The 71,049-nt window shown below is 34.7% G+C and overlaps 8 protein-coding genes and 2 pseudogenes across 11 annotated transcripts; 5 read left to right on the top strand and 5 right to left on the bottom strand.

Annotated features, from left to right (window-relative positions):
• Window positions 1–624: 624 nt before the first annotated feature.
• On the top strand, window positions 625–2,199 carry LOC120207102 (transcription factor MYB1R1-like). The gene is made up of 3 exons (XM_039206625.1): window positions 625–954; window positions 1,054–1,262; window positions 1,596–2,199. Exons 1-3 carry the CDS (start codon window positions 678–680, stop codon window positions 2,013–2,015), a joined length of 906 nt encoding a protein of 301 aa, XP_039062556.1. The 5' UTR covers window positions 625–677; the 3' UTR covers window positions 2,016–2,199.
• A 9,312-nt stretch (window positions 2,200–11,511) lies between these two features.
• LOC120207021 (probable myosin-binding protein 5) lies at window positions 11,512–14,042 on the top strand. Its single transcript, XM_039206545.1, has 2 exons — window positions 11,512–12,178; window positions 13,126–14,042. The coding sequence occupies exons 1-2, from the start codon at window positions 11,512–11,514 to the stop codon at window positions 14,040–14,042; spliced, it is 1,584 nt and encodes a 527-aa protein (XP_039062476.1).
• Window positions 14,043–15,367: 1,325 nt separating this feature from the next.
• LOC120207103 (serine/threonine-protein phosphatase PP2A catalytic subunit-like) lies at window positions 15,368–18,270 on the bottom strand. Its single transcript, XM_039206626.1, has 6 exons — window positions 17,845–18,270; window positions 16,888–17,002; window positions 16,589–16,697; window positions 16,430–16,507; window positions 15,818–16,009; window positions 15,368–15,743 (listed from the first exon to the last, which is right to left on the bottom strand). Exons 1-6 carry the CDS (start codon window positions 18,095–18,097, stop codon window positions 15,570–15,572), a joined length of 921 nt encoding a protein of 306 aa, XP_039062557.1. The 5' UTR covers window positions 18,098–18,270; the 3' UTR covers window positions 15,368–15,569.
• A 1,152-nt stretch (window positions 18,271–19,422) lies between these two features.
• On the bottom strand, window positions 19,423–22,233 carry LOC120207105 (transcription factor bHLH79-like). Of its 2 annotated transcripts, none has more exons than XM_039206627.1 (6): window positions 21,804–22,233; window positions 21,276–21,443; window positions 21,015–21,080; window positions 20,832–20,900; window positions 20,655–20,732; window positions 19,423–19,702 (listed from the first exon to the last, which is right to left on the bottom strand). In XM_039206627.1, exons 1-6 carry the CDS (start codon window positions 21,975–21,977, stop codon window positions 19,574–19,576), a joined length of 684 nt encoding a protein of 227 aa, XP_039062558.1. In that variant the 5' UTR covers window positions 21,978–22,233; the 3' UTR covers window positions 19,423–19,573. The 2 variants fall into 2 exon arrangements, with proteins under 2 accessions (XP_039062558.1, XP_039062559.1); XM_039206628.1 differs by lacking the exon at window positions 19,423–19,702 and adding an exon at window positions 19,941–20,037 and having other exon boundaries at window positions 21,804–22,232.
• A 769-nt stretch (window positions 22,234–23,002) lies between these two features.
• Window positions 23,003–23,569, top strand: LOC120207022 (zinc transporter 1-like). The gene has a single exon (XM_039206546.1). It carries the CDS (start codon window positions 23,003–23,005, stop codon window positions 23,567–23,569), a length of 567 nt encoding a protein of 188 aa, XP_039062477.1.
• A 19,506-nt stretch (window positions 23,570–43,075) lies between these two features.
• On the top strand, window positions 43,076–44,839 carry LOC120207106 (AAA-ATPase ASD, mitochondrial-like). Its single transcript, XM_039206629.1, has one exon. The coding sequence runs from the start codon at window positions 43,181–43,183 to the stop codon at window positions 44,720–44,722; it is 1,542 nt and encodes a 513-aa protein (XP_039062560.1). The 5' UTR covers window positions 43,076–43,180; the 3' UTR covers window positions 44,723–44,839.
• A 7,119-nt stretch (window positions 44,840–51,958) lies between these two features.
• Window positions 51,959–52,760, top strand: LOC120207030 (annotated as a pseudogene).
• Window positions 52,761–53,133: 373 nt separating this feature from the next.
• Window positions 53,134–56,928, bottom strand: LOC120207107 (protein EARLY FLOWERING 5-like). The gene is made up of 9 exons (XM_039206631.1): window positions 56,677–56,928; window positions 56,249–56,342; window positions 55,522–55,607; window positions 55,340–55,389; window positions 55,178–55,247; window positions 54,997–55,078; window positions 54,460–54,848; window positions 53,767–54,273; window positions 53,134–53,658 (listed from the first exon to the last, which is right to left on the bottom strand). Exons 1-9 carry the CDS (start codon window positions 56,755–56,757, stop codon window positions 53,437–53,439), a joined length of 1,581 nt encoding a protein of 526 aa, XP_039062562.1. The 5' UTR covers window positions 56,758–56,928; the 3' UTR covers window positions 53,134–53,436.
• Window positions 56,929–60,789: 3,861 nt separating this feature from the next.
• On the bottom strand, window positions 60,790–61,470 carry LOC120207028 (annotated as a pseudogene).
• A 1,120-nt stretch (window positions 61,471–62,590) lies between these two features.
• LOC120207108 lies at window positions 62,591–69,746 on the bottom strand. Of its 3 annotated transcripts, XM_039206634.1 has the most exons (15): window positions 67,027–69,746; window positions 66,812–66,940; window positions 66,542–66,730; window positions 66,399–66,451; window positions 66,016–66,290; window positions 65,746–65,874; window positions 65,652–65,663; window positions 65,364–65,618; window positions 64,431–64,627; window positions 64,105–64,320; window positions 63,715–63,990; window positions 63,479–63,626; window positions 63,275–63,408; window positions 63,063–63,149; window positions 62,591–62,971 (listed from the first exon to the last, which is right to left on the bottom strand). In XM_039206634.1, exons 1-15 carry the CDS (start codon window positions 69,586–69,588, stop codon window positions 62,885–62,887), a joined length of 4,749 nt encoding a protein of 1,582 aa, XP_039062565.1. In that variant the 5' UTR covers window positions 69,589–69,746; the 3' UTR covers window positions 62,591–62,884. The 3 variants fall into 3 exon arrangements, with proteins under 3 accessions (XP_039062565.1, XP_039062563.1, XP_039062564.1); XM_039206632.1 differs by having other exon boundaries at window positions 65,364–65,663; XM_039206633.1 differs by having other exon boundaries at window positions 65,364–65,663; window positions 65,746–65,869; window positions 66,011–66,290.
• Between the last annotated feature and the right edge of the window lie 1,303 nt (window positions 69,747–71,049).

A 71,049-nucleotide genomic window follows, 5' to 3' on the forward strand; every position in this document is an offset into this window, starting at 1 on the left:
AATTTAGATACCAAAATAAAATAAAAGTAATAGTTTAAGTACTAAATATGTAGTTTACTCTAAAATATATTATCACCTTTATTAAAGGAATTAAAGATAAAAAATATAAAGAAAGGAAGGGATAATTTTTAATAATAACAACGCACTATTATTTTTTGTCGATAAAAAAAACCCACTTCGTTTTGGATATTTACAAACAGACAAGACACGATAACCAACCATTACGCGCCACGTAGTTTTTCGCATATCGGAAACAGTCTGCACAACGTGATGCCACCTCACCCTTGTCCTTTAAGTATCTCTCGGGTGAATTTAACATTAAGTTTATATACTCCATTCTAAATTTAACATTAAATTTTAAAAAAATAGTTAATAAAAATATATTAAAATTGATAGTTTAGATATTAAACGTCTTAAGTTTTAATGACAGGGTATTAAATGAAATAAAAACAAAAAGTTAGACATGAGTTTAAAAAAATTAGAAGTTTAGGTACTAAAACGGATAAACACTGATAATTTATATACTAAACAGGTAGTTTAGCCTATAATTTATGGACATGTGGTGTGCTTTACCCTGCTATATATGTTTTCCCCACGCAACTTCGGTATCTGCTTAGCATTTTTATCTCACCAAAATATTCCTTCGCAGTGAAAAATCGAAAGAAGGAGAAAAATATATGGGGATGCCGCCTGCCACGTGCGCCTCCGCCTCTTCATCCACCGCGAACGGCGGTGAAATTGGAGAGATCATGCTTTTTGGAGTCAGAGTTGTGGTTGATTCCATGAGGAAAAGTGTTAGTATGAACAATCTTTCTCAGTACGAACATCCTTTTGAATCGAACAATAATTGCAACAAGAACAACAAAGATCAAGGCCATGAGAACCTCAACGCCGGATACGCCTCCGCCGATGACGCCGTTCCCCACGCCACCGGAAATCGCGAGCGCAAACGAGGTTTATGCATATAATTTTTTTTATCATTACCTTTTCGTCTTCTTTTGATTTTTAAGTTTCTGATTTAATTTTGATTTTTTTTTTGAAAATGAAATTTAGGAGTGCCGTGGACGGAGGAAGAGCACAAGCTGTTTCTGGTTGGACTGCAAAAAGTAGGGAAAGGGGATTGGAGAGGGATATCTCGAAATTTCGTGAAGACTCGTACGCCGACACAGGTGGCGAGCCATGCTCAGAAATATTTTCTCCGGCGAAGCAATCTCAACCGCCGCCGTCGTAGATCTAGCCTCTTCGATATCACCACCGATACGGTATTGGTTATTACTATACCCTTTTCAACATTTTCCCTTCTTTGTTTTGCTTTGAAAAGTGACGAATCTAAAAAAAAAGTCCGATCGGTTGAATCATAAGGCTTTGACTCCTGACATTTGATCAGTAAAACTAATTTGTTGATTCATTTTATCTTCTTTTTGGTTAGTTTTCTCATTTATGCTACTGGATTTGTTTAACAAAATTTTACTTGATGTGGATAAGATATTTGTATTAATTTCTTCAGAAAACATAATAATAATTTGATGAATGAGATATCCTCGTAATTCACTGGCCTTTATGCTGACTTGTATATTTTGCTACTATTGGGTTAGGTACAGGCAATTCCAAAGGAAGAAAAGCGAGTTGATCGGCAAGAGAACACAACTCAACCATCTGAGACCAATGGGATTCCCATGATGCCGGCTGCTTTTCCCATGGCTTTTAATCCGCTAATTCATCTGGTTCCCGTTGAGAATCCGACTGAAAATCTCACAATGGCACAGGGGAATCAATCAAATACCAATGGTGCAACAGCAAACCTCATCCTTCCGGTTTCTAGTTTCCCAGCTCTTCAGAGATCTGACCTCAATGCAAACTCGAACCCGGTTTCCGATCCATTATCATTGTCACTCAAGCTCTCCTTGCAATCCGATCAAACAGATTCATCATCTTCAGCTTCAAGTCATACCCCATTTCAGGTGATGTCAAACTTTAGCAATGGAGATAACAATAACATCATCAGCGTTGCCTAAGAATTGACATTAGATTATAATAAGCAAAGCCAGAAAAGCTTATTATTAGAGCTTAAATTGGGGCTTAGGGAAAATAAAAGAACATAAGGTAAAAATTAGGTTACTGGTTTTCGAATCCCTTTGTTTCTGATGTACAGACCAAAAACAGAACAAAACTATCATGTTTATCGTCTTTGTCGTTTTCCGTTGCTACTTGTTTAAGATTGTTGTTCATTTAATTTTCAATCTGCTAGTTGATCTTTCAAAGATCTTGGTGGGTCTACTTGGATGTTCTTGTGGTTTCAATGGCTTGGTGTAGGATAATGAAAAGAAAGAAAATATCAAGGGGGACTAGTGGTAGAGATGCAGTAGTTTTTGCTAGATCAGACAACTTTTATATAAACATGATGAGTTTTAAGTGTTGTTTGTGTTGTCTTGATGCATGAAACAGACATGTTTTATATGTTTTGGATTTTATTGTATTATAAAGATAGGGAAAGGTCGTGGGGATCTTGTTGATAATGCGGTGGATTTTTTTTCATCCGAGGATTTGAAGGCTGAAATGGGTGTTGGTCCTATGTTGTCTGGTTTTGTAGTGTCGTGTTACCTTGGGATCCCTAAGATCATAAGGAGCAAAAGGGTTTTGTTTTCTATGGCTCAAGACTATAGTCTATTGATTTGGTCAGATTTGATGATGACACTTCTTTCTTGCTGTTATATTAGCAAATCCGACTGCATGTCGGTTGTTGAATCAGTCGTTAGCAGTTTTCGAAGACTTGTTGAAATCGGTACTGCTGCCGGCGATTTTAGGACAAAATGATCATAGACTAAATGAATACCATAAAAAAAATCAGATACACTAGATTGAATGAAAAACAAGTCAAAACGAAAAAAAGGGATAAATTACGTGTTTAGTATCTAAATTATTAATTTTAATTCGTTTTAATATTTAAACTTTTAATTTTTTTTAAAAAAAATTATACATAAAATTTAATTTTTGTTTCATTTTAGTATTTTGTCGTTAAAATTTTTAGTTTTTGTTTCAATTTAGTATCTTGTTTAAAATTTGAAAAAAATTGAGAGTTTAGGTATTAAAATGAATTGAAATTGAAGTTTAGGTACTAAATATGTTAAAATTTTAACGATTGAATACGAAAATGAAAGTTTTAATATTAAAATTAAAATAAAAGTTTAAGTATTAAAACGGATTGAAATTAATAGTTTAGCTATTAAATGCACAATTTACCCTTTTTTTTTAGTGATTAAAGTCATGGCCTTCACATTTGTGTGGTTGTTGTTACATCTTTATATATGTTAAAATATTTTTTAACACGTAATCCAAATGCTTATATTTTTTAACAAAGTTAAATTATTTCATTTTAATTTATTATTTCAATCAGTTTAATTCTTCCCATATTTTACTTTAATTTCTTACCGTATCATATGTGAGAAAAATATATTTTCATTTTTTTTACCACGTACGAGTAGTAAGTTTTGAACCATTCCGAAATACAAAGTAGTCAGCTCCACGTGTGAATTACACATCCAATGGGTTTGGTTTGGTAATTAGAAAATATCTAAATTACAATAAAAGTTTATGAATATAATCATAAATTAAACATATAATGAGAATATTTTTATAAATATGAGAAAATTAATAATTTAATATCACGATGACCATACAAGGAAAAGATTAAAAAATTTAATTAAATAAACTAGTATGAAAGGTAGATACGAGCATAACTGACACATTGACAAACGAACTACAAAAGAGGATAAATCTATTGAATGGTCACCAAGAAATTGCAAATCAGAATTGAACTATGTGAAAATACTATTCACAAACGCAAATCGCTTATTCAAATCCAAAATGTGGGTCAAGAGCAGGGAATATCAATATAATAACAAATAAAACGTCATCTTAATTAGTAGTGACGATGTCAAATTCAACCCTAGAAAATAGGTAAACAAAACTAACAACCAAATGACCCAAACGTGTCATAAAAGTAGAAAAATATGTCATAAAGTCAAACGAATACATACCATAAATATGACATTATAAAAATAAAAAGCAAGAAAAAAATAAATATATGCTATAATAAAGTAAATGAAAGCAATGGATACCGACAGTCGATGATCAATATAATTAAAATAATTATATATAATTAATTCATTGATTAATATAATTAAAATATTTAAAGAATGACACTTTTAGTTTTATTTATTTTATTTACAATTTTACTATTTGAATTCTTGATCAAAATTAATTGAGTGAAGTGGGTCTGATAATTATTACAAAATATTCGAATTGACCTTTTGAAAAACAATGGTTAATGATGGGAGTATGGGGTTCCATGTTTCTCAATCTGCCACTTTGGTACTCACATGATTAACTTTTGTAATTATTACCCCAAAGAAATTTATAATTAAGAGATTCTCATTGTCCCCTTCACCCTTTATTTTATTCATTTATCCTATTCTTATTTATTTATTTTAGTTGGCTGATGGAAAAAAAAGACTGGTCCCATTAACCGGTTCGATCATAAACCAAAAGTCTATGATTCGGTAGGATGTCATATAAAGATTCCAAGGATGACTTCGAGAAAATAGATAGTGGGACGAGAGATATTTTATTTGGTAAGTTATGTTAGTACATAGATTATTAGTTTTAATCTGTTTTAATATTTTAATTTTTAGTTTTTCTTAAAATTATATTTAAAGTTTTGTTTTTGTTTTATTTTAGTATCTCGAGGTTAAAAATTTTAATTTTTGTTTCATTTTAGTACTACGTTCAAAGTTTAACGTTAAGTTTTGAAAAGATTAAAAGTTTAGGTACTAAAACGGATCAAAACTAATAGTTTAGGTGCTAAACACTTTAAGTTTTTAACAATATGGTACTAAAATGAAATGAAAACTAAATATTAGGTGCGGTTTTGGAAAAAATTAAAAGTTTAGTTACTAAAAAGAACGAAAACTAATAGTCTAGGTACTAAATCAATAGTTTACCCTATTTTATTTAATAATATAGCGTTGTAAATGAAATAATTTTATAAGGATAAAGTACACAAATGACCCTCTACTATAATGTACTACTTTATTAAGTCCGTAGACTATTAAAAGTTATAAAATCATCTTCCGACTATAGAGTGTTACTATGTTAAGTCCATCGACTATCAAAAGTTACAAAACAATTACTTTACTATTCGTTATGTTCCAAACTCGTCATTTTCCATTTAAAAATTGGTAGTTGTCTAAATTGGATGTTAACACGATGATCGGGATGTAATAGTCGTTTGAGATTCTATGATCAAATTTTATCATATCATAATCAACAAGTTAACGTTCAACTCATAATATCATCAATTTTTAACAGAAAATAACGCGTTTGAAATATAATAAATAGTCGAGTTTTCTTAACCATAATTTCTAGTTCACCAACTTAACTTGTCTTGAATATTGGGTGGATGGTTTTTTTAATAAAGTAAACAAAAAAGATTTGACAGAATAAATGATTTTTATTTTGTTTATTAAATAATTTTATTTGATGGGTTTGATAATAATTAATGTAGAATATGAATATTTTGATTTAATTAAGAAATGGGGATTGGAGAAACATTTGTTTAGTAGATACAATCCACATGTTCTTAAATAAGCAGTTTCTTTAATCACTTATTGGTCCAAAAGAAAAATTACTTTATATTATCTTACTTGACATCTTAACAATATATATACATACATAAAAGAATAAGATCTTTATACCATGTAAATTATTGTATTAAAAATAAGGGTAAAGTACATAAATAGTCTCAGACTATAGGATATTGTTTTATTAAGTCCCTGGACTATACAAAATGGTCACCCAATTGTTCATTATGTTCCAAACTCGTTTTTTCATTAAAAAAATTGGCGGTATTATGATTTAAACGTTAACCTACTGACTGTGATATGATAAAATTTGATTCCCTGAATCTGAAATGACTATCACATCTCAACCATAATGTTAACGTTCTACTCAGATGATCGTTAATTTTTTAACAGAAAATGACGAGTTTGGAACATGATGAATAGTCGAGTGACCGTTTTGTAATTTTTAATAGTTGAGGGACTCAACAGAGCAACTCTCTATAATTAGAGGACCATTTTATAACTTTTAATAGTTGAGGAATTTAATAAAACAATATCTTATTGTCAAGGGACCATTTGTGTACCTTATCCTAAAAATAGTTTCGTTAGAATTAGTGTAATTTCAAAAGTGGATATTGTCCCCGGAAATTAGAGATCCAAATTTCTTGAGGGACTCAACAGAGCAACTCTCTATAATTAGAGGACCATTTTATAACTTTTAATAGTTGAGGAATTTAATAAAACAATATCTTATTGTCAAGGGACCATTTGTGTACCTTATCCTAAAAATAGTTTCGTTAGAATTAGTGTAATTTCAAAAGTGGATATTGTCCCCGGAAATTAAGAGATTCCAAATTTCATAACTCTAAAGTGTTATTTTTTTCAATGAGCAGATATGCTCTTTAATAAGCAGTTTATTCAATCAGTTATTGGTCCAAAAGAATAGTTAGTTAGCCTACAGTCTGTTATACGATAAAATATGATCCCAAAATCTCAAACTATCATATATTAATCATCATGTTAACATTCAGCTCAGACGATCGCTAATTCTTTAACGGAAAAGGACGAGTTTAGAACATGACAAATAATCGGGTGACCATTTTGTAACTTTTAATAGTCGAGGGACTTAATAAAATAATATCCTATAATCGATAGACCATTTATATAATTTCAAAAAGTGAATATTGTCCCCCGAAATTAACAAAGATTTCAAATTTCGTAACTGGATAGTGTTATTCTTTTATCCAATAATCAACATTAATAAACACTAATCAACGGTTGATCATCATTACGAAATTAAACACGTACACATCTGTATATGAAGATGGCTACTACTTTCTTCTTAATGATGGGGGAGTTGGAGGAGGCGGCAGCATATAGGGTGAAAGCTTTGCTGCTTCGTGCAAATTGCTTCGGTTCTTCTCGTGCACTTTCTTTATATAAGCAGAGAATTTTCCGTCACCGTCGTCTCGTTCTCCTCCGCGAACCTCCAGCGATTCGTTCCCTCCGTCTTCCGGCTGCATCACGAACGAATAAGGCTTCGACCTACTCTGCAACTTCTCCGACATCCCGGAAGATAGAGGCGGCTGCGACATCGGTCCGTCGGCGAACGTATCCGAATCCGTTACAGACGTGGGACGACCTTTGGCCGCCGTCGGATGCCCAGTCGCTTCGCCAAGACTCATCTTGGCGATCGAGAACGACGAGAGTTTAATGATGTTCGCCACCACTTTCATCGATTTCTCGCAAAGGGACTTGCTGTCGTTTCTTTCATCGATCATCTTTTCCGATATAAACCGAAGTCGTAAATATGATCGGAGACGTTTAAAGATGAACTATAACGAACTGTGTAGATATATATAAGCCCTTAATGTAACGTGTTTCCCGAGCAATTTGAGAGAATATATCATTAGATCCATTACGTGGGTTCATTTAACTCTAGGTTTTAGCCACGGAAACGTTAATTTTCTTGGTGGGATTCTTTGGCTATATTTCCAAGACAATAAGTCCTTTCCTATAGGCCCTTTGAGTAGGGTAAATATGATCCCATATCTATCCAATGAAGCACAAACAAGTTGGATACTTGTTACAAACGATACCACAACTGCTAGATCCCATGACCCGAATTTTGTTTGACTCGATTTAAAAAGTTCGCATTACGATCTGTTCAGTGAAAAAAATAGGATATACGATGGATGTGAAGATCACCGAGTAAAGAGAGCGTAACTCTTATGATATAAACCTTGTTGAACACTCGATCGGTACAAGAACATACTTCTTTTATCATCGTTCGATTAGAACTAGAAATTCGTACCGGATGAACCGGCTGAATCGAATCCATTTGGCTCGATTCTTTATTCACCCTAATCCTTTTAAAGAGGTGGTTTGTTGAGAATCAAGGTGTGTGGATAAGCAGCATATTTGTGTTTGTTTTATGCAGAAAATGTAAAGTGATGGAATGAGATTCTTGCATAAGTTGCTTTCAACTTTACCTTCATCACTTGTTCATTTTCAAATGGATTGGATTCACAAGTGAATAACATTTGTAAAGGTTATTGACAATAATTAAAACTTGATTTGGTTAAATTATGTGGATCCCTACAAATCTCACACGTTTCGGATATATATCTTACCCAAATTACAAACCAAGTGAACTCAATGATGAAAGGGATGATTGTTATCCTTAGAAGTCTCGGGTTTGAGTACCGGTGATTATTAAGATATTTGAACGTTCGTCATTAAATGATTGGGTCTTTAGAACATATATTACCACTTATAATCATTCTGGATTAATAAAATAACATATCGAATATAGATTTTAATTGAGATTGATCCCACTTGGAATGTATTTTGCAATAAGAATGAATTTCTTAAGGTTACGAGTATGATGCCACAGTATGTAGGACAGTAGGAGGTGAGAGAGGAACGGAGCTACATGAAGGTTGGATTTTGGAGGGTCATGCCTCCAAAAAAAAAGCAGGGGTGTAATTATTTTTAGGTCCCTCTTAGTTCTGCAACTAGACAAATTAAGTCTTGATATACTATTTTTTCGTTTTAAATACTTTTAAGTCTCTTTCAATTTTAAAATTAAATAAACCACATATTAATGTATCCATTACTAATTTTAAATTGATGACTTAACAAATAGAATATGATCATTCTTTTTATTTTTATTTATATTTTCCCTGAAGCTTCATCTTGGTTTTATCCCTGGTGGGAGCGACCTACCAACCTCAAATTGTTTTGGTTTAATTTATTTTAGGTCCTTACCAATATTAATTTTAGGTCCTTACCAATATTAACGATGGTCAAATTAAGTTTTACACTTGTAATTTTTTATATAATAGTTTCTTGGTCCCTACCAGTTTTGCAGGTAGTCAAATTAAACCTCACCCCTAAAATTATTTTTGGTTTAATTCTTTTTATTTTTATTTATATTTTCCCTGAAGCTTCATCTTGGTTTTATCCCTGGTGGGAGCGACCTACCAACCTCAAATTGTTTTGGTTTAATTTATTTTAGGTCCTTACCAATATTAACGATGGTCAAATTAAGTTTTACACTTGTAATTTTTTATATAATAGTTTCTTGGTCCCTACCAGTTTTGCAGGTAGTCAAATTAAACCTCACCCCTAAAATTATTTTTGGTTTAATTAATTTTTAGGCCTCCATAAATTTTAAAATTAGATTCATTAAGCCTTAATCTCTTTTTCCTTCTGTTGAATGATTTTAGATTCTTATCCATCTCAAAGTTTAACAATTTAACCATATATGTTTAGTGGTTCCTTAAACCTATGGATGGCAAACTAGAGGGTGGGTGTGATATCCCTTCCCCACACTTAGGTGGTGTTTGTTTTTGAAGAGGTAAAAGGTCTGCAGTCTACGGACCACATCTTTTAACGTCTGCGGACAGCTAAAATAAACTGAAATATAAAATAAACTGATTTTTTAAACCTAAAAGAGTTTTGCAATACTAAAATTTAAATAATTTTATTTATACTGAAATTTAAATAATTCATACAACTACAATAAATTTTTTAAAATAAATCATTCATTTTAAAAATAAATCAATCCATATTTTAAATAATCAATCCATATTTTAAATAAATCAATCCATATTTAAAATAACTTTTTTTATATTTTAAAATAAATCAATCCATATTTTAAAATAACTCAATCCATATTTTAAAATAAATCAATCCATATTTTAAAATAAATCAATCCATATTTTAAAATAATTTTTTCCATATTTTAAAATACATTTTTTCATATTTTAAAATAAATCAATCCATATTTTAAAATAATTTTTCCATATTTTAAAATAAATAAATTCATATTTTAAAATAATTTTTTTCATATTTTAAAATAAATCAATCCATATTTTAAAATAAAATTTTCCATATTTTAAAATAAATCAATTCATATTTTAAAATAAAATTTTTCATATTTTAAAATAAATCAATCCATATTTTAAAATAAATTTTTTCATATTTTAAAATAAATCAATCCATATTTTAAAATAAATTTTTCCATATTTTAAAATAAATCAATTCATATTTTAAAATAATTTTTTTTATATTTTAAAATAAATTTTAAAATAGATTTAAATGATTTTAATTTTCCTGCAGACCTTTGAAGACATAAAACCATGTCTGCACCAAGAAGAGCTCGCGCAGACGTTTGAAGAGCTTATGTCTTCTAAAAAACAAACGGTCTGCGAAGTCTAATGTTTGCGCGTGGTCTGCGCGGCGCAGACATAAGATGTTTGAAGAGGTTGCACAGTGAAAACAAACACCACCTTATACTCTTCTAATATTTTTGTATCCATCACTTACCCATCATTCACGATGCATAAAACTTTTAAATTCACACCCGTCCAGAAGAGTATATTCTCAAATTCACCCCATGCTCACTATCCAATTGAATACCCACCGCCCATCATGTACCCACACCCGTCTTGCAACAACCTTTCAAATTATATAAACAGCAACACATTCATTAAGAAGCATATTAAGGATTAATTGAGTTTATACCCTAACATTTGGTTAAATTATAAGTTATGTCCTTTAAAATCTTAAGATTTATAGAATAGTCTCTAAAATTATACTTAAATTCATAATGGTCCAAAATTTATATGATGAATAATTAGGGGCGGACAAATACGTGGAGCAGATGGATGCATAGTGGGCATATGCGGAGAGAGTAAGGTCTCAAAACCATCACCTACCCACTACCCACGATGGGTATGACTTTTTACATCCACATTCGTCAATTAACCACTAAACTTATATCCATCCCTATCCTAATTAAAACAAATACGATGTGAAATCTATAAAACTATACCTGTCTATCATCCCTACTTAAACCATTACAGTAACCTACAATAATTTAGAGAAAATGAACTCAAAACTATATATATACAAACTTATAACCCACAAATATCCACGTAGACAACATTGCCTTTTTTTAGCATGAATTGATGATCCCCATCCCTCTAATAAAATGGTAAAATTTTCCATGTAGGCAGCCTTAAATTAAGCTAAGTTGGGATCTTATATTTGAAACAACCTCAGAAACATCGGTCGGAAAGTGCATGAGAAACCCCATTTTGAGGTCCAAAACCTGTCTTAAAAAACTGGGTTTGTCTCATTAAGCATTTACCATTATGTTATTTATAGTCAAAGAAACATCACCACCCCAAATTTTGATCCCTTTAAACTCAAAGATTAGCCTTAACTGTCTTCCTCTTTCCTCGTACACAACAAAAGGAGAGAGGTCATGATGTCGGTCTGCTTTAAGCCAACCCTCTCATGATCTCCCGACAAGACGAAAGGGCTAAATCTGATAATCTTTACATTATCACATATATAGATAATCGCGCATATATATATATATATGGGGAGACGATCGTTTAAGCAGTTCGTGGAACAAGAACTCGGGGGCGTCCCCGAGTTCTTCATCTACGCGGTTCTCGAATGGGTGATGATCTTCATGTTGTTCATCGGCGGGTTCGTCGCGTTCTTCGCGTACGAATTCGCCCGGTTTTTCGAGCTGCCGATCCCTTGCTTTCTTTGTGCGAGGCTCGACCTGCTCGGGACGAACGACGACCGATGTTACAACGAATCGATATGCGACAACCACAAGAAGAGCGCGTCGTGTCTCGCCTTCTGTCATGTCCACAAGAGGCTTTCCGACATCCGGAACTTGTGCGAGAGCTGCCTCCTGTCGTTCGCGACCGAGAGGGAAACCGATTGCAATAGGTACAAGTCCCTGTTGGGGATCTTACACAAGGATGTGGATCAGTTGTTGGTCGACGAAAACAACAACGAAGTACATCACTCGTTGCCGCCGGCTTCCGATGCTAAAAGGGATGAAAGACCGGCGGGTTTTGAGAGGAGCAATGAGCATCGTTGTACGTGCTGTGGGCATCGATTGAAGGTGGAATCCACCGGTTCCAAGGGCAGAAATTCTCCCCTGTCTTCCCTTGCTCCGTCGCCGTCGGCCGATCATTTGTCGCCGGAGGACAATGATCGCTCAAGGGGATTAGCCCTTGATATGCCATGTGAGTTTACACTTCCAAGCATTTACGCGCATATTTTGTTTCATTTTCCGTTTGTTGTTTTAGACCTTCTACCATATAGGTTTAATTGTGGCTTTAGACCTTCTATTATGTTAAACTTTATAATTTAATCATTCTACTTTATTTTGAATAATATGATGATCCTAAGTTAAATATATAGTTTAATTTGAACCTACTGATAAAACTATAAAAATTAGGAGTGTTTATGGTCAGTTAACAGTACTGTTTAGCCTAAACGTTATTAACGAATCGGTTATAGGATAATCTATAATTAACCTATTACAATTTTTATCAAACATAACACAACTTAAAAATTTTAAAATTTCATTAAATCTAGACAATAAAAACATATATATTTTTAAAAATCTTATTTATTTGTAAATACATTTTATTTTATAGAAATATATATTATGAGGTATCTTCATTTTTTATACTTTAAAATCTTAGGTGTATATTTACATTTTACGATTCAAAATCATGTATTTATTTTATCTATATTTGTTTTAATGTGCTCTTATATAAGATAAAAATGATAACTAAAAAAATAAGAGGAACTATTTTGATTTTATTTCTAATTCTATTCTCTAAAACATATAATTAATTAATTATAATTTATTGACGGTTAATTAATGAACCATTTATCAAATTTCATAATTGTCCGTTAACCAATATTTTAGTGGTTTGATTAACCAAAAATGTTAAATTTTAATAATTCGGTTAATTGACTTATAAAATATAACGGTTACACCGATTAAGAGTTACGGTTAACAGTAACGGATTAATATGAATACCGTTAATAAAAATAGAGTTTTCAACTCTTGTAGATTATGAAGTAGATAAATATGTAGTTTCAGCATAGTTGAGATACTAAAACAACAAATATACCATTTCATGAATATTAGATTTTTGGTGATCAATGTGTATAACAGTGAAGGAAGATGGCAAGGGTGGTCCAATGCCAATGGTGCCGGAGGGTGATGAAGAAGACAAGACCGCGAAGAGCAGCAAGTTCTTCGGCATCCCTTTGTCGGATTCCTCAGCCGACAGTCCCCGGTGGGCGGCCAAAACTCCGAGGAAGATACTGCTTCACACATCGGAGTTCGCCGCCGCTGATTGCAACGACGACGGCCACACCCCCAGCAGTCCCCGCATGGGGCGGAAGTCATTGATGGCACTGTACATGGAACTCGACGAAGAACGCAACGCCTCCGCCGTGGCCGCCTACAACGCGATGGCGATGATCACCAGGTTACAAGCCGAGAAAGCGGCGGTTCAGATGGAGGCGTTCCAGTACCAGAGGATGATGGAAGAACAAGCCGAGTACGACCAAGAAACACTGGAGGAGATGACCAATCTGGTGGCCAAAAGAGAGGAGGAACTCAATGACTTGGAGATCGAACTCGAGGTTTACCGGGCCAAATACGGCCGCCTGCAGGAAAGCGATTTCGAAAAGCATACACAAAGAGACGAGAACGACGAACTAAACACCACCACCATCAACGACGGCGACACCAAAACGACGTCGCTTTCGTCCTCCAACTGCGACAAACCCGAAACCGCACTAACTATTACCAGTAGGGAAAACTCGACGACTCAGAAAGATCATCATCAGATTGAGTCAGAGGTGGAGCCGGCAGAAGCAGCAGCCACCATGGACAAAACCAAGAAAGTGGGAACCGATTCCGATCCGATGGCGGAGAAGACGGGAGGGGAAGCCACGGCCAAATCAAAGAAAGCAATGCGTCAAATGGATCGGATGAAAATTCTAGAGAAGAAGATGCACATTTCGACGATGGGAAGGTTTCAGAGGCAAAATAGTGAGATTGGCGAAGACTTTGATGAGTAGATGATAGTGGGAGTAGTTAAATTGTTTAATTTTTAAAAATTAATAGGGCCCTAAAGAATATTTAATCATAAAAAGTTGGAGGATTAGGGCTTAATTGAACACAATTAAACTAACAAGGACCAAAATTACTATTAGACAAAAAATTCATGGGGCCAAAGTTACTCCCAATCCTTTAGTAATTCCTTCACCGGTTTAGATGCACACTCTATTTGTACAAATTTTGATTCGTTGATGACCCGTATAATATAGATTTAAAATATACTTATAATCATACAGTGTTTATTATCACATTGGAGGCACTATCATGAGCAAAGGAGAGCAGCATTTTTTGTTAAAAATAATATCGAAATTAAATGTCAATCTGAATTAAAATAATACTGCTTAATATTACATTATAAATTTATTCAGAATTAGGATGAAATTTGTAAATGTAGAGTTAAATTTGTTGAATTATTCAAAATTAGGATAAAATTGATAGAATTTGTAAGTGTTGAGGACCGAAAACTTAAATATGGATAGCCAAATTGATAAATTTTGCAAATGTGAGCTAAATTGTTGAATTATTTAGAATCAGATGTGAGGCTAATTTTTTTTTTCAAATTATTTAGAAATTGAACCAAATTAAAAGGATTTACAAATATGAAGGCTAAATTTATTGTATTACTTCGTATCAAGATGAAACTGACAGACTTTATAAGTGTTGAGGACTAAATACATAAACATAGAGGGCCATATTGATAAAATTTATAAATATAAGGGATAAATTATTTACAAGACTGAATGCGTACCCATATCAATTAAAAGACTAACACGTCAGCTCATCCATCTAAATTATTTTTTTATTAATCTAGAGTAGATACAAGATAAGATTTACTCAAATATAACATAGAATAAATTGATATCGAACGTTCACACCCCTAATATTTATGATGTTCGAACCCGATACCTCAAGAAATAACAATTCTTTGACCAATGAGATCGCTCGGTTCGTGAGTCTAAATTAAAATTAAAGAGTGACACTAGTAACTAAATTTGTAAGAGCTCTAATTCAATGACCAAAACATGACATCCCTAATAATCTGGTGATTAATGGGGTAGTCCAAGGTTGAAAAGAGGAAATGGCATTCACCAAGAGATCACTGACATTTGCAATTCAAAATTGAGCTTATATAATTCAGTTAGTCCACAAAGAACAAGTTTGGGAAATCAAGAAACATCTCTCACATATAATCAACATTTTACCTGAAAAAGTAAATGGAACATGGAACTTTAATCACCTCATTCGACTCAAACTCGGACTCGAAACACAGGAAAAAGAACAATTGAAGGAAAGAAGAGAAGAAAAGCTTGTTATTCTACAAATGAAACCTATACACTCGTATGAATGCAACAGCAGAATAACCAAAAGAATGATGGAGAAAACAAAGGTTTCTTTTGTTTTTCCCTCAACTAGATGCCAGAATTCTCTGATTTTTGTAAGACATCTACAAAAACACAATAGCGAATATGAAAATTTGGCTACGAGAATTATAAAAAATAATCGGGCGTTCTACGCGCGGTGTCCGGTTCAATCTGACGAGGAGCCGGGTCGAACTGAAGAAAACTTTGCTCCATGTTCTCCCCAATCTCGAGTATTGCAGCCATATTTCCACAACGGTAGCAGTAATTTGGTGCACTGAACACCGTTACCACATTCTTGTCCTGCAATAATAATCACACAGAGATCAATATGCGCAATCTGTGTGGATAAATCATTCAAAATATGATCCACAAACCTGGGACCAATTATAGCCTTCCATTACAAGCTGGTGAGCTCTAGAAATCAGAGTGAGCCCATTTGTGTGGTTGAACTGCCCAGAAATATCCTGTCCGAAGGTATACCCTGCTCCCCGAGGAGATATTCCCCATCCACATCGGTCATCAGGGTCAGACCATAAGAGATCACACATTGGACCTTCATGAGGAACCTACACAGCCAAAAAATGTGAAAATGGTATAACTAAGAAACCAGATGAAAAAGAGTGACTACACGTTTAATAATTTCACCATATGAGCATCACCACTCATTAATCTCTTTAGAAATGACAATAACAAAGACACGCTGCAATCCAGGAGTTAATTTATGGTGTGAGAGTGATTGTATCATCAGTTAAAGTGAGTCATGCAAATCACAAGAGCCATAATAGCTTACTCTTAACAGTCTAAACCACTTCCTATTCGCAAAAGGTAATATCCATTATGAACTCCACTATGGGGTATTTAGTATGAATCCATTACAAGATTTCCAAAAGGTTCTATGGCACACACTATTTTTTTTAACAAGGTAGACATTATACACAAACTAAAAACATTTAACCCTGAAGTATATAATATAACTAGAAGTTTACCTCCTGTATGCGGTCCAGATCACGGATGTTATCTAATGTATCCAAAGATGGTGAGAGTCCACCATGCAAGCAGAAAATCTGCAAGGAATATGAAGTGTGTTATCAGCTCACAGCTGAGATTTGGAAATAATCAACATGACAGGGTAAGAGAATTCAAACCTGACTTTCGATTAGGGCAGTCAGAGGTAAATAATCGAAGAGGTCAGTGAAATGCTTCCAGACATTAGCATTTCCATATTTTCTCAAGCATTCATCATAAAAGCCATACCTGAAAAGAGCAGTATTTGTTTATTGATATGAACATAGAATGGTTTAGCAAAATTACTAAATAACTTCACACATTAATACTATTATATGAATGATGTCACATTAGTTTAAGTAGTAAGTGTTGCAGGTTTAACAAGACATATCAGTAGTTTCAGAATGAAAAGGGAAAAACACTAATATGCATATCGCACACTTGAGTTATCTGGCGACTCTCATGATTTCCCCTTAAAATAGTTATTCTGTCTCTATAACGAACTTTCAGTGCAACTAGAAGAGTGACAGTCTCCACGGAGTAATATCCTCGATCTGCGTATAACAAGAAAAACACATAAATAAGGACTGATTGGCAAATCAACTACAACAGATGCATCACTATGTATAATTTGTTGCAATGCTAAGAAAAAAAAAGGGGGACAAAATAGACCGTATCAGAGAAAAACAAACAGTAAACCATCATTACTAGATTGTTCATAAATCTCAATTCAATGACAATCCACTCTCTCTCTACAAACCCCTGTTTTACAGGTAACATTACCATTATGTGTAATCACTTCCTAGTGCTTCAAATCCAGATTTCGGAAAACCTGGATAATTCTAGCTTAAGGGTAAATTTGCACCATATGTGGGCTTGTGGCCTCAAATTTAATGTATGGCAATAACTTGAGAAGATCACATATGAAGCCAAACAGCATTAGGATCAACCAAGCATTGAACACTCAGAAAAGGACCCAGATGGTTAGAAATTTAACCATGATGTTCAGACTAAATAAGGAAATATCCTCAAAAGTTTACATATTTCTACTTCCACTGCTCTAACTTAGCCTAGACAAAACATTTCTATTTCAGCTCGTTAGATGATAAATACGGTTTACTCACCCAAAAATCCCATCTTAAAAAGTTGAGATTCGCCTTGTACAAACAAGCAAAACCAATTTCCAGCCACGAAAAAATTAAAAGGGCATTATTTCCTTTCCCAAATCTTCCTTTCAACATTTTCTCTTTTCAATCAACAATATTTCTAGCCTAAACCAAAAATCCCGAAATACTAAAAAACATATCAATAAATCTTACAGAAAATCAAATAATTAAAACTTAAATGAAAAATTAAGAAATGACAATTAAATGCAAGGAAAACCGAGCCTGCTTACCTACGTAGTCGCCCATGAAGAGATAATTAGTGTCGGGAGCGTTGCCGCCGATGCGGAACAGTTCGACGAGATCGTGGAATTGGCCATGGATATCGCCGCAGACGGTGACGGGACACTTCACCGGCTGAACATTCCACTCCTCCACGAGGATCGCACGCGCCTGCTCGCACAGAGTCTTCACCTCCGCTTCCGATAGCGGCTTGCACTGCATTAGGTGGTCGATCTGACGATCCAGATCCCCGTGGGACGGCATTGTCTAGCGGTTGAGAGCTTCGGTGCCGATTTTCCTTTTGCCTTTTATTCTGTGATGGGGGTTCGATCGGACGGGGGAGGATGAAGATGGGAGATTTTGGGGATTCTGGATCAGGTCATGGTTGGGGTTTGGGGGAGATTAATTTTGGACCTCAAAGCTCTCTCTTTTCTCTATTGCTGTGAAGCTGACATCATTTTTGTTTACCAGATAATTATTAGAATTTGCGTTTGTAAGCCCCTGAATTTTCCTCCATTTCTGAATCTCACCCTTTACATTGCAGCAATTGTAAACTAGTGCCTTAAATGCCATTTTTCAACTTTTGTCAAAATTCACTCTTAATATTTGATAAGATAATTATTTTATTTTTAATTTTTTTCATACTTTAACTTTCAACGTTTCGTATTTTAATAAAAATAATATTAATTAATTTACAAATAACGCTTATTACTGATATTTCGATTTTACATATACTTAATTACTTAATATGATATATATTACATCATTATCATTTCAAATACAATATTATTTAATCTCATCAAAATTAACAAATACTGATAAATATTTACTAAATTTTATGAAAATAATATATTGGCCAAAAATATTATTACCGGTAATGATCATATTCTCCTTTAACGATAGAGACTCTATTTAACTTAAGTTGATTTAGGTCCGAAACAAACTTACCTTTAGATAATCCTTCCTCGGAATATTTTTGTCTCTTAAATATATATATATATATATATATATATATATATATATGAGATATGATATTCTTACCCATATTTAAGACCGTTGTATTAGTGAAAACATATGACAGAGATTAAAAGTAAGAAATGTGAATATATTTACTAGAAAAAAAACGAGTCAATATCAACTATTTATTTTTACTCATTCAACAGTCCTAAATCTACGTAAAACTAAAGAATTTTATATTGTTTAAGTGAATTCTAACTCATATATATATATATATATATTATGGTAGAGTAGCTGATCTTCTAATGAAAGAGCCCAATGCAAAAAAAAATGCATGTTGGGTCTTTGAAATAGACCGGATTATTTTGATAATAATAAGTTCGATCTGTTTTACCGAGAAGGTCTATAGTTCGAAGCTCGAGTATGTATAGCCCTATATTTTCTCTTCTATTAACTTTAAATATTCATTAAATCAATAGAAATGAATATATATATATATATTAGGAACAAACTAGAATCTCCAAACGTATACGTCGGGTAAACCATAAGAACATGGATGCAATTCTTGTCCAGTAACCGATACAATGGAGTTTATGAAACAGTCAAATGGAAAACGTATAGCAGATTAGATGCATTTTCTACAACAGATTAGATATTACAAATTTAGCAACACTAGTCCACGTTTATGAAACACATTTTCTGCAACTCATGTAAACCATTCGATCTAAAAGACGACAAACGGATTGTTCTTATTGCTTTTTAAGCAAACGACGATTCTCCGAGTTACGTCGCTCGTTGGAAATTCCCACCGACATGCATCTGCAACCACTCGGGTTGTGATCCTTGATCATATTCCCTTGCTGCTTGTGAACCAAATATCATCCCAGCGTCATCTATTGGCTGCAAACCAATCTAAAGCACCATACTCACATGTTAAGATATTGGAGCTAGCTCCAATTATTCTGCGATTTTATATGCAAAAGATTGTATATTTGCTAAATTTAGTTTATACATAAACTCTCTGGAACTAGACATTGCTAACAATCTCAAACATGCATTTTCTTTGCAGGACGATAACTTCAAGAGCATTGAACGACTCATATCGGAGTACGTCTGCCAAGTTCTGCAGTGCCAACTGCCAAATGTATTATTTTAAAGGCAATGGTCAGCATGATGAATGGTGCAGATTAAGTTTGGGTGATGGCATCAATGAATAAAGCCAATAGAGGAGTTACATGGTAACACATCTGCATTCAAAACCGAAACAAAAGATGCAGATAAGTTTGGGAAAGGTGCATCCGATCAAGTGCAGGCTTAGTGCACCCAGGTGCACTTTTTCACAAGGTGGTAGACGTAAAAGAAACTGCCCACCTCGTTAAAGTTCTCTACAATTTCTTTACCGACATTTCAGAATTCGACAACAGACATGGACCATAAGGAAATCGTGCACATCGACCAATAAAATTGCATGTTTTGTAGATAAAATTGACAATTATTAAGGTTTATTATATATCTTGAGCTTTATATATACACACACACACACATGCTTGTTGCACTTCACTCATGCAACACTAAAATTTAGAAAATCAACTGGTTTGTTGTTTGAAAACCTAGGTTCATTCGAGAGAGACCATCGGAATAAAGGCAGCAAGTATTTTAGAATCTTCTTGCTTGGTGCCTGTGTTAGAGGAAACATAACCCTAAGAATTTAGGCTCAGGCTTGGTTATAAATTGCTTCACATTTTAAATTCTGGATCTTCTATTACTCGTTTATCTCACATAGAACTTGGATTCAGTGCTATTCATGTTATAGCTTACGTGCTGACACAAATACTAGGTGATCAATCAACATAAGCATACTTACATCCTTTGAACGAAAGCCTTCTAGGCTAGGATTCAAGGTTATCCTTGAATTAACTCCTTCGAGTTTCATTGACAAGAACTGCAAAATTACGTTCATATAACATGTTAAGGCTTGAAAGGATAGCACAACATCTTGAGAATCGGGACACTGTTCCAGCAAGATGTGTAAGATTCATACCTCAACCTGCTGCTGCAGCGACTGGACGTAGTTAATAATCTCATCAAGGACAAGTGCCTTCCCTATGACCTGATTGAAAAGTTCGTATCAAGGTTCATATAATAATATGAAGAAAGCAACACCGAAACTGACCAAAACATAGAATAAAGGAGTAATAGAACACAACTACGCAATAGTAAAAACCTTATTGCATCCGGGGACCAAATCCTGAAGAATCTTCATCCTCTCGCTAATACGCTCTCTCCTGGCCTGTGGAGGAAAAACTTATTCTAAGAACATGTTTCGAAAGGGCCCCAACCTACCTGCTATACCATTCACACTAAGACATGAACTAGCAAGACCCATGAATCCGGATCCGAAATTTGTTTACCGGCACGCAAAAGTTACATTTCTAAGTCTCAATATCAAAATTTGCAAATTCGATAGGATTAAAAGGTGAATTACTCTCTCAGCCAGACTATGGCTATCAGTTGCTTGACCCCTTCTGGCTCTGACATGAATATAGTCTTGCTTAGTAGGCGGCTCGGCAGGCTTACTATTCTGGTCTGGCTTGCCACCCTCTCTCTCATTCTTTGCGCCTGGCTTTTTCATCCGTTTTCCATTTGAATCATTCTGTTAAGAATACTAAACCATAAGACATCATAAAAGCCAAAACATAAACCAGAACTAACTCATGTGAATCTAAATCAGCTCCAGTTTATACGAATCTTTAAAATACTTCTTTTCATCCTCACTGATTCGAAGCCAAGCAAACCCGCAACTTGGCTTAAGCTACAAACTGAATTAGATCAAAGTAAGCTGACAATGAAACAAAACCCACACTGAATTCAATCCAAAAACCTTAAATTAAAGAATAAAAACAACTAAATGTCGGCATTAATTGACCCAAGATTCCCAAATTTCCCCTACCATTGTCTTTTCTACCAATGCACTGAAAATCTACAAACTAAAAAGAGGAAACAAGAAGCCCACCAATTCATTTGCACTAGTAGTAGTAGAAACAAGCTTGGAAGACTCATCTTCAGAGCGCAATTCCTTCCTTTTTCTCCCACCTCCACACCCAACACTCTCCTCAGTCACAGTAGATTCCTCCATGGACCCGTCTCGAAGACCCGAAGTCTCTCGAAACCCGCCCAGGCTACCCATTCGGAGCCCAAGCCCACGTCTGGTTACAACAGTCGGGTCGGAGCCTGGGTTGATCAAGAAAGGCCAAATCTCAGCAAGGCTATGAGTCAATGATCAATGGAGGATCCACAATGAAGGACCCTTTTTCATAAGAAATGGAATGTGCTTGGATCCAAGACGGGTTCTTTAGGGAAAAAAAGGTGGGAAAAAGTGGGTTTTCTTCTTCTTTTTCGCTCCTTCAAAGTAATCAGCTGACAAAGGGCAAAAGGAGCGAAAGAAAAAAAATGAAGAGATTACTTTCAAACAGCTAATTAAGAGAGATAGAGAGAGAGATCTGATCTTTGTTTGGATTGTGTAGACACCCGTTTTTTATCGGACTTAAATAATATATTATATTATTATTATTATTATAATTACTTATTATTATTATTATATTATTAATACTATTAATATTATTTTTGCAGACTCCACTAGCCCACTATTATCTCAACTACACACCTACCCACCTACTCCACTACCACATGCATCAGGGAGCAAATGGCATGGATTTGAAGTGTTTGAAATTAGCTTTAAATAAGAGGGGATTTTTTTGAATTAGGTGGAGGAAATTCCTCTCCTCTGCTCTCAATTCTCGCCATTTAAAGAGTATGGGGGGGAATATCTTCACATAACACATTCTCAAATTTCCACCCAACTGGCAGCCTTTCCTTTCCTTTCTTTTGAGAGACAACTTCAAAGATTTCCCAGAAACTAAAAGTTGAATTCCTTTTGTCTTTCCACAATTTTCTCTCACCATGATCTCCTTGCACAAAAGCTATTTTCTGAACAACACCGGCATTTCTGGGTCGTGAAATAGCAGCGTTTTGTTTGGGAACAACCACCCATTGAAAGAAACAAAAATGATCTCGATTCCACTGTTTCCGGCGAAGACCCTGGGCTCTCCTACGACTCACACCACCACTCTTTCAATTCCCATTTTAACTTCAAAATCAATTTGATTTTGGTTTGCGTCTTTTGACTCGTTTCTTTTCCATTTGTGTATAGAGATGATCGATGGTGGGGGCCGAGGTGAGCGAATCCGAGAGCTCTTGTGGGTTTTTCCTGTCATCGTCTTGAGCGAGGTGTTGTATACCTGTGACAACGAGCTGTTTCCTCGTCGCGATGCCAACAACAGAACCAAGGCTTTGAAATATAAACTCGTCGCCATCGCATCGATCTTGATGGTCGGTGCTCTCGGCGTTTCACTCCCGATTCTCGCCAAGAAGATCACGACGTTTCGACCGGAAAACAACGCCTTCTTCCTAATCAAAGCATTCGTTGCCGGTGTAATTCTCGCCACCGCCTTTGTCCATATACTCCACGACGGATACGAGTCCTTGTCCAACCCTCGCTTCAGCGAAAAGCCTTGGAGTGTTTTCCCTTTCTCCTGCTTTCTCACCATGGTCTCGGCCATAGCCACGATGATGATCGACACGTTCGCGACGAGTTGCTACAAGAAGTCGCATTTCAACAAGGCTTTGCCGGTGAATGGAGGAGAGGAGGTGAACGGGAAGATTGCTTCAATGAAGGCGATTTCCATCATTCTTCGACGAGAAACCACCAAAGCTCTATAACAACAAAAATGGCCAAAAATGTCCACACAGAGAATTTGTGTGTATATACATGTCTGAGAAAATGTGATGAGATGAAACAAATGCCCAAAAGGCAGTGAATGGAGATTCTAGTTTTTTTCTGAGCAGTAGCTTTCATGGTATGTCGTGTGCTTGCTCAGGTGAACAATTTAAGTTCAAAGATGCATCGCGGTCGCCGGAATCATTGGCGACCAGAGATTTCTCAGCCAGTGGACTTTCGTCTCGAACCGGAGACTGGGAATCGAAACACGTTGAAGAGGTGGATGGTAGCTTCCTGGACCGAGCATTGATTTCCAAACAGAGAAATGGTGGAGCATATGGCAGTCGGTCTTCAGCTACACCAAGGTTTGCAGATACTTATCCTGTTTTAAGTATCGGTTTTTGTGAACTAATTATTTAATTGATGTTTTCTGTGTTGGGCCTCTCGGTTTAGTGCACCATGTCTAAATGAACATGAAAACTTCCTTGAGAAAATGCATGCGTGAAAGCATGCACATCAATTGAAGAGATTTGTCTGTTAATGGTATCTAGTAACCATGGCTTTTGGAGTAGTTTTCTATTAATTTATATGTTTTTGCTGTTGTGTATCCCGCCAATATATATATAATTTGACTGTGTAAAATACCAAGTAAAATATATGAACATTAGATGCTCATGTCTGCTACTCAAAATGCGGAACTTATATATAATTTTACCGTGTGATGCTTATTTTTTGGTTTTTTAAAAGAATTTCAACAAAATTAAAGGTAAGTAATTTGAATCGGGTTTTTAATTTTAATTTAAGTTTTAAATTTTCGCAACTAAGGCAACCGACAAACTAATTGGTACCGAAAGGGCGGTTCAAGGGTGCTAATCCTTCCTTGACCGTAATCGATTCCCGAACCCGACATGTCCTTGGTACAACGCAGATCAGGTAAGATGGTGTCCGGCCCACCTAAATTCGTTTTAAAGTGGTCGGTGGCGACTCCAATCCACATTTTCAAGTCGAAACCTAATTCCGGGCCCAATCGAAAGACGGTTGCGACAGCTTGGCGACTCCGCTGGGGACAGGTAAGTGAGTCAGGCCGAAATTAATTTTCGGTTGTCTTTTTATGCGAAAATGGTAAATTTAAATTTAAATTTATTTATTCGATTCCAGTTATTTACCTTTGATTATTTTTCAAATAAATAGTTGTACTAACATTTTTTTTATGATTTCAGAGATTTTTGAAAAGTTTCTATCTCAAGCTCTATACCCGAGCTCCAAACCCTTTTAAGTGGGGGTGAAAGCGACGCATTCGTGTGAATTTATTCACCGCATATGCCTAGCAAGTAGCCTTCGGGATTCATATACCTTATGTCTTCGTGTGAATTTATTCACCGTGCGGGCATAAGGGAATATTTCCTCTCGAGTTTAACTTAGTCCACACAAGCATGTGATGGGTTTAGGACTAAGGGTCTGGCAAGCCCAAGGGGGCACCAGCAAGGAGAACTCGAGTACCGTTTTTAGAACCTAAACCGGGAGAGTGCATGGAATTAGAGCCCACCCCAAAACCTCATTCCAAACCCTAGGCTGTTTTATTTCCTACTTTATTTTCTGCTCAAAACATGCGAACTAGACAAATATGCGGTTAGGATTTGTTTGAAATTAGCATGCGGGATAGAGATCATGTCCGAGTAGGAATTAAAGCATGTGGGGTAGATATCATGTGGGGTAGGATTTTTTCATTTTTATTATTGTTTTGATTTACCTCACTAACTCTTTTTATTTTTTGTTTTCTTTTATTCTGTTTTCATCATTCGCATCATTTAAAACGAGGTGTTGATCCACCAAAAATGTGTTTGTTAAACATGAATAATCAGCATTAATGGACAAAAGGGTTGTAATACAAGAGATGAAAATGCAGAGGGCAGTCTACAAGGCGACTATGTGTCACCTTCAATCCAGAGGACGTGGTGCCCGCAATTGAAGAGTATATCATCATACTGCATTATAAAGGACTCAATGAACCGGGTCTACATCAAGCACAATGAAAGTCCATCTTTGAAGAACTGACTGGCAGAAGTTGTAGGGGCAAGATGAAGACCACTGATATTAGGATTCACTTCAAAGACGACAATGGCAAAACGATAACTGAAATTGAAGACCATTACTGACGAATTCAAGAAACAGACAAATGGACTTCACATAGTTCCTATCAATTAAGGGCTCCAATGACGTATTCGTTGGGAACAGACTCAACAAAAGATAAACGTCAGAGGTGCAGTCCTTCGAGATTTTTTTAGGGCAAACAACTCATCATTTGCACGGTTCATCCAGAGAAGCCAGAGCGGTTCGACAGGTTATTCAGCTGGTGGCGGATGAAGGCGGAAGACTAGTCAACATGTCAGAAGCTGTCAGAATATTTTTTGTCTCTTAAAAGATAAAATACTTTTGTCCCAATAAGGATTATTTCTAATAACATGCACATTTTTTGGATCAATGCCTCGAATATTTCATGCATCATGCATTCAGACATATTGTGCGTTTTGTTATTTTTCTTTACATTCACATTAACTATCTTCACATGTTTCATCAAAAATGAGAACATTTCGATCCTATGACCTACAAAGAGCTCTACAAATAACTTTTTGACACTCACATAGTGTCACCATATCCGGAGGAACCCACGAAGCCCCCATACCCCAAGTGGTATGATGAGAATGCGCATTGTGAATATCACGGCGGAGTCCCAAGGCACACAATTGAGAACTGTTACGCATTCAAAAGGGTCATACAAAAGATGCGTAACCAGAACTGGATCGACTTCAACAACTTGGGGGCATCCAAGTGAGGGAGATCATTTCATCATTTGAGGCATTCTGTTTGAACTTTTTTTTTCCACTTTTTCAAGTTTTTGTAAGAACGTGAACTTGTTTTTTTTTTCCCACTTTTTCAAGTTTTTGTAAGAACGTTTGAATAAATTTATGTTACTTTAATGATGACGAGCAATGAATCACATTTGTAAACTTGCAATTCTTTGAATATCATTTGAATTAAGAAACTCTGTGAATGGTTCAAAGCTTCGGATCTTTGACAAAGTAACATGTTTTAAAACAAGGACCTTGACCTTACTCAGAATATACCCTCAAATACCGTACCCTGCTCTTACAATTAACCAATACAACCTTTTCTTTTCATGAGGTGCGGACAACACGGGGCATTATTTGCATATGACAATTACTATGTTTTTTATTTAAGACGTTCAATGACGATGAGAATCTTTACAAATGAAAGAGTCGGGTAGGTGAATCCGGTTTAGGTCAATTGCTTGAAAATTGAACTCTAAAGATGAAATTTTTGACTTTCAACAACACCTAGACTATAACAGGTTCTTCTTAACAATCTTAAGAAATTAAATCTGTAAAGCTGAGCTATTCCACTAAGGCAATTGGTTATAGAGGAAACTCGAAAGCCCTGGCTTTATGAATAGATGTCATTCAAACCATGACATTGCTCGGACACTTGGCAATTCGGTGTTTGCTCCACTGCTTTTGTCAGGCCGAAGACTTTGTGATGAGATGAACCCTTCAGTTAACTTGATAAAAATGATTATAATGATAAGTTGTCCCTCTAAAGCAATTGGTTAAGCGCCCCGGCTTTATGGATTCAGCTAGCCAGATAACGGCAAATTAAATCGAATTTATCTAAGCATGAAGTTTCGGTAAAATGGACTAAGGGAGTTAAGGAACACCTGTTATAGTCGACTACACACGAGCACTCAAGAATTTCATTTTTAGACCGATATTTTTCGCACTGCCTTTGTTGGAGGAGCTTACAAAGCTTGAACAAATGGAAGATTTCAGAGGACCGAAATAAAATGTCTAGTAATTGGTCATTCTAGTTGCGTCATTATGTCCGCACCCAAATGAAATGACAAAGCATATTTCGATATTTAAAAAAAATGACATTTTGGGTTACCAAAACCTTAGAAAGGAGGCTTACTTAAAGCCAACTCATCCATTTGAACATTTGTCAAAGATTTGTAACTCTGAAAGCATTAAAAGAGCTCTTGATTCCTTTGATATTTTTTGAACTCGCATTTACAATTTGATTCAATTGCGAACAATATTTTACAACATTTTTATCTTGTCTCTCTCCTTAAAACAAGAAAAATGAGAAAAACATTTTCAAGCAGAACAGTCTCAGATATGAAAGGTCTGTAAAGCCAAAGCTCAGGAAGCAAATGGGGCACGATCCATTCCAAGGACCTGATTGACAGACAAAGCACGAGACTCCATCCAGAAGATAACACATAATTCATTCATATTGCATGCATCTTAAACATACTTAGGTGCATCACATTCATCATTTTAGCATACACGTTTTTGCAGCTTTTAGAGTCAAGTTTTGACTTTAGGTTGAAGGATACTCGATTCTCAAGCGCCTTCAAAGAAGGATGGTGGTTGATTAACTCGGCAGTAAAAAGCTACACCTCAACCGACTTGACATCTTAGAACCAATTTCAGATAGGTTCGAGAACCAGTTCAAAACAAATCCAGTTCGACACAAACTCAACCATGAGCAGTATGTTTCTAGTTAACACCTTCAAGCCAGGTTTCAATTTCACAACGAAAGGGCCATCCGCGATTTCAACTCCACGACGGAGGATATCGTGCCACTCGAGACAACACAAGTTCAACTTCACGACGAAGGGACCACTGGTTGTCAACAAACAACTTCTCAATTTCAGAGCCAATTTCAACTTCACAGCGAAGGATATTGGACTCCAGACGACGTATGTTCAACTTCACGACGAAGGGACCGCTGGTTGTCAACAAACGATTTCCCAATATCAGAGCCAATTTCAACTTCACAACGAAGGATATTGGACTCCAGACAACGTATGTTCAACTTCACAACGAAGGGACCGCTGGTTGTCAACAAACAATTTCCCAATTTCAGAGTCAATTTCAACTTCACAACGAAGGATATTGGACTCCAGACAACGCAAGTTCAACTTCACGACGAAGGGACCGCTGGTTGTCAACAAACAACTTCTTAATTTCAGAGCCAATTTCAACTTCACAGCGAAGGATATTGGACTCCAGACAACGTATGTTCAACTTCACGACGAAGGGACCGCTGGTTGTCAACAAACAATTTCCCAATATCAGAGCCAATTTCAACTTCACAACGAAGGATATTGGACTCCAGACAACGTATGTTCAACTTCACAACGAAGGGACCGCTGGTTGTCAACAAACAATTTCCCAATATCATAGCCAATTTCAACTTCACAACGAAGGATATTGGACTCTAGACAACGCAAGTTCAACTTCAAGACGAAGGGACCGCTGGTTGTCAACAAACAACTTCTCAATTTCAGAGCCAATTTCAACTTCACAGCAAAGGATATTGGACTCCAGACAACGCAAGTTCAACTTCACGACGAAGGGACCGCTGGTTGTCAATAAACAATTTCCCAATTTCAGAGTCAATTTCAACTTCATAGCAAAGGATATTGGACTCAAGACAACGCAAGTTCAACTTCACGACGAAGGGACCGCTGGTTGTCAATAAACAACTTTCAACTTCACGACGAAGGATATCCAACTCGAGAAGGCTATCTGCCAAAGACCCCCGAGTTCGATTACGCTCAGCTCTAAGGCACATCATTTGCAGCATAACTTAAGTCAAGAAGGGTTATCTTCTAACCAAAGATCTTTGAGTTCGACTACGCTCAGCTCCGAGGCACATCATTTGCAGCATAGCTTAAGTTGAGAAGGGCTATCTGCCAACCAAAGACCTGATGAGTTCGATTTCATTCAGCTCGATGACAGCGATAAATTGCTTTCTGGAAGAATTTTCAAGCCGAAATCTTTAAACCGAGAAGAAGACAAAGGCCCAATTCCAGGAAGCTCAATCACATTTGAGAACACCAGACAAAAACTGGTTGTCTTTTTCGTCTTTGCCCTATTCTTGCTAACACAAGAATGTGCAAAGAGGGGCAGCTGTATACACCCGTTTTTGACCGGACTTAAATAATATATTATATTATTATTATTATTATAATTACTTACTATTATTATTATATAATTAATACTATTAATATTATTTTTGCAGACTCCACTACCCCACTATTATCTCAACTACACACCTACCCACCTACTCCACTACCACATGCATCAGGGAGCAAATGGCATGGATTTGGAGTGTTTGAAATTAGCTTTAAATAAGAGGGGACTTTTTTGAATTAGGTGGAGGAAATTCCTCTCCTCTGCTCTCAATTCTCGCCATTTAAAGAGTATGGGGGGAATATCTTCACATAACACATTCTCAAATTTCCACCCAACTGGCAGCCTTTCCTTTCATTTCTTTTGAGAGACAACTTCAAAGATTTCCCAGAAACTAAAAGTTGAATTCCTTTTGTCTTTCCACAATTTTCTCTCACCATGATCTCCTTGCACAAAAGCTATTTTCTGAACAACACCGGCATTTCTGGGTCGTGAAATAGCAGCGTTTTGTTTGGGAACAACCACCCATTGAAAGAAACAAAAATGATCTCGATTCCACTGTTTCCGGCGAAGACCCTGGGCTCTCCTACGACTCACACCACCACTCTTTCAATTCCCATTTTAACTTCAAAATCAATTTGATTTTGGTTTGCGTCTTTTGACTCGTTTCTTTTCCATTTGTGTATAGAGATGATCGATGGTGGGGGCCGAGGTGAGCGAATCCGAGAGCTCTTGTGGGTTTTTCCTGTCATCGTCTTGAGCGAGGTGTTGTATACCTGTGTCAACGAGCTGTTTCCTCGTCGCGATGCCAACAACAGAACCAAGGCTTTGAAATATAAACTCGTCGCCATCGCATCGATCTTGATGGTCGGTGCTCTCGGCGTTTCACTCCCGATTCTCGCCAAGAAGATCACGACGTTTCGACCGGAAAACAACGCCTTCTTCCTAATCAAAGCATTCGTTGCCGGTGTAATTCTCGCCACCGCCTTTGTCCATATACTCCACGACGGATACGAGTCCTTGTCCAGCCCTCGCTTCAGCGAAAAGCCTTGGAGTGTTTTCCCTTTCTCCTGCTTTCTCACCATGGTCTCGGCCATAGCCACGATGATGATCGACACGTTCGCGACGAGTTGCTACAAGAAGTCGCATTTCAACAAGGCTTTGCCGGTGAATGGAGGAGAAGAGGTGAACGGGAAGATTGCTTCAATGAAGGCGATTTCCATCATTCTTCGACGAGAAACCACCAAAGCTCTATAACAACAAAAATGGCCAAAAATGTCCACACAGAGAATTTGTGTGTATATACATGTCTGAGAAAATGTGATGAGATGAAACAAATGCCCAAAAGGCAGTGAATGGAGATTCTAGTTTTTTTCTGAGCAGTAGCTTTCATGGTATATCGTGTGCTTGCTCAGGTGAACAATTTAAGTTCAAAGATGCATCGCGGTCGCCGGAATCATTGGCGACCAGAGATTTCTCAGCCAGTGGACTTTCGTCTCGAACCGGAGACTGGGAATCGAAACACGTTGAAGAGGTGGATGGTAGCTTCCTGGACCGAGCATTGATTTCCAAACAGAGAAATGGTGGAGCATATGGCAGTCGGTCTTCAGCTACACCAAGGTTTGCAGATACTTATCCTGTTTTAAGTATCGGTTTTTGTGAACTAATTATTTAATTGATGTTTTCTGTGTTGGGCCTCTCGGTTTAGTGCACCATGTCTAAATGAACATGAAAACTTCCTTGAGAAAATGCATGCGTGAAAGCATGCACATCAATTGAAGAGATTTGTCTGTTAATGGTATCTAGTAACCATGGCTTTTGGAGTAGTTTTCTATTAATTTATATGTTTTTGCTGTTGTGTATCCCGCCAATATATATATAATTTGACTGTGTAAAATACCAAGTAAAATATATGAACATTAGATGCTCATGTCTGCTACTCAAAATGCGGAACTTATATATAATTTTACCGTGTGATGCTTATTTTTTGGTTTTTTAAAAGAATTTCAACAAAATTAAAGGTAAGTAATTTGAATCGGGTTTTTAATTTTAATTTAAGTTTTAAATTTTTGCAACTAAGGCAACCGACAAACTAATTGGTACCGAAAGGGCGGTTCAAGGGTGCTAATCCTTCCTTGACCGTAATCGATTCCCAAACCCGACATGTCCTTGGTACAACGCAGATCAGGTAAGATGGTGTCCGGCCCACCTAAATTCGTTTTAAAGTGGTCGGTGGCGACTCCAATCCACATTTTCAAGTCGAAACCTAATTCCGGGCCCAATCGAAAGACGGTTGCGACAGCTTGGATGGAAAAGAAAGCAGGGATGCGCAATGTGCATACTGTGATTTTTAGATTCATCTCTCTCTCTCTCTCTCTCTTTTCCTTTTTTTTAAAATAAACTACAAGTTTAGTATCTAAACTATCAGTTATAATCCGTTTTAACACCTAAACTTTTATTTTTTTAAATCATATATAACGTTTAGTTTTTGTTTCATTTTCGTACATTCGTTAAAAACTTAACGTTAAATTTTGATTTTTTTTGAAAGTTTAGGTACTACACACGTTAAGTTTTTAACGACGTGTACTAAAATGAAACAAAAACTAAATATTAAGTATGATTTTAAAAAAATTAAAAGTTTAAATACTAAAATTGATAGTTTACTTACTAAATGCATAGTTTACCCTTTTATTCTAGATTTATTTAAATTTTAAATAAATAATTTTAGGGTAAAGTACATAAATGATCCCTCGACTATATGATACTACTTTATTGAGTCCCAATACTATTAAATATTACAAAATAGTCCCCAACTATAGGATGTTGCTTTATTGAGCCCCTAAACTTTTAAAAATTACAAAATAGTCACTCAACTATTCATAATGTTTCAAACTCGTCATTTTCTATTAAAAATTAATGATAGTCTGAGTTGGATGTTAATATGTCGTATGAAATATGATAGTCTTTTGAGATTTTGGGATTAAATTTTATATTATCTTAGACAACATATTAACATCAAACACAAGTTGATGTGAATTTTTTAACATAAAATGATGAATTTGGAATATAACGAATAGTCGATTGACTATTTTATAATTTTTAATAGTTGATGAACTCAACAAAGCAACATTCTATAGTCATAGGACCATTTTATAACTTTTAATATTTGAGGGACTCAACAAAGAAACATCATATAGACATGGGATCATTTGTATACTTTACCCATAATTTTAATAGTAGAAGTTATTGCATTAAACATCCTTGAATTGTGATTTAAATTTTAAATTCCTTTTTAAATTTCAAAAAAATCTAACTAAGTCTTCATGTTATTAATTAATTCTATTATTCTACTGATTAGTGTGATTATTAAATATCAATTTAAATTTGACACAAAATATATAAATTAAAATTTAGATGCCAAATATGTTAGTCTTCATGTTATTACTTGATTGATTATTGAAATAACACATTATATAATATATTAATTTGATAAATATTTTAAAATTCAGATGCCAAATTTAATGAATAAAGTAGCCTGTAAAAGAGTTTAGGTACCACTTTGAAAAAAGTTTCCAAATTTAGGGGTGTTTGGTATATTGAGCCAAATCCATAATACAATTATGAACAAAAATAAATAGGAGAAAAGGAGTCTTTACTCGTTATTGGGTTTTTACCATTTTGTCCTAGTTCGCCGAGACTGTTCGCCAGTGTGGGTCGGGTTTTTTTGTCCTCAGATGGGTACGGTCAACATAGGATCAAGTGCCCTCCACTACATTTGGATCAAGTTTTATTATAATTATAAGAATAATATTTGTTTAAAAAAATAGTTACTAATAATATATATACACGGATGGAGTCGGGATTTCAATTTAAAAGGTAAAGTATCCCTTGGGATTAAGGTAGCTCCGTCTCTATGTATATATACACATACATGACTTAGCTATTTAAATTTGAGATTTTTAAGAATAACAAATATCTTTTTAATCAAAGACTTAGAGAATAAGGGATATATCAATTAAGAACTTTTGAGACACATAACCATCAATGCCTAATGATGAATACGAAGGGTTTGGTCCCTAATGATGAATACGTGCTTAGTCTCACAACGTGAACCTTTGAGACACATAACCATCAATGCCTAACCATTCCCTTTCATACCTCCTAATCTCTCCTTTAATTTTCCACAATAATTTGTATTTAAATTTTAGTTAATATATAAATTTGTATGTTCGAAATTGTAACACACGTTGACACTTGATGAAAACATCTTTTTAAAAAATAAAAATAAATAAATTTGTGAACATAAAATATCATATAATTCATGATTATTGTATAAAATATAAAATAAGTTATCTCTTAAAAATATTAAATTAAGATGGGATGGACCGAAGAATCAATAAGATAGTTATCTCTTAAAAATATTAAATTAAAATATATTTTAAATATTTTATTTATATTTTTATTCTTTAGAATTTTATAAATCAATTTTTTTTTTAAAAATTAGAAGGATCTAAATAGAAAATGAGTGTCCAAATTATACCATTTTTTTTAAATAAGTGTTCAATTTTTTTCCGATTCATCAGATGTCTAACGTTACAAATATTATCATTTTAGGTGCTCAGGCCGTAATGATCTTTAAATTTTACCGTTAAAGGAAATGTTTTGTCTCTATAAAATTTTAAAAAAATAAACAAAAAAAACTTTTTTAAAGTTATGAAAAAAATTAAATCCCTAAAATATTCTTAAATCTCTAACCATAACTCTTATTTATCCTTACTATTGTCGATCAACCACCCATCCATCATCGTCGTTCCTACTGCCACCACCATTCACCAAACACCAAAACCCTTTAAATCGTCAACGCCCCATTGTCATTCTCCCTTTAAATCATGATTTAGTGGTTGTTCGTCGTATGGGTGATTGTTCGGTGGAGACGCGATCGGGGTAGGTTCAATCGACGACAAAGAGCGGCAATGACGTGGGTATATGGACTATATTTAGGGTTTTTAAAGTTTTAGATTTTCAAAAGATTTTTTTTTGAAAACTTTGAGGGTTTTTTTTTCGAAATATAATTTTATTTTAACATTCTTAAAATTACATGAATACATGTATTATTTAACACAAAAAAATTAACAATCGTTACGATTAAGATACTCAAAATAAAAACGTTTGTAATATTAGTTATATAAATGATTCGAAAAAAAGTTTGAAGATTCACCCTTTTAAGATATATACATCCCTTATTAAGATAGTTAGAGATTATATAAAATCATGAAAGGATGACAATGGATTAGATTTGATTAAGTTTACTATATATTCATATCTTAAGTCATCGAATTTATAAAATTGGCATAAGAAATTTCAGTGTCAGCGTCACAGCTTGCTCTCACTCCCTAAAGCACCGCACGTGATGAAAGGCCTAGCCGTGGCATTTGGGCCGATTTTTATTGTTACACCAACCAAACACAAAAACCTATTAAGTGACATATTATAAAAATCAAATATGAATAAAAATAAACTATATGATTAATATTTAAATATCTGATTTAATATATTTTAATATTTAATATTTAAAATTTTTAAAATTATATTTAATATTTAGTTTTGTTTCATTTTAGTATTTGTTAAAAATTTAGCGTTAAGTTTTGGAAAAAAATGAAAGTTTAGATACTAAAACGGACCAAAACTAATAGTTTAAGTACTAAACGCGTTAAGTTTTTAACAGTATGATACTGAAATGAAATAAAAACTAAAAATTAAGTATGACTTTGAAAAAGATAAAATTTAATTACTAAAATATACTAAAACTGATAGCTTAGGTACGAAACGTTAGATGCTAAACATTGAGCCAGGTTTTCGGTCAACTTGACTCGACCTTATATATTATTCTCCCGATTCAATCCGAAAAAAATATATATATTCTACCCGATTTTGACTCTGATTTAAAATTTTAGAGTATAATTTTGACTTGACCCGATATAAAATAAAAATTAAATTAAAAAATATTATTTTTTAAAGAAATCACATTTTTACGTTCGGATTCAGTTGGGTCGGAGTTTTTTACCCTCCACTCGAACTCAATCCAACCCAACCCAAATTTGATTTTTTAATTAAAAATTTAACCTATCAAATTAGATCGATTCAAAATCCGTCAATTTCGAGTTATATCGTCATCTAACCAAAATGGCCAAGTAAATATTGACTAATTTTAAGCGACAAATGTCATCCAACCAAGACTCTATTCAATGGATTATTGCTTTAAGCTATTGTGTATAAATATATTTAAAAGGAGAGCATGCTATATCAAGACAAAATAAATTATAATAAATCGTCGGTATGCTCGTGTATAGTGCAAACATGAATCCTCAATCCAAAAGAAATTCAAAATCCAATTGCCCCTTCTCTCTAAATTGTTTAGTAAGCACAATTTGAATCCATGATTTAGGGTTCTCAAGCTATATAATATAATTCTTTACATGTGACATATTTTATGTTATAATTTTGGATTTACGGTACATGTTATATCATCATTTTGAATACGTGACATGTATCACATAATCATTAAACGTACTCATCCTTGTATAAATATGGATTAATTCAAGTGGTAAGTAGCTTAATATTGCTTAAGCCAAGTCTCAAGTTCGAGTCATTTTGTATGCATAATATCTTTGTTGGTTGACTCACCTACCAAAGCTAGATGTGTGACACGGATCAGTCCGGATCAGTCAAGAAGAAGACTTAAAAGTTAAAACCGATAAGATAAAAAAATATAAAATTTTAAACTTTAAATAAGATACATGGCATTAATAATAAATAAATATGTATAACATAAACTTTATATAATCATATACTTTTTTTCTCAAACAAATTTAAATTGATTTGTCATTAGAAACGAGCTTCTCCAATCTCTATTGAGGCATTCATCCATTGAATTAAACTCTTTAATTAAAACCTACTCTTAAGGGTGTGTTTGGTTCACGGAATGGAAGATTGTCAGTGGGAATGTAAGATTACCAGGGAATAGGATTACTGGGAATGTTGTATTTTGTGTTTGGTTGGCTTAGCAGGAATGTAAGATTACCGTGTTTGGTTAAAAGAATAAAAGATTATTGGAATGTATATTTGACCAAATTGTCCTTATTATATATTTGTTATTTTAACAAGTTGAAAAATATTTATATATTTTCTTTAAAAAAATTAAATTCATAAAATTTATATAATTTTTTAACAAAATTGAAAATATAAAAATGTTTAATGAAAGAATAAAATTTTATTTTAACCTCTGAACTATATATACAATTTTAATTATAGATTTTTTTTGTAAATCTAAAATAGTTTAAGGATAAATTTGTAATTTAACATTTGTAGAATTTTTATTATTCAATGACAGAAAAATGATATTTAAAAAAAAATTTAAGGGCATTTTAGTCCAAAACGCCGAGAATCCAACAATACCTAAGGAAATAGAGGTAATGACATTCCCAGTAATATACCCCAAAAAATCCACTATTGATAATCTTACATTACCGGGAATGAAATTCTCAGGTTAACCAAACGGGAGAATGTAGATTCTATTCCCATGGGAATCCCACATTCCCCCATCCAAACACCCCTTAAGAGATACATACACCTTTTAACATGGGAGATTTGGTGGACCTTTTAAAATCAATTTATAATTAGTACTAAATAGGTTAGGTTACTATCCACGTTAATTCTCTTTATAGTAAGATTCTAGTATTTTTAAAATTTATCATTGATAAAATATTTATAAATGTATGGTATAACGACTAACTTTTAATTTCTCGAAAATAAAAAGTTTGTCAATTATATTATTTTAAAACTAAGTATCTAAACTTTTATACCTATCATATTTTAGCATTCAAAGTTGCTTGATTGCATCAATTTATACCATACTCCTAATTTAAAACCCTAAATTATAAATCATAAACCCCATAGCATAACACATAACATCTAAATCGTAAACCTTAAAATCCAACTTAAGGTTTATAATTTAGGGTTTTAAGTTAGGTATAGAGTATAGAATGATGCAATTGAGTAATTTCGAGGGTTAAATTAATGCGAAAATATGATAAGAACGAAAATGATAAATTAATTCTATTAGGCAAATGTGACTTTTAAACCTAAAAAATAATTAAGCATCTAAAAAATAGATTAATTTGATTAGTTGAGTCCACGTCACCCATTTTCCTTTCATCAAAGAGATCATCTTAGTTTGATCCTCATCATTAGTATTGAAAATTCATGCTTTAAACAAGCCTTCGATCTATTGTCATGGTTATCTATTAGATCAAAGGGTAAATTACACCATTAGTCACCAACATATTACTTATTTTAGTCATCAAACAGTTTTTTTTTTTTACAAATACGCTATTGATATTATATTTTTTTCTTACTTTGATCCCCAAATCGTTTAAAAGGTTGACATATTTTTTTTCAATTTCCGACTTCATTAGAAATGATTTATCGACAAGTCTTCTATATGTTATTGTGGTTGTCTATTAGATTAAAGAATAAATTACATCATTAATCACCAATATATCTCTTCTTTCTTATTTTGGTCATCAAACTTAGTTTTAAACAAAAGTGGCACTAACGTTAATACTTATATATATTTTTATTTTAATCATCAGTCATTAAAAAATTAACAGCGATGCTCGTATGAATCCTGATGCATCAAAAACCATAAAAGTTTAGGTATAATGTCAAAATTAGCTCCCAACTTTTACAAAAATAGTCATTTTATCCCATATTATTTTTTTGAGTATTTTGACCCCCAACATTTCATTTAGATAAAAAAGGTCCCTAATATTTGATAGAATAACATTTCGATGTCACTATTGCTCTTTAACAAACAAGTGCGACAACCTAATTTAAGGTTACAAAACAGTAGAAAATGAGCGCAATTGAAAATATTATAAAAAGTACTCCCTCTATCCCACTAAATTTGTCCCTTATTTACTTTTTAAAAGTTAAAAATTTTAAACTTTGACCATAATTATTTTGAATATTTTAAACAATTAAATTTTATAGAATATGTATATTTCAAAACTACTTGATTGAAGGTTTTTTAAATATTTTTTTCATATTTTTATCAATAATAAAGAGTTAAATTTTAAATAATAAAGAGTTAAATTTGAAACAGATTGATTTTTTTTAATAATGGATAGTTTTAATGCAACGAAGGGAATATAACATTTTCGATTGAGCGTAAATTAAAATATAGAAAGTTTAACATTTTTTATCGAACAAAAAATATTATGAAAAAAATGTATAACAGGAAATAATTAAAAAAATTAATATTTAAGATTACCGAACTAAAATTATTATGTTTTTATAACATTTTCGACTACATTTTTTTATTATTATTTTAGCCTTAAATTAAACTCATAAAAAGTTCATGCATTGTTTGCTACGTGTAATGGCGTCAAAATTCATAGGCAATCAAACACGAGGAAAAGAGCACGAAGAAAATGAGGGTCATTTCGTGTACTAGGGGGCCAATGACATGACGACACGTCTAATGAAATGAGCAGACAAGCATTGTCGTGTAATAATATGGAAAGATGATCAAAACTGGGTTCCCAATGCACGAAAAGGGCCCGTCTTTAATCTGTGTCTGTCTTCGTCTCTTGGTGGATAATGAGACAGTCGAGCGAGTGGCCACGCCACTGTTTTGGCTTTTTAATGAAAAAGGTACCTTTTTAATAAAAGCATAATTTTATGGGTCTATAGGGGAAAATCTTTAAAGTATAGTTAATTACATAATGTATCCTCAAACTATAGCCTTCATTTTATATCAGTCCTTAAACTTTTGAGTATTCTGATTTCATCTCTAAACTACGACTCTCATTTTGAATTAGTTCTTAAACTTTTGAAAAATCCAATTTCTTCCATAAATTACATCTCTATATCTAAATCGATCCCCAACCTTTTGAATATTCCAATTTCATCCCCAAATTTATCCAAATATATAATTAGTTTCAACCATAGTTTAACCTAAATTGTGTTTTTTTCCAAACATATAATAATATAACTTAGTCTAACAATTTTATTAACAAAGGATGTGATTAGTATATACGTATAGTTTGGGATAAAATTGGAATGTTAAGAAAATTTGGGGACTAATTTAGAATGAAGGTCGTAGTATGAGGATGAAATTGAAATATTTAAAAGTTTAAAGACTAGTTTAGAAGATAGTCGTAGTTTAATGATAACATTGAAACATTTAAAAGTTAAAATATTAATTAAAAATATAGGTCATACTTTGAGGACATATGATGCAACCAAATCTTAAAAATATTGTGTATTTATCGTATAAAAAAGTAAATTTAAAATAATACGATTCAAATAAAATATGTATAAAAAATGTAAAGAATAAGTACGAACCAAACAATCTTCGTGTTAAGAGATTTGATGTTATTTCTTAGGGTGCGTTTGGTTCACGGAATGTAAGATTACCAGTGGGAATAAAAGATTACCAGGGAATAGGATTACTGGGAATGTTGTATTTTGTGTTTGGTTGGTTTAGTAGGAATTTAAGATTACCGTGTTTGGTTAAAGGAATAAAAGATTATTGGAATGTATATTTGACAAAATTGTCTTTATTATATATTTGTATAATATTACAATTTGTAAAATATTTATATATTTTCTTAAAAAAAATAAATTCATAATATTTATATAATTTTTTTTTACAAAATAAAAAATATAAAAAATGTTTAATGAAATGGTAAAAAAAATTTAACCCCTGAACTTCATATAAAATTTTAATTATAGACTTTTTTTTTTGTAAATCTAAAATAATTTAAGGATAAATTTGTAATTTAACCTTCGTAGAATTTTTATTATTCAATGACAGAAGAATGATATTTTCAAAAAAAATAAAAATTTAAGGGCATTTTAGTCCAAAACACCGGTAATGTTACAATACCTAAGGGAAGGGAGGTAATGACATTCCCGGTAATATACCCAAAAAAATCTACTATTGGTAATAAAACATTACCGGGAATGAGATTCCCGGCCAACCAAATATGAGAATGTGGGATTCTCATCCCATGCGAATCCCACAATCTTTGAACCAAACACCCCCTTAATGTTTTGTATTCGAGTACCGCATATATAAAGAGATGAACGTTCATCGTCAAATAATTATGAGTCTTTCAACATATAGTACATTGTATTTATTTAAGATATTACATTATAATCATTCAAATTATTAAAAAAATTAAATTATTTAATAGTTCAGTCGACTGGGATATTTTTTAAATTTTGTTGTTTAATTGTTATTAAATTAATAATTCAACCAATTGGATTAATCAATTCAAATTTTAAAATATCGACAAGAATATAATTTTTTAAAACCGGTCCAAACAAACAATAAAATATAATTACAAACGTACAAAACATGTGCAGAGTCTTAAATTGTAATACGTACCAATATGTGATATTTTGTTTTGAACCCGTGATCATATTTTAAACGTGCACAATGGCCTTCAAAGGCATTTTTCTTATAAAAGCGTTATATAAAATATTTATTTAATTTTATAAATTTGTTTAATTTTATTATGTTTTTAATGAGTGGCATATTTGATTAAAAAAATTAAATTACACATTAATTATAAATTAATTTAATAGTATGCACCACTGGAATTTTCCGGTAATGGTTACATTATGATATTATAAATGAAATAAATTGGATCAGAAATATTGTTTTGTTATAGACATATTACTCAATTAATTAATTAATTGTTACAAGTAAATTATTTTATATATGAAGAAATAAATACTAAACGTCTAATTATAATTAAACTATTATATTTATCAATTATTTCAATAAGGATAAAGTATTTTATACCTAATTTATCACTTTCGTCTCTATCGTATTTTCGCATCATTTTAACCTTCAAAATTGCTAATTGCATCATTTTATACCTTATCCCTAAATTATAAACCCTAAATCATAAACTATAATCTTATAACATCTAAACTCTAACTCAGAATTTATAATTTAGGGTTTAAAGTTAGGATAAAGTATAAAATAATACAATTAAACAACTTTGAGAGTTAAATTGATATAAAAATACGATAGAGGTAAAAATAATAAATTAAATATACTACAAGGATAAAAATAACCCTTAAACCTAACAATAAAATCACTTAATATATCAATTATTACAATAAAATCACACAATTATAAAGAATAGTTCCATAGACTAATAAGACCCAAAAGACAAAAGAGTTTATATTATTCAATGACCACATAATTATGTTTCCAAAATTTGTCAATTTTGGTTAGGACAAAAGTCAAAATCCCTAGTGCCCCAAATTGGGTAATATTGATTGTTCAAAAGCTTGACACCTGCATTTTCATAGGCCACTTTGTGATATGGATTAGTCAGCTAAGCCTAGAGTTTTTGGCTTTTTAATCACAATCAGCATTCCCCACTAACCTTATGTAGTTTCACTTTTATTTTATCATACTCGATTAGGGTTAATTCCATTAAATAACCCTGATCATTTGACATTAAACGTTCATACCCATAATAGTCATAGTGCTCGAACCTTTGAACCTAGAACCTTAAGGAATAAAAATAATCTATTTATCATCGAAGTCGCTTGATTCGTGCTCAATTCACATATTCTTAAACTCATTATAAGTTAAATTTAAGCGAACATCTAATGCTCAAACTAACGGTTAGACTGAAGAAAAAGCTTGATTGACATGATAATGGTATTTTAAGGATTCAATAAGAATATTTTTAAAATTTAGAGATCATTTAAGAATCTGAATCATAATTCGTGGATGTCCGACAAAAATAGCTCAACATCTTTGTAATTATTTTGATCACAAAACTTTTAAAATTTATAAAGTGAACATTAAATTGACATATTATAATAAAATGATGAATACAATGCTATAATAATGCAAAAAAATGATAAATTTAGTAGATATCTTATAAAAGCTTGACAAAATTTAATGATAATTTTATAATAGTTTGATAAATATAATATTATTTAATAATTTTTAAAAGTTTAGAGATCAAATTAATCATTTGATCATAGTTGAATTACTTATCATGTACTTTACCCATTTATTTGTGGGTAGATTACACATTTAATACCTAAACTATCAATTTTTATCCATCTTAGTAACTAAACTTTCAATTTTTTAAAAATCATATATAATATTTAGTTTTCATTTCAGTTTAGTACCCCGCCGTGAAAAACTCAACGCATTTAGTACCTAAACTATCAGTTTTGGTCCGTGTTAGTACCTAAACTTTCAATTTTTGAACTTAACGTTAAAATTTTGAATGAGACACTAAAACGAAATAAAAATAAACTTTTAGGTATGATTTTGAAAAAAAAATAGTTTAGATACTAATATGGATCTAAACTGATATATTAGGTACTAAACTCATAATTTAGCCTTTATTTATACAGAGTCCTTTCAAAAACCTTAAGACACACGAGCATTTGCAGAAAGGCTAGTGACAGAAGAAAAAGACGATATTTATCAAATCAAAAAAGAAGTATTCTGCAGTAAACACAGAGCCAAAAAGGAGGAAAAACTAAGCCAAAAAGGAGGAAAAACTAATGGAGATGGTGCCATCAACAATGGCGGACATGTGGACGAAAATGGGTTCAACCTTAGCCAGCTTCATGTTCATATGGGCAGTATTTCGCCAATACTGCCCTTACGAGCTACGCCGTTACTTCGAGAAATACACGCACACAATCATGGGCTATTTCTCCCCTTACATCAAGATCTCCGTACACGAATTCACCGGCGATCGGCTCAAACGCAGCGAGGCCTACGTCGCCGTGGAGGCGTATCTCAGCGCCAACTCTTCGAAGACGGCCAAAAGGTTGAAGGCCGAGATGGGGAAAGACAGCACAAATCTGGTCCTAAGCATGGATGAGTACGAGAAGGTGACCGACGAGTTCCGCGGTGCTAAAATATGGTGGGTGGCGAGCAAAACGGTGTCGCCGAGCCGGCCCATGGGATATTATCAAGAGCAGGAGAAAAGGTATTACCGGCTGACGTTTCATAAACGTTACCGGGAAATGATCACCGGAGCTTATTTGGAGCATGTGGTTAAAGAAGGGAAAGAGATCAGGGTTCGGAACCGGCAGAGGAAGCTATACACCAACAGCCCCTGTTATAAATGGCCGAGCTACAAGCAGACGATGTGGAGCCACATCGTGTTCGAGCACCCGGCTAGGTTCGAGACAATGGCGTTGGAACCGAGCAATAAGAAGGATATCATCGAAGATCTGGTGACGTTTAGTCAGAGCAGAGAGTTTTATTCTAGGATCGGGAAAGTATGGAAAAGAGGGTATCTTCTGTACGGTCCACCGGGGACGGGGAAATCGACCATGATCGCTGCAATGGCGAATTTGTTGAACTATGATGTTTATGATCTTGAACTCACTGCTGTTAAAGATAATACTGAGTTGAGGAAGCTTTTGATCGAGACGACGAGTAAGTCGATTATAGTGATTGAAGATATAGACTGTTCGCTTGATCTCACAGGTCAAAGGAAGAAAAAAGGCGGGAAAGCTGTGGCGGATGAAGATAAAGAGAAGATGGAGAAAGAGAGGAGAGAAGCGAAGGAAGAGAGCAACAATGGCGGCGGCGGCGGCGGTAGTAGCAGAGTGACACTTTCGGGGCTATTGAATTTCATCGACGGGCTTTGGTCGGCTTGCGGTGGCGAGAGGCTGATCGTTTTCACCACGAATTACGTCGAGAAACTTGATCCGGCATTGATAAGGAGGGGAAGGATGGACAAACACATCGAGCTTTCTTACTGTAGTTTCGAGGGATTCAAAGTGCTTGCTAAGAATTATCTGCAATTGGAAACTCATCCGTTGTTCGATACCATTGACGGGTTGATGAAGGAAGTCGATATCACTCCGGCAGATGTCGCTGAGAGCCTGATGCCGAAATCTCCGTTGGATAATGCAGAGAAATGTCTTTGGAGCTTGATTCATGCTCTTGAGGAATCCAAGGAAGAAGCTGCCAAGAAGGTTGCGGAGCAGGAAGAAACGAGTTCCAAGCAAATTAAGGATCATGGTACTCCTGCCATGGAAGATGATGTTAAACACCATGAAAACAATGTATCAGAGAAACCCTGATTCATGCACTGATTGTTAGAAGCGATTCTATGGGGCTGTTAAACCAATGGTATGTGAGCATCAGATTGGAATTTTTAGTGTTTAAATAAGCAGCTTTCATTTAGCCAGCTTGATCATGCAAGGGGTGTTCCTAACTTTTTTTTTTATATAATTTGTCTAAGAATAAAAAAATTTCCAAAGATACAAAAAAAATCATACTGAATTTATCCTAGGGTGTTTGATTAACCCACTACTATATATGTATATGACAGGAGATGACAACGGAGTAACGAAGGCTGCTCTTAGTTGAAAATCAAGTCTCTAGAACTAACCTCGGTCAAAGAAAGAGATTAGATAGAATTAAAAATTTTATTGCAAACTGGGATTTTTGAAACAGGGAAGTTGCTGGAAATCAAACAAGAAGTTGATGATTAGGAAGATAATGCAATAACGAAGAGATAAATAAAGATATGAAATAATTCGAACTGAAAATTCCCCTAGTATTTATAAGTTTGGCGTGAAGATGGCTACGGGGACACAGTTGTCATGGGATGTTGATGGTGATGAAAAGAATGATGGATAAATGTGCTACGAATCCTTCTAATTGCAATTGATTAGTAAAATTCGATAATCGACTCTAACAAGTCCTCCTAATCATAATGAGAATGCAAACCAGAGTGTGAAGATCATTCTCATGAAGAACTTAAGGAACTTTATGATAAAAAATGCTTCGAAGGTATAAGGTAATCAACACTTGCAAAAACGTACTCACGTTGTATTATTAATCAAAGAAAACTGATTTTATAATGGTGAATGGAGCCTAGTTCCAAAATCCTAAGTAACTAAGGAATAAAATAATAATAAACTAAACATGTTTTGATTCTATTTCCTAATAAAATAATAAATATACTCCTAAAAGATAACTATGCATCATCATATATTAAATTATAATACAAATAATCAATAAAAATATTAAAAATTCGTAATATTTACAAATTTGCATGCATTGTCTTCATTAAAATGGACGTATCTTGAGTTCCCGACATCGGATTGATGCAATTCAAGTACCGTTAGAAACGTAAGAGGTAGACGTTCGTATCTTCATTAGACATATCAACCAAATAACACTTGGATCCTATTAAAAAAGTCGTCGCAAGTCTGCAATTGTTATGGTATTATTTTCCAAGGCTTAGACGTGTAGATCAGTTGGAAGAATTAGTCAATCTTCCTTTGATGTGAGGCTTGTCGTGCATGTGTCATCCCCTTCTCTTCAAAAAGATTATACCTTGAATCTTAAACATTAAAGGGAGAAACATAAAAACCTTCAATGATTCACTCACATTATACTTACGGAATATATATGCTTTAAATCTTCGAGACTTTGTTCTTCTAATAGGTTCAAGTAGAAACATTAGTCCAAAGAAGCATGCATTCTCATCATCATGAATTATGGAGTATGTATGATTCCCCCTCTCCTCAAAAGGATTAATCATCGAGTCTGAAAATTCAAAAGAAATAGAATCATATGTGTCGAAAGGAAAGCTTGTGAAACGCTTACCTATATCAATGTGATGTGTATTTATGCGCTTTAGTAAAGGTTTCTTCTTTATTGGGGCTGATTTTTAATTGTCTTGAAATTTTCTTTTGCATACAAGGCTTATAATCCGATGAGTAGGTTGAAATTCAATATGGTGTCGGCCACTGTTGGTTTTGATTGTAATTGCTTCAAGGTTTTACTAGTGTGTGACTAAAAGAAGTGTTTAAAAATCATGTCATATGAATTGTTAAAGTAATCCATTAAGTATCTTAAGTGTTTTTCATGAACTAAGAATTCTTGTGAGAAGTTTTGTGGGTATATATATAAGAAATATTTGAATCATCGTGACATAAATCGTTAAGATATTCAAGTCTCAGAATAATAGCATGCTTTTGAGAGGTAAGGGTGTACCTTCGAGGTAGTGCATCTACTATTTTATTCTTACCTTGTTCATTTATCGATTTTGCCGCCTGATTGATATTTGGTCGATTATATTGCCTGATTAATATATGGTCGGTTCTATCACCTGAATGATATATGATTGGCCATGCCACCTAACTATTATTGTGCACTAAGAATTTATAAAATAAAAAGACTAACCATTTAACCAACATCAAAGGGTTGGTGTAGTATTAGTGATGTATCACATGTCTTCTATAGTGGGTGAGTTGGATTCATCGAAGTTTTCGACAATCTGTTAAAAGAAGACTCATATGGAGTTCAAATCCATGTATGGGACTTGTGATATATTTGGACACATTCGTACGAGAGGTTCGGAATTAGGATTTTATCGAATTATAAAATTAAATGTTTTTAGTGATCAATTTGAAGAGAAAAATCTATAATCAATGATTCTTGTCCAATATCAATGAAAACATCTGGGCAATGTACTCGTACATATATCCAAAGAACAAATGTTATTCTCTATTTAACGTCACTGTCTTCGTTCACCATAAGCCCCCCCATTTGAATTTCCCCCAATTATCTTTGAACCCTAATTCATTCAATCTATCCCTTTCTTCTCTCATCGTGACAATTTTCTTCATCCATCTTGATGGCTTCATCAATCGTTATCTTAAGTCTAATTGTTGAAAATTCTATTAGAAAAGACTCTCATTTGGACATGCTATCCACCTAGAGAACAACTTGCTGAAACGACTAATAAAGTGGACGAAGAAGCTCTATTGCAAACACATCAGGTGGGAAAATCTTACTCCTAATATTAGAAGTTCGGAATTTTTTTTTTGGCTAACTGAAAGAATCAACTCGCTGATAGGGGTATTAGAACTTAAAACAATCTAGGCTTACTCGGGAAACTTAGAAGAGAACACTTTTATTAATAAAAAAATGTATAATGTTAAAATTAACCCCTATCATTTATTAAAATATTCATTTTACCCCTTATTCTATTTTTGGTGTATTTTGACCCTCAACATTTTATTTTATAGCAAAAAGGCACCTAACATTTGATAGAATAATCACTTCGTCCCTTATTCTTTTTTGAGAAAATAACCCCAGTGACCAAAAATCCTAGATAATATACGATTTTGACCAACTTTTTTTGGATTTGCGAAAATGACCAACAAAATCGCAATGCGATCTCTAATTCGCATTGCGATCTCCAGTATGGCAAATTCGCGTTGCATTTCGCGTTGCGATAGTTGAAAATCGCATTGCGATTTTCCATTTCGTGTTGCGATTGTTGAAAATCGCGTTGCGATTTTCCATTTCACGTTGCGATTTTCCATTTCGCGTTGCGATTTTTCATTTCGCGTTGCGATAGTCCAAGTTGTCGTTGCGATTTTCCAAATTCGTTGCGATAGTCTACAGTTGTCATTGCGAATTTTCCAAATTCGCAACTCGAATTTCTCAACCTTAATTACCTATATAGGTAATTAGCGTTGCGAAAACGAAATTCACATTGCGATTTTCCAAAAAATTCGCGTTGCGAAAGTCAAATTCGCAACGCGAATTTCTCAACCATAATTACATATATAGGTAATTAGCGTTGCGAAAACGAAATTCGAGTTGCGAATTTTGTTTTCGCTTTGCGAAATTCGAGTTACGAAATTCGAGTTGCGAATTTGACTTTCGCGTTGCGAATTTGACTCTTCACGTTGCGAATTTGAAATTCCGCGTAGCGAAATTGGAAACTGGGTTGCGAAATTGGAGTTCGCGTTGCGAATTTGGAGAATTCACGTTGCGAATTTGGAAAATCGCAACACGAATTTCGTTTTCGCAACGCTAATTACATATATAGGTAATTAAGGTTGAGAAATTCGAGCTGCTAATTTCGTTTTCGCAACACTAATTACCTATATAGGTAATTAGCGTTGTGAAATTCGTGTTGCGAATTTCGTTTTCACAACGCTAATTACCTATATAGGTAATTAAGGTTGAGAAATTCGAGTTGCGAATTTGGAGAATTCGCGTTGCGAATTTGACTTTCGCGTTGCGAATTTGGAAAATCGCAACGCGAATTTCATTTTCGCAACGCTAATTACCTATATAGGTAATTAAGGTTGAGAAATTCGAGTTGCGAATTTGACTTTCGCAACGCGAATTTGGAAAATCGCAACGCGAATTTGGAAAATCGCAACGCGAATTTTGTTTTCGCAACGCTAATTACCTATATAGGTAATTAAGGTTGAGAAATTCGAGTTGCGAATTTGGAAAATTCGCAATGACAACTGTAGACTATCGCAACGAATTTGGAAAATCGCAACGACAACTGTAGACTATCGCAACGCGAAATGGAAAATCGCAACGACAACTTGGACTATCGCAAAGCGAAATGAAAAATCGCAACGCGAATTTGCTATACTGGAGATCGCAATGCGAATTAGAGATCGCATTGCGATTTTGTTGGTCATTTTCGCAAATCCAAAAAAAGTTGGTCAAAATCGTATATTATCTGAGATTTTTGGTCACTGAGGTTATTTTCTCTTCTTTTTTTATGAGACATTTTAACCCTCGATGTTTCATTTTAGGTTAAAAATGCTCCCATTTTGGAGCGTTAATCGTGTGTTAACTGATAGTATTCATCTATAGAGGGAGTGTTTTGTCCCAAAGTAAAACGTTGGGAGTCAAAATGCTTCAAAAAATAGAATAGAAGCTAAAATGACTATTTTGATAAACGTTGAGAGCTATTTTTGGAATTATGCCAATACAATAATAAATTTTCAATGTTACACTGTTTTTCCGTTACTTTTCTCCTCTCTACCTCGAAGATTCTTTCACTCACACTTTTGGCACTATTTTTTCAATTTTTCGCTCTTTTGAAAATGATAAAACTCACCCTTTTTTATATATCATAGTGGCCATTATATTATTGATGCATATCAAAATCTTAGTTATTTAACTTTATAAGTATCTAAATTCTTCTAATAGATAATTCTAGATATAATATTAAATATTACAAATATCTAAACTTTTTTATTAATACTTCTACACATGTATTATTTCTATATTATTCTAGTGTAACCCCTAGACCCGAACTAAACATTACGATCGAATCTCAAAAAGGTCACATCAATCATCGAATTTATCCAAAAATCATTTTAGAAAATTTAAGAAATAAAAAATCAGATTTTCAAATGATTTATATAGTTACTATCACTTTATTAGAAAATAATTTAGCAAAAAGTAACTTAAATATGAGAATCCGATCCACGAGATGTCGATCTGATGCTAATGTCTTGAAATATCTGAAAGGAAAAAAAAATAAAGATGATGAACTATAGAGCTCAGTGCGGTCAAAATGTACGGATAAATAAAGTATTTAAAAAGTAGTACAAATCATACACAACAATTCCAGAAAGACATACCAGAATGCAAACAGAGTTAGTGTGATGTGACAAATCACATAAACATGAGTAGTGTCCGTTAAAATTCAGAAAAACAATTTGTGGAAACCATATAATGGATATAATGCTCGAGTATTGCTGAGCTCAACTCGACTCGAAAACTCTGAAATTGAGCTCGACTCGAAAACTCGCGAGCTTAAAATTTTCAAGTTCGACTCGAACTCGAAATCCTGAACTGAAGCTCGTGAGCAGCTCGAAAAGGCTTGAAATGAAGAAAAAAAATTCTTAAACTTAACTCGATTGAAGCCTCAAACTCGAACTCGAGCCTGAACATTAAATGCATGAAAATCTTAATGTATTCTCTTTAAAAAAAATCAATACATAAATATTAATAATTTTAATAATTTTTTAAAAAATATAATCTTATATATTATATTTTCGAGCTGCTCACGAGCTTTTCGAGTCGAGTATCAAGTAGCTCGTGTCGGCTCGTTAAGAATTCGAGTCGAGCTCGAGTCCATTCGATCCAAGTATTTATCGAGCTTTGATCGAGTCGATCTCGAGTATCTCACGATCTGTCTGTCTCATTTACAGCCCTACATGAAACCGGTCAAATGTGAAATTTTTATACAGATTCCGCAAGCCATGCAATCCAGAAATCGAAGTGGTTTCAAAATTACGCACAAATACTAACAATCACAGTTAAGAAAACACATCGTTCAGACAATCATAGTTCAGAAAACATATTGTTCAAACATCTCACAATTGTTTTAGAAGCATGCAATTTGAAAATCTCATAGATAATTCAGAAATATACGGTTAGGACATCTCACACGTAATTCAAAAACATGTTTGATAACTAATCAATAAATTAAGTAATTCAGAACACAAATCACAATAACATAAATAAAGACACACATAGATTCAGATACAACTCATGATAACGATCGATATTTAATTAATTATAGATACAAAGTGGCGTGATATATTTTCGAATGAAATCGAGGCGAGGGTTTTGAAGAACCAAAGTGGCGTGCAAAATAAAATAAAAAAAAATAGGTTTTTCATGTTGGGTATTATAATATATTATAAAAATAAATAAATGAATTTAAACGTATAAGATTAGTAATAAGAATCAACAAATAGAAAAAGATAATAGGCGCTGCTTTTAGAGTTCCGTGGAAATTGAATTTCAAATTCATCTATGGGTTAATCACCCAAAAAGTCACCAATGCTTTTAGGGTTTATAAAATTGCACATAAATTTCTAAGATCTGCAACAAGTATCTTCAAAACACATAACAAATAAGGGCATCTAGCCTTATTAACCCCGGTTTTTGGGGGTGACATCTAAAGTATTCTTAATATATATACACTAAATGACACATATTTCTTTAGGATTTACATTGACTTCTAACAATATTCTTCCAAACTACCTTATTGTCCGACTATTATTCTTCTCGCACCATGATCCCATGCGCCTTTAAGTCCTTGCACTCCCCACAATTCCACTCCGATTGTTTTTGGAAACCCAGCTTCCATCGGCCCTTTTCATCTCGTACCACTCCTCCACAGGCTGCCATACCGTTTGAATCGTCCCTTGCGCCGTCCGTTTTCAGCTTCAGCCATCCCGGTGGTAGGGGCGACCACCTAGCTTCCTGCCATGTTATCCGACCTGCCTTAGCTTGAATATCCTCTGTGATTGTGTTAGCTATGCATGCTTCAACTACCATCGTCCTACTTTATTCTAGTATCAGCTCCCTCTCTATATTCCCCGGGTCAAAGGTTCTTCTTTTCCTTTGTATCCATAAGTTCCAAAAAAAATGGATCCAAGCTAAAATTTCCTTCATGATTACATCTTTATTATATAATCTTAAAGAAACAATTGACGTAACCGCCCGGGTTACAAGCAGACATGTGGATCCACATCGTGTTCGATCACCCGGCAACGTTCGAGACAATGGCGTTGGAACCAAGCAAGAGGAAAGAGGTCATCGAAGATCTGGTGACGTTTTATTCTAGGATAGGGAAAGCTTGGAAAAGAGGTATCTTTTGTATGACACACCGGGAACGGGGAAATCGACTATGATTGCAGTAATGGTGAATTTGTTGAACTATGATGTTTATGATCTTGAACTCACTGCTGTTAAAGATAATACTGAGTTGAGGAAGCTTTTGATTGAGACGACGGGTACGTCGATTATAGTGATTGAAGATATAAACTGTTCGCTTGATCTCACAGGCCAAAGGAAGAAAAAAAGGAGGGAAAGCTGTGGCGGATGAAGATAAAGAGAAGATGGAGAAAGAGGGGAGAGAAGCAAGGAAGAAAGCAACAATGGCGATGGCGGCGGCGGTGGTAGGAGCAGAGTGACCCTTTCGGGGCTATTGAATTTCATCGACAAGCTTTGGTTGGATTGCGGCGGCGAGAGGTTGATCATTTTCACCACGAATTACGTCGAGAAACTTGATCCAACATTGATAAGAAGGGGCATGATGGTAAACACATTGAGCTTTCTTACTGTAGTTTCGAGGGATTCAAAGTGCTTGCTAAGAATTATCTGAAACTGAAAACTCATCCGTTATTCGATACTATTGACAGGCTGATGGAAGAGGTCGGTATTACTCTGGCGGATGTCGCCGAGAGCCTGATGCCAAAATTTCCGTTGGATAACGCCGAGAAATGTCTTTGGAGCTTGATGCATGCTCTTGAGAAATGAGTTCCAAGCAAATTGAGGATCATGGAAGATAATGTTCAATACCTTGAAAACAATGCATCAGAGAAACCTTAGTGAACCGATGATGTAGTAGATTCATGCAGTGACTGTTAGAAGCGATTCTATGGGGCTGTTAAACCAATGGTATGTGAGCATCAGATTGGAATTTTTAGTGTTTAAATAAGCAGCTTTCATTTAGCCAGCTTGATCATGCAAGGGGTGTTATTTATATTTTATCTAGGAATTTCGCTATCCGAAAATCGCATTAACCCGATATATCGAATCAAATCAGATCTCCAACCCGAGAGCAGACGAGAAAGAAAATAAGACGAGGGTCTCCTGAACTGTTCTATCAAATTATAGTAAGTTGACACATGATTAGTTTCAATCAGTATGTGCCCCAAAGGGATAAACAAAAGTAAAAACTACACAAAAATTGCAAGTTTAGCCTATATATTTTAACCTTCACTTGAGAGAGAATTTGCCATGAATCATACAATCTCGTGAACAACGAACTGAAAATCTAACATAAGATAAAACTGCGACACGACACAGAATGAAGTGTGTCCCTTGACAACACAGCAACACGGTAATGCCGGCACCCGAATATGGTTTGTACATGCTTCATTCTAATTGTGCCGAAGATTTTTCCTTAACATCTCAACAGTTATAGCAAGTATCAGCTATCGAGTGCACCGAGTGCTTTCATATCTTCCAAAAAAGCAGAGTACGAGTCGTCAATACTTGGTGCCTTTGCAGTCGAAGATGAGCTGGTGGATTCTTGCTTCACAATGGTAGGAGCTACAGGCTTGGCTGCCGTTGTTGTCACGGTTGGGATTGAAGGTTTTGGTTTTGATTTTGAGGCAGCAGTCTCCCTCCTTACTCGAACCGATGCAGGGACCTAAAACCAACACATACCCAGGCAGTCATTTTCTAGAGTTATGGCAATATATCATGTCCATATATAAATATTAAAGCACCATAAAACTACAACAGGAAGTATACTTACCATAGCAGTAAGTTCTGGCTGGTGCTGAGCCAGTGGCCGTTTAATAACGGTAGGGGCGGCAGATTTAACGTATGATGGTTTCTGTGGTAAGGGTGGTCGATATGCAGAATTATAACCATCCATTGCAGTAGGGGGAGGACCAGGCGGAAGTGGTGGTCTCATCATTGGTGGAGGTCCTGGTGGAGGGCCCAAAGGTGGTCTGTGCATCAACGGGACCATTATTCCAGGAGGAGCTTGACCAGGAATTCCACTAGCAGATAATGATGCCCGCATGTCGGGAGGTGCTACCGGAGGGAATTGTGATATTCCAGGTGGTAATACATCAGGCTGTAGAACTGGGACCATGGCAGGTCCAGGCACCGGAGGTGGTTGCCTGGGTGGAGGTGGGGGTGGCAGAACCAATTTAGGAACCTCTTTCATCATTGGATGGTGATTCGCATCAGATTCTGATGGAGCATCTTCAGACTGGTTGTTTGCCAGTTTAGGGGGCATTCCAGGAGGAGGCACCTAAGGACAAACAAAGAACGAGCAATTAACACTTTGAAGCAACTAACCTGCATTTGGACAAAGGTACGATCTTTCTGGAATAAAGAACTTTGGAGTTCCCAACTCCGATAACTCAAAATAAGCTACACCTATTGATACATTTTCAAGGAAGACAGCATATCCAGAGAGCATGGAGAAGAAGCTTACCTGAGACGGTTCCTTGAAGGTTGAGTCATCTGATGGTACAGATATTTTCTCCCCTTCATGTCCACCAGTGCCCGGGGGAGGTGGCAGCATAGACTGTGGAAGGGGAGGAGGTGGAGGTAGTGGAGGGCGAACTGTAACTTGCTCTTTAGGTGGGGAACCAGGAGGTGGTGGTGGACCAGGTGGAGGAGGCAAAGGAATACCCAAGTTTCCCGTGGCAGGCTTGGGTGGCATTGGAGGTGGCGGTGGTAGAGGCAAAGAAGCAGGTGCAACAGAGACGTCCCCTGAGTTTGATTCACTTGTATCTGACAAAGGAGGTGGAGGTGGAATAGCTGCAGAAGTATCCTCTGACGTCTGTGAAGATGAAGCACCAGACAAGGGAATTCTAGGTCCTGAAAGCCAAAACAAAAACAGAATAAAAACATGAGTTAGTTAGAGAGACAGAGAGTGTAAAACTAGCATAATTATTTAAGCCAGAAGCTCAGGAAAGGGAACTGTGCTACAGAAAAAAAAAACAAATCGAAGAGGAAGTTACTATACCTATTGATGATTTATACATAGGTGGCTTTCCAGGTGGTGGAGCTCCTGTGGGATTCAGAGTAGGATGATAATAAACAGAGTCCTGCAGATAAGGAGAAAAAAATAATAGTACAAATTACACTCCAAGAAGGCAGGCATCAAAATATAATAGTGGAAGTTAACCGTCTGATTCAGATCTTACTTCAGGTTTAGGATGCTTCGCTCTCTCATCTTCTTCAGCAGTTGTCCTCCGAGGAGGAGGTCCCAAGTGACTGTAGCAGCGATAAATTGGTAATTGAGAACTTTTGAATATGCTAAGACAGAAGCATAAAGGAACATATCATAAAGAGAATTGTCTATTTACCTGAACATAACGGGGGTCTCACCCTTCTCCTTCATTTTATCTTCATATTCCTGTGCAAGGGAGTAATGAATAGTGTAGTTATCTCATGCAAACAACTAATTCTAATAAATGGCAGAAAAACCATAAGCAAGTAATTATTTCTTCAAAAAAAGTTCAAAATCCTTAATAATTTAAATCATTACCTTTCTCTTCTTTAAGACAAGGTTAAGTGTGTCTTCAAGTTGTCTCTTCTTGTGTTTTCTTGCTTTGTCTAAAGCACCTTCAGCCTCTGTAATATAACTCAACAAAGTTATTGACTATAAATGGCAGTCCGACAGGCTGCAAATAAAAAATTAAAATTTACTAAAGAAACGACCAAATATACTAGTAAGAACAAGGTGAACTACGGAAACAAAAGGCTAGGTACAGGAATACATTTTTCAAACCACTAACAATACCCAATTCAAACCTTTCTTCAAATAAAAAGAATGGAAGGAAGGAAAAAAGAAACGGGAAAAGAAAACTTCCATAGGTAGTTGTTACATCAATATCGTAATGTAAAAGAAAAACATATTTTCATTGAGATTGCGATCTAGGAAAAGGGGAAAAATTGTTTTTCATCAGTATGCTGCATCCGATACAATAATAACTAAATACCAAAAAGATACTTACAGAAACCTCATCGAAAGGAAGTCGAAAACAGAGTACAAAATCAGGCTAGCAATTAAGGTTTGTTTAGTCCTCTGCATTAGTCCTAAAATTTCCTGACCAAAGGGGAAAAATAGGTAGAGTACATTCCAAATAAAATTTTCTAATTGCAAAGCAAAACAATCACCAATGAGCTCTGCTCATTTCAGTTAAGTGCTTATTTGCATCTAAACAGATACTAAATCAGCAATCATGAAACATCATTAATAATAGAACACTTACTCATCATTTCTAACTTGTCAATCTGTTCCTTGATTGCATGCGGATCCTTCTTCAGAATCCCTACCTCTCTCACCTTCTTCCTTTCCTTCTTGTTCTGTTAGAATAAACACAATAAAAACTATAAAAACATTAAAATAAACAAGAATTGTAAGCTGAAACAATTACTTATATTTACATTGAAGCCAACAAATTCCCTAGAATTCAACACTGATATTCGTAAATTCATTTATTTAGGTCAAAAAAAGTTATTCAAATTAGGTGAAATCGTTTTGAATTTCTTATTATCCAAACAAGAAATTAGGGCAAAACGAGAAGCGAATTTGCTTTTTTAAAAAGAAACAATGAAGAACTAAGAATCATTGAAGTAACAAAATAAAAAGGAAATAAGAAACCCTAAAAATAACCGGAGCGGAGCACGAAATTTTTACCCGTTTCAGTTCTTTCTTACGGAGCACCTTACGGTAGGCGTCCGTAGGGTTCATTACTTTGCCTCCCTTTGTCGTCTTCATCTTCTCTTCCTCTTCAAACTTCTCCTTTTGCCAATTTTCGCAAAATCTTTAGGTTTTTTTCTGATTTTCTTATGGATATCAAATCGCAAGTATAGGAATTACGTCCTTCAGTTTCAGTAGACCGACGGGGCAAAGGAAAAAGTAATTATAACGATGATCGGCAATGGATATCTCTCATCGGAGTTGGGAGAAGTGAGGATTTATAATCTTTAGTCGATATTTATTCATTATCTCTATGCATTTCTGTTTATATCCTTGGGCCAAGATTTTTCTTTGAAAATAATATTTGAGCCATGAAATTTTACATATTTTTTAACCAAAGCCCAATCCCAATAGGATAACTCTTTTTTTTTATAAACACATGTATTCGATTGATCGACTAATCTATATCGGTTATTGCAGAGTCAAGGATGATCCTCCCAACCCAGTTTACTAGGATAACTAGTTTTTAAAGTCGACGGTGATGTTTATTTTTAGGGTAAATCATACAAATAGTACATTGACTATAGAGTGTTACTTTATTGAATCTCGATTATTAAAAGTTACAAAATGATCCATTGACTATAGAACATTATTTTTTAGTCCCCGGTTATTATCGTTACCAAATGGTCACCCAACTATTCATTGTGTACCAAACTCATCCTTTTTCGTTAAAAATTTGATGGCAGTTTGAGCTGGACGTTAACCTGTTGACTGAGATATGATAATTGTTTGAGATTCTAAGATTAAATTTTATAATATACATGTCAGCATGTTTGTAACATCCCAAACTATGAGTTAGTGACTTAATTGTAAAGTTTCAGAATTTGGTGATTAAAGTAGAAGAATGGGTTAGTTCAATGATTTATCTGGAAATAAATTCTAAAAGATGTTAGTAATTATAAAAGGTATTAAAGGGCAAAAGGGTCATTTGACCAAGAGATGAATTAAATAATGTTATATATATATGGATAAGGATGGAGATTTTCCAGAAATCTCTTCTCTCTTTTCTTCTTCATTTTCTCTTCTCCACGTGAAAAACTCAAAGCAAAGGTGAGTTCTCTAATTTCTTGATTGTTTGTTGATTTTAAGCATGAGTTTTGATCCTTAGAGGATAACTAAGCTTAAGGAAAGCTTAAGTTATCTTAAAATCAAAAGATGAAGAAGTTATAAGAGATTTAAGAAAACGAGTTTTTATATGGAATCATGGAATAGAGTTGATAAGTTGAATTTTAAGTTGAATTTGACTTGTCATCTATGAGAATAAGAAGATAGAAGTGTTAGAATTGTATTTAGAACATATGGAAAATTAAGTATGATTCTTGAATTTCATATGAAGGATAGGATTTTGAAGTTATAGATGATTTTCATGGATATAAGTTAGTTTAAGTAATGGTAGTTGAGTTTAATGACATGGTAGGGGTTTAAAATAGAAGAATTGAATGAAAAATTGATGATTTTCGAGCTTAAAATATAATTTCTGGGTAGAGGGAACCGATACCCTATGAATGGGAATCGATTCCCCCTCTTGAACGAAAAATTCCAGTATGTTCAGGGGGTATCGATTCCCCCCTAAATGAAAATATAGAATTTGATTCATAAAACCGGTTTAAGTTATTAACATAAAGTTTAAAGTTTAGGCTTCTGATAGTTGTTTTGAAATGATATATTATGTAGATATTGAGCCTAAACAAGTTCCGGAATAATCAAAGGATTATAATCGAATCAAAGCAAGGCTAAGGTGAGTGCATCTTATTTTATAGAATTATATGGAAATTGGACTTGTGATAAGTCTATTTCCTATAGTTATAGTGCATGAAGTCTTGATCATAAGTATGTGAATGACATGAAATGTATGTATGCTTGATTATATGTGTTGACATGTTTTTGTATGTAATGATATGATGACAAGATATAAGATATGCGACAAGATATCTGTAATACCTAAAAAGGTGATATAAGTTGTGTAATAAACCATGTGAATTGATATAAATAATTTGGAGAATAAATAGAAAGGTGGGATAAAATAAGTAGTATTTACTTATAAGGTAAAAGGAGATTATATGAACAGATAGTATTGATAGGTCACATAAGACTACATGTCCATCTTTTAATGTAATAAAAGTGTATATGTGAAATGACATGATAGGTGATAAAAATCGTGAGCCTATATGAATATGTGATATATGTGATGTATGGGAAACATATGAGAACAAGATATGACAATGATTTACATGTCATATGAACACCAGAGAAGTGATATTTCCTATAATTGTAGTACATGAAGAAATAAATTTAAATATGTGAATGACATGATTTTTATCATGTATGAATTCATGAGTAAAAACATGTGTGAATAGGATTGGTATGCATTATGTCATGTGAACATAAGAGGACAGAGCATAAATTATATGATATGAGATATATGAGAAAATGTACATGTAATATGTGAATTATATGTTTATGTGAATATGTGATATGATATGAGATTCATAAATACATGTTTATGAGATATATGTTTACACACACATATGGTATGTGACAGAAGAGAATGAACATGTGATTATAAGATCAATGATTACACGTACATTTGGTACGCGACTGAAACGAAAAGATATATGTTCATAAGAGAAAGGATATGAATAAGTAAATTGATTGTTATAAATGATAATGCCCATGGTATATGATAAGAGAGCTAGTGGTATAGTTGGCATGCCAAGAGTTGAGGGTATACCTATGTTCTACGGAACATATGGACAGAATTACCTATGTCTTTCGAGACATATGGACAGTATACCTATGTTCTAAGGAACATATGGACAGTTTACCTAGGTTCTTCGGAACCTATGGACAGTTGCCGAGGATCTTTATGACCTCTGGATAGTTACCGTGGTTCCTTGTGACCTCTGGATAGGTCCTTCGGGACATTGATCGAGCTGTGGTAACAGCATATGTGTGCACAACCTCAATGTACTCACATACCTTAGGTTCTCACTAGTGTACATGGGCTAATAAAGAGATTAAACAAACATACTGAATGTGATATGTATACGATGGGTTTATAAATGGTTATCAAAGGTAAATGGTTTGAAATGTGTTACATGAACCATATGATGTTTTGTGTGTTTCTTAATGATAATGATAGAGATTATGATAATGATGGTATATGTTTATGTATGCTTTATGTTATATGAAATATTATATGTTTTATATGCCTCACTAAGTCAACGACTTAGCGTGTGATTGTTTCACACGTAGGTTTCGAGAAGAGTAAAGAGTAATGCGGAGCAAGACAGGTCAGTTCTCCTTACCAAATGTCAGATCAGAAAATATATGTATGTATATAGAGTGTAGTTGGCATGTAGTCTAAAGATATAAATTGTATGAACTCTGATATATTTTATAAACGTTTTGAATAAGTTAAATGTTATAAAAGTTTTTAAATTACTCACTATTTTATACGAATAAATGTTTGAAAAGTCAATGTGACACTTCGGACTCGTATCCGGGTCGGATACGGGTTGGGGGTGTTACAATGTTAACGTTAAACTCAAATTACCATCAATTTTTTAATAGTAAAGGATGAGCTTAGAACACAATGAATAGTCAGGTGATCATTTTGTAACTTTTAATAGTCAGGGGACTCGAAAAAAACAACATCCTATAATCGGGTAATCATTTTATAACTTTTTTTTTATCTTTCATGTATGTTTTACTATCCATATTTCAACCTTAGAATCATCCCTTCGATCACAGTTGGAACTTAGTCTCTCTTTAGAAATACAATGTCTTGTCATTATACCAAATACATGGTGATTTAATGCATATTTTATCATTATTCCAATTAGGTTTATTTTGATTTTTATAATAAATAAATTTAATTGTCAACATGACATTATTTTACGTTTAGTTATTATATGCATGAATAATTATATTTGTATGGTGTAACGATAATTAAATTAATTTATTTTTTATATATATATAACTAAAAAAATCAAATTATTAACTTGTACATGAAAGAAAGCACGTGTAATATTGAAATTCATCCCGAGATCATGAAGGGTGACCTAATCTTTGAAGCAGAATCCGCCCATAAAACTTTCGTGTCCTGATGAACAACGCGATCGCAACTAGGGATCCGGGGAAAGCAACCGATGCCATGATGAGAAACGAAAGCATGAAGCACCGAGTTCCACGGCAAGATTTATCGTCGCTGGTTGCCACCTTGTCGTAGATATACCCGTTGATCCTCACGGAGAAAATGTAAGATCCGGTGGGACTGGCAATGCAATGGCGTTAAATATCGTCCCCATGTGTCGAATCCCAAAGACCTCGGCTGTGATAGTCGGCATCAACGACCACTGCGAACCATAACAAATACCGACCACGATTGAGCCTATGTACAAGTTACCAGGGAAACCGGAAGCAACAATCAAGTGACCGAACATCAATGCTGCTAGTGTAATGACCATGAACAATGGCCTCGCCCAACCTTTGTCTGACATAATGTCCGATAAAAACCCCGCCCCAAACCGTCCGAGGAAGTTCCATATGCTCCATAGAGCGACTAAGGAAGATCTCTTGGCGGTCGAGTAACCGAGAGATTCACCGATTTGAATAATATTGTTAATTGTCGCCATACCCAAACCCATACCACATATCATGGCGATGAACAACAACCAGAAGTTTGCGGTAAACATCTCTCTCGATAGATCAAAATCGATATCATGGTCTTGATCAATTTTGATCCGTTTTAGTACCTAAACTTTTAATTTTTTCAAAACTATACCTAAAGTTTAATTTTTGTTTCATTTTAGTACTCGTTCAAAATTTAACATTAAGTTTTGAAAAAAATGGAAAGTTTAGGTACTAAATGCGTTAAGTTTTTAACAAAAGGGTACTAATATGAAACACAAACTAAATGTTAGGTATGGTTTTGAAAAAAATTAAAAGTTTAGATACTAAAATAGACCAAAACTAATAGTTTAAATACTAAATATATATAACTTATCCAAAATAGTAATAAATTTCGATAAATTTAAGGATCATTTGTAACAATTTGATAAATTTTAATGATCATTTTGTACTAATTTAATGAAGTTTAATGTTATACTATAATAATTTAATAAGTTTAATGATGATTTTATAATTCCCAGAACTTTATGGCTAAAAATTTATTTTAATATAGTTTAGTGACCCAGTTTTACCCATCATTACATCTCGTCTTAGGTTTAATCTTCCAATTGGTCATTGAACTTTACAACTTTTTTCAAACCTTTTGTTGATCATTTTCGTACCTAAACTTGTAAAACCTTCTCAAATGGGTACATGGAAATTTTAACAATCAACCATCTTTCTTGCTGGATATTGACCGATTCAAATAAAGGTACATTAAATATCATGTGCCACAACCTGATTGGTTGTTGAAATGCCACGTTAAAACTCTGGACCAATTTGAGATATTGCAACAACATGAAGATAGCAGAATTTTACTGTAAACTGGAATATCAAGAGTTGAATACCCTAATGTAGATCCATACTTAGACCTCTTTGGAATATATATATATTAGGGGATCATATTCGAACAAAGAAAAATAAGCGTCTAAAACAGTTTCCAAATCTGATAACTCCCATGCTTATAATGGCTATATATATATATATATATATATATCCTCCTAGCAATGATCCTTGCAAACATTACATTCTCATTCAATGATATACCGTATTCAAGGTCACCCCATCATATAATTTTTCGGCTTTCTTTCTTTCTTTCTTTCTTTCTTTCTCCGTCGACCAGAGCCGCCTTATATCGGGAAGTTTCAGAGTACCAAAAATGCTAAACTCGAAATTTCAAAGAAAAATCTTTGTTACAACATTTCTTCCCTTAAAATGATTCACTTTCTTCGACCAAAAACACTCGAATGAGTCCCAAAATTCTCTCCCCCCCCCCCCTTAATATCACAACCCCGGATTTTCTAACAGAACATCTCTAACTTCCTCGGGAACCGATTTTCGCATATTTTCACAGTACGAACTGCAATGTGACTACGAACAACACCTCACACCACTTTACGGCCATTCGATGCCAAAACCCATGCAAACTCATCAGGTGTATCAAATAATATGACAAGATCCAACAAAAAATTGTTTAGTTTACAGCTTCGAAGAAAAGAACCTGTGGTTGCAAGTGCCCCCTTTCGCACATCGTAAGAACATCGGCCCATCCACCAATTACCTTAACATCAAAAAAACAGTTTAAATACCGGAATTACACCGGATGACATGACATGGAAATTGGAATACATTGTAATGAAAAACAAACTTACCTTGACAGTTTTGTCATCATACATAATCCATCTTTCGTGATCATGACTATAGGCGAAACAATGATAATGTTGCCCATAATAGCAAACCTGAGAGTATAAAATCAAACCTTACAAACTGTAAAATAATCACACCTATTTCTGCATTTTGAGATTTTCATTCGAATATAAAAATCATACGCAAGTGGAGAAGGAAATAGAGCGCAGATACGTACCACGGAGACTAAGTTATGCTTGTTTTTGGGATCTAGACCGCGATAAAGCACACTAATATCTATTTCATTATTTAAGGCAGCCAGTGTTGCTGCTATGCCATCGGCACTTTCACATGTATTCTGCCAACCAAGAACTGCGAGACCAAAAATGATAAACCATTTGAGTAACGAATTATAACTTCGTTTAATAACTTCAAGCACAACCTGTTGTGAAAACATGCGGTGGATTTGAGAGAATGTGATGGACATAGTTAAGCTTCCCACAACCTCCGGCCTCTGGATCACAAGCTAACTGATGGTTCCTCTCCACAAGATTTAAAAGCTCATCAAAGGGGCTTTTGGCACACATAACCTGAATGATAACAAAAGTTTGTTAGGGAGAACAGAGAAAGAAAATTGTTCAGTTTCAGATTTTTTTTCCTTCTGCAAAGGATCGATACCTTCATTGTTCGCAGTGCATTGGCATTTATATTATGAAAAAATGTAGTGTATTTCAAATGCCTGGACTCCAGACCACAACTGTAGCAATTCATTCGTTCAAAGATATCCATTCCAAAAATAGAATGCACTATACAAGCACTGTTCGAACAATCCCAAGAGCCCGTGCAGTTGCTATCCGTAGAACCAGCATCAGAAACACTCGAACCAGAAGTAAAAGACTGATGAAGGCAATCAAATATTACAGCCAATACTTCAGAAGCATCGTTCATTTGAGCCTGTAATTGCTACTGTATTCGTCAGAACTTTAAAACATAGACATCCATCTAAAATCATAATTACGGGTAATGATAACAATTAGAAAAGTGATGTAGAATAAAAACTGAACCTACCTCTCGGAAAAAGTTACTATCTGGATACAAGTTGCTAAGGGCTATTCTAAGTGATGTAGGGGCAACTGGTTCTCTACGTGCATCACTAGATGCGATGTTCAGGGTGGTGAAAATTTCATACAGTGCACAGACAACACATGGATCTCCCACATGAGCATGATCTGATGCTGATTTCCTCAAGAATTCATCACGAAATTGTCTCAAGTGCCACAATGACTGCAGTTAATACCAATGGCAGCAAATGATTTGAAAGAGGTTACACATAGGGCCAAGTCCAAGGACGGTGGGCTGAAAGAGACCATGAATCACAATACAAGAAAACCAACCTGTATAATAACATTCAGAAAGCAGTTGTATTCACCAACTTCATTCAGCAGACCCGTACCGAACACATCAGTTTCATTTGAACCTTCACTGGAGACCTCATAAGCTGAGACACCTTGGTGTTTTACTTCCAAAGGTACCCTTTGTACTGTTCTTGAACTTGAAGACAAGGGAAATCTCTGCCGTGCTTGGTATGTGTCTGAAAAATGATATAAAAACAAGGTTAGAGAGCTGCTGATGCAGTCGACCTACTCAATTGATGATTAGGAAATTAACACCAAGACCAAGTTTAAGTGCACAGTTTCCTAGCTAAGCTGCAATCAATTATAAATACACAGCCAAAACTTACCACAGTAAGTAATACATATATTACAAAAACTGCAAGTCCAATTTATATAAGTGAAACTTATTTCAGAACATATTTAAGTGTGTACACGTGACAATATTCATGCAACTCCACAGTAGACTGCCAAATAACAGTACACTCTCTAGCATTGAGCCAAAGGCCCAAAACTACCAGGTTAAATAAAAATGCATAACTTACTAGGCAGTTTGGTGTCCAAATTTTTTTGCACATTAGCCAATCAGATTAAGGACACCAATACTTAACCTTTGTAACAAAATACCAGGCAAAGAAGTTTCACCGTCTCAACAAAAATTGCAGAAAAGCATTATTGACTGCAACATATTCCTTAAATAGATAGACTAAACAGAAAATTTTCTTTTAACAAGAAAAAAATTCATTAGTGAAATCATTTTAAAGTCTGTTCATAAGATGCTACTGCGAAAATCGGTGCCCAGAAGATTTAGCAAACATCCACTAAAACGGTTCTTTTATGTTCACCAAGTTCGTGTGATTTATCAAAACAACAAATCCCAAGCACAAACTAGTAAGAACAATAAGCATGAAAATGTAAATGCAGTAAGAACATTACCAAGGCTTTGGCGAACAGCCTTCTTAAGGTCTGCTTGGAACCTTTCTTCATCATCTTCCTCAGCTTGCAGTTGTCTTAAAGTCTTTGTACCACTTTCCCCAGGGCCACCATCAACATATCTAACTTGCTCTTCCACATTGCCATGAGAGCTTCTAACTTGAATGTTTTGGTTTTCAGATGACAGGTGTTGATCCTTTTCATCAAGAAATTTGTTGTTACCCTTATGCCGTCTACCCTTTCTTCCTGTCCATTGATCACTAGGAAGAAAACCATCTTCGGGGACTGCACCATTAGGTAGTCCTATATAAAGTAAAAAGATGATGATCTCCAGAGTACCATGGGGCAAACTAGCCAAATTAACAAACCTGGTTATATTGCTAACCTTGTTTAAAATTTGCGAGAGTGCCAGATGCATTAGAAGTCACTGGCACAGCTGAACCATTAGCAGTGCTCATTGGTACCCTATCCAAATTCCTTGTGACCACGCTCCTTATTGCCAAATGTTGCTGAAAAGAAAGTTTATACAGTTTTCTGATTATCCGATCATGGTACCCATAGAGTTAACAACATAAAGCACGTCTTGGAATGAAAGCATTGATCAACTTCCCATCGCATCAAGTATAAAGAAAAGAGAACAAAATTGCTCACTGAACATCTAGATTACCAGCATCCAAATAAGCATCATGCAATCCATCGGGTGCTTTCTCTTCATATGCTTGAATAGTTCTTTTATTTTGCTCCGCAAGGTGTTTCTGTTTAGCCTCATTCTCAATCTGTCTTTGATGCTCCAAAGTCTCCTCAAGCTTTCTTTCCTCTGCTTCAAGTTCTATTTTGCGTCTAAATTCCTCTTCTTGCTGTTTTAAGTCACCACTATTCACAGAAACTTCAGAATCTAGATGGTTACCATCAGAAGCAACTACCACAGAACTGCAATAAAACATGAATGAAAATGCACATCAACACTAGACTATGCAAAGAGCAGAATGCTTAATGGATATTGAGAATACGAGAATGGAAAACAGAAGGGAAACATACACTTGCTCGGCAGTCTCATAATTTAGCATATGAAGCTCATTTCCACCAGAAGCCTGAAACAGTAAGAAAAAATTAGATCTGCACTATGGAATATGCAACCGAAATAACTAGTAGCTGAATCTTAAAATAAAAGTAAACCTTACCTTTGAATCCTTGGTTTTTCTGAACTCGTTCTTTTTCTTATCCTTGATTTTCTCCTGTGAATGTCTGGAATTATCACTTCCTCCTTGAGCACCCTTCTTAGAGTCACGTGCAAGCTCCGCCAAGAAAGCTTCTCTCACAGCATCAGATTTCTCAGTGGCATCGTTCTCGGCCTGGTCCTCTAAGTGTGCCTGAATTTTAAATGACAAATAAATAAATACAGGGCATATCATGAGCATAATTCACACAAATCCAGTCAACCTCATACAAACCCTCAAGTATGATTTCAATAAAGGCAACATTATTGACTGATAATCTAAAGCAGATACAGGCTCAAGTTTGAGTTCCAACTGCTGCATCCCAGTAACATTGCGCATAATTCGTGCATCAATTTTGCTTAGCTGCTTGACAAAATGAAACAATTAAGAATGGCAGCTTGAGAATCATTGTCTTATATTGAAAATTGCAGCTAAAGCAGATGGCAGACCTCTACTGATAATTGCTCCTTCTGTCTCTGAATGGCAACTTCTATGCAGGTGTCCACTTGATGCAGATAATCCTTGGCTCTCCAGTCATCATCTTCCCCAGATTCCAAGTCACATAGCTGAGAAGTCAGACCAGCATAAGTATTCTCATAACCAAATTGATTGACATTCAGAGCTTCTGCCTCTTGTAAAACATTTGCTATAGCCTCTAACTCAAATCTACTGCTAAGGAACATAGCATCCTCGGCCTCAACAAGTTCTTCTCTGCGCTTTCTAAGAACAGATTCATAGCTTCGATGGGAAAATTCAGCGGCGGTCTCCCTCTTCTTACCTTCTTCAAGACAAAGATCCTCTAAAGCCTGCAAAGCTTCCTCATAGCTTATATGATCACATTTTCTTTCACAGAGACTCTGTAGGTGATAAAACTCCTTCTCCAGCATCTGGAGAATTTCCACTCCTTCTTGTATTTTCTCTTCTTTCATGTGTATCCATGATGCCAATTGATCCCCACTTGAGGGGCCTGAAAAGATCCAGGACAACAGGGCATCAGCATCCCGTACAAACTCATTTCCATTGCTACCAGTAGAATTTTCGAGGGCTGAATCTCCTATTGCTGCATCAGACAATAAATGTTCATCCAGGAGGACACAAGAAGCATCTGCATTAAGGACAATCTTCTCTTTAACCTCAAGAATCTTACTAGCACAATTTGCATCATCCACAGGAGCAGTCTTCTCGGAATATCTAGTCAGGCCACAAGAATGAGATAAATCCTGCAAGAATTTAAGGATTTTTCTAAGCTGAGTGGCTCCCAGAAAACAGATGCACATGGGAGTTCGATCTAAACCATGCTTTAAAAGCTGACAACCAGAAACCAGACTCTGCAACTCATCCATTGTGAACTGTATCACCTTGTTAAGATGGCTCACAGCAAGATACTTATGTCCAATAAGCTGTTCAAATGTAGCATGAATTCTTTCAAGCAATTTGGCACGCTCGGCATCATCCACTGTTGACCAACTATCCACAAGGGGATATGCCATAGAACCGTTGTTTCCATCAGATCTTCTGCGCTCAATACTAGCAACTTTGTCACAGTCATTGCCCTCTACACTACCACAATTGTAACTATCCCCAAATATTTTCTTCTCAGGCCATGCATCTTTGAAGCAAACATCACACTGCTCATTACAGTTCCCTGATACAAAATCCTCTGATAACTCAGAAGTCTGGCATTTAGACTGGTCCCCAATTATTTTAACTGCAGCTGAAATATCCAAAGGCTTCCAAGAACAGTTAAGGAGCATCTCTATCCACTCACTATCAATACTCTGCGGCAAAACGTTCTGCATTTTAGGTATGAGGTTACCCATATGCTCATGAACAACATGCTGCATATGAGACTCTGAATCCGCAAACTTTTCACTACACCTACAACAAAGCCAAAACTTCCAAGTCTTATTAGCCTCGGCAAATTCTAAAGCCTCCGATGAGACATCACTTGCCAATCCATCTTTCACCAAACAAAAATATGCCTTGAGATCACTAACCCTAATCCTAAGCAGATCTCTCTTCAAATCAATATTCATTGAATTCCAAAATGATCTAACCCAATCTTTCCTTTCAGCTGTAGAACCAGTCTTCCTCCTCCTCCTAACACTTAAAGGTAAATCCAGCCCATTCTTATATCTCTTGCTTTGCAACAGTGGTGAAGAAGAAGCAGCTTCAGATTTCTGCTGCTGCAGCAACCTAGCAGCAGCAACTCTAACCTCAATTTCTTTCCTTCTTTCTTCTGGCGTTTTTGTAGCTTTCTTAATCTCATTAGGCCTTCTCGTTTGCACTAGCCTAACCTCCATTGGATCCTCAGGTACTCTCCTAACCGGAATTAATCTAAACTTCTCTTCCCCACTCCCTAAGTTCATCCAAGTAGAAATTGAAGCTATGTTCGATTTCTGTATCAATGACCTAAGCTCACCTTGCACATGCAAAACCCTTGCTTCCGCAGTTGGTATTTTCTGTTGAGTTTCTTCTTGTAAACTTTCTTTAGCGGGATCCACTGGATTCTCAACTGCCAAAGCACGCTCGCATTCCTGAATCACTTCTTCATACTCTTTTCCATCGTTAGCCGCTTCATATAGTAAATTAGCATAAAAATGAGCAAATTCGATGGAGTTCGGAGATAATTCTACAGCTTTTTTGGCTGAATCTATCGCGTTTCTGAAATGTCGATGTTTGACGTTCTGGTCATCCATGATGGATGCCACTTTCAGGCAGACCGTGCCTTGAACACGGTGGATTAGAGCGGCGTGACCCGAGTTCTCATGACGAGTGCACGACTCTTTCATCAACCGAAGCGCTTTCGTGTGGTTGCCACGTCGGAGTGCCGTTAGGGCTCGCTCGCACTCAACCTTAACCAAAGACGATGAAGACGAACCCGATTCAACCGGAACAGCCAATACCTCGATCTTCGTATTGTTTTTACTCAAATCAGCTTCATCTGTTTCGTTAACAACTTCCACCGCCTGTTTCGAACGCGGAGCAACGTTTTTCTTCTTGTGCCCCATCGATTATTATCTCAGTTGAATCAACATGCATAAATCTCTCTTTTCCCTTTTCGTACTCTTAATTGATTTCCGGATAATAGATTGGAGAGGAGTAAAGATAGACTTACAGGAAATGTGAGAGCAAAGAGGGAGGGAGAGGGGGAGAGGGAGAAGCTTTGATTTGGGCAAAGCTGAAATGGGATTGACCAAATTTAATTTATAAATAAACGATAATAAAAATAATAATAATAATTTTATTTTAGTATTTTTGTGTTTAAAAGAGGAGATATTATAATTATTAGGAAATAAAAATATATTTGTCGAAACGATTTTTAGGAGTTGGAAAACTACGTCATTTTTAATTATTTTCTTTATGTTTGATTTTAAATTAAAAACAATGTGACTTTAGAAAATCTCTCGTTTCAAGAATTTGGGAATTCATTCACGATAAAAACACAGGTTCGAAGAGTCGCCACCAATCCTTGATTAGGGTGTGATTGGACACCCAAAAATGTTTTGTCATTTTAAATAAAAGTTAATTTTAATTAAAACAACAATTTAAAGTCTGCGTTACCAGAAAATGAGTTCGGGAGTCGGTTACTCGTGGGGAAGGATTAGCACCCCCACAACGCCCTAAATCGGTACCTCATCGATTAATTAATGTCTTTGCAATGAAATTTACAAATTCGAGTTTAATTTAGTTTATGATCCTCAACAAAATAACAATACATGTATTTTACAATATTTAAAATCACCAAAATAGATTAAATTAAAATTACCTAACCTTTAGAAAGATAAAGAATATTCGATTATTTAAAAAATATCGAGACCAGATCTTAAATAGTTATAACAACCTTTTCTCGATAAATTTAAATAGCCGAACATTTCTTTATCTTCCGTTCCCAAATTTTAAAGTGATAAATCAATTTTTAGGTGTCACTAATGAGATACACTTCTAATTTAAAATCGTTAAAAGCGGATATCTAATCAGTTAAGACAACCCACTTAAAACAATTTCAAATTAAAAGGATATTACCCTTAATCAAATTATGTAATAATGTAAGTGCATATAAGTTTACCATCTAAATTATGCAAAAAGGGCGTCATGCAAAAATTAATTAGTAAATGATTATATAATTAATGAACAATATATGAAAAATATTATGCAATTTAATACCACAAATTATATACATATATATATATTTTAATTAAAAATTATAAACCATACATATTAACATATAATGTACAAATGTGACTTAAATATAAAAATAAAGACATGTCATGCTAAACTATAAAATTTTAAAAATATATAAACATGTGAGAATAAGGACTACACTTAAATAAACATAAAATTAAATATACAAATCAAAAATTAAAAAAGGAACTTAAATAAAAACATATATATATATATATAATGATTAAGTAGTGACATGCAAAAATTAAATGGTCAAATGTCTAAATAAATAAATCAACCTTTAGGAC

This window comes from Hibiscus syriacus, unplaced genomic scaffold (assembly GCF_006381635.1).
Source record: "Hibiscus syriacus cultivar Baekdansim isolate YM2019G1 unplaced genomic scaffold, ASM638163v2 tig00014304_pilon, whole genome shotgun sequence".
NCBI lineage: Eukaryota > Viridiplantae > Streptophyta > Magnoliopsida > Malvales > Malvaceae > Hibiscus > Hibiscus syriacus.

What these genes read in the sequence shown, in the direction of transcription:
- LOC120207102 (XM_039206625.1), top strand. Translation starts at nt 678, where the DNA reads ATGGGGATGCCGCCTGCCACGTGCGCCTCCGCCTCTTCATCCACCGCG. An exon ending in AAATCGCGAGCGCAAACGAG is followed by an intron (nt 955 to 1,053) that starts GTTTATGCATAT and finishes AATGAAATTTAG; the next exon opens with GAGTGCCGTGGACGGAGGAA. An exon ending in TCGATATCACCACCGATACG is followed by an intron (nt 1,263 to 1,595) that starts GTATTGGTTATT and finishes CTATTGGGTTAG; the next exon opens with GTACAGGCAATTCCAAAGGA.
- LOC120207021 (XM_039206545.1), top strand. Translation starts at nt 11,512, where the DNA reads ATGGGGAGACGATCGTTTAAGCAGTTCGTGGAACAAGAACTCGGGGGC. An exon ending in ATTAGCCCTTGATATGCCAT is followed by an intron (nt 12,179 to 13,125) that starts GTGAGTTTACAC and finishes TGTGTATAACAG; the next exon opens with TGAAGGAAGATGGCAAGGGT.
- LOC120207103 (XM_039206626.1), bottom strand. Translation starts at nt 18,097, where the DNA reads ATGCCGTCCCACGGGGATCTGGATCGTCAGATCGACCACCTAATGCAG. An exon ending in CTTCATGGGCGACTACGTAG is followed by an intron (nt 17,003 to 17,844) that starts GTAAGCAGGCTC and finishes TGTTATACGCAG; the next exon opens with ATCGAGGATATTACTCCGTG. An exon ending in AAGGCTATAATTGGTCCCAG is followed by an intron (nt 15,744 to 15,817) that starts GTTTGTGGATCA and finishes TTATTATTGCAG; the next exon opens with GACAAGAATGTGGTAACGGT.
- LOC120207105 (XM_039206627.1), bottom strand. Translation starts at nt 21,977, where the DNA reads ATGGGTAGCCTGGGCGGGTTTCGAGAGACTTCGGGTCTTCGAGACGGG. An exon ending in GCCATAGTCTGGCTGAGAGA is followed by an intron (nt 21,081 to 21,275) that starts GTAATTCACCTT and finishes TTTCCTCCACAG; the next exon opens with GCCAGGAGAGAGCGTATTAG. An exon ending in AAGGCTTTCGTTCAAAGGAT is followed by an intron (nt 19,703 to 20,654) that starts GTAAGTATGCTT and finishes ATGGTGCTTTAG; the next exon opens with ATTGGTTTGCAGCCAATAGA.
- LOC120207022 (XM_039206546.1), top strand. Translation starts at nt 23,003, where the DNA reads ATGATCGATGGTGGGGGCCGAGGTGAGCGAATCCGAGAGCTCTTGTGG.
- LOC120207106 (XM_039206629.1), top strand. Translation starts at nt 43,181, where the DNA reads ATGGAGATGGTGCCATCAACAATGGCGGACATGTGGACGAAAATGGGT.
- LOC120207107 (XM_039206631.1), bottom strand. Translation starts at nt 56,757, where the DNA reads ATGAAGACGACAAAGGGAGGCAAAGTAATGAACCCTACGGACGCCTAC. An exon ending in TTGTCTTAAAGAAGAGAAAG is followed by an intron (nt 55,390 to 55,521) that starts GTAATGATTTAA and finishes TCCCTTGCACAG; the next exon opens with GAATATGAAGATAAAATGAA. An exon ending in GAGACCCCCGTTATGTTCAG is followed by an intron (nt 55,248 to 55,339) that starts GTAAATAGACAA and finishes TCGCTGCTACAG; the next exon opens with TCACTTGGGACCTCCTCCTC.
- LOC120207108 (XM_039206632.1), bottom strand. Translation starts at nt 69,588, where the DNA reads ATGGGGCACAAGAAGAAAAACGTTGCTCCGCGTTCGAAACAGGCGGTG. An exon ending in TCTCGCAAATTTTAAACAAG is followed by an intron (nt 65,664 to 65,745) that starts GTTAGCAATATA and finishes TACTTTATATAG; the next exon opens with GACTACCTAATGGTGCAGTC. An exon ending in TTCTGAATGTTATTATACAG is followed by an intron (nt 64,321 to 64,430) that starts GTTGGTTTTCTT and finishes TATTAACTGCAG; the next exon opens with TCATTGTGGCACTTGAGACA.